Source organism: Dermacentor andersoni, chromosome 9 (genome assembly GCF_023375885.2).
Source record: "Dermacentor andersoni chromosome 9, qqDerAnde1_hic_scaffold, whole genome shotgun sequence".
NCBI lineage: Eukaryota > Metazoa > Arthropoda > Arachnida > Ixodida > Ixodidae > Dermacentor > Dermacentor andersoni.
The window spans coordinates 56,435,012-56,507,100 of NC_092822.1; the positions used below are offsets into that span (position 1 = coordinate 56,435,012).

Sequence of the window (72,089 nt, forward strand, 5' to 3'; positions counted from 1 at the left end):
CCCCAAAGAAAGCAAAACCGTCATTTGCGCCGGAAAGATGTTGTTGACTTCTTTTTTTTTTCATCGTCAAGGGCCATTACTGATAGAATTTGCTGAAGCCGGAGAGACTATCAATCGTTTCCGATATTGTGAAACGCTGGATTGTCTGCGTGTCGCAATCACGAACAAACGAGGTTGAAAAGTGACGAATGGGGTCTTCTTGATGATAAGCACGACCCGCTGTGGTTGCTCAGTGGCTATGGTGCTGGGCTGTTGAGCACGAGATCGCGGAATCGAATCCCGGCCACGGCGGCCGCATTTAGATGGGGGCGAAAGGCGAAAACACCCGTGTACTTAGATATAGGTGCACGTTAAAGAACCACATGTGGTCGAAATTTCCGAAGTCCTCCACTACGGCGTGTCTCATAATCAGAAAGTGGTTTTGGCACGTAAAACCCCAGAATTAATTTTTAATTGTTTCACGACAATGCCCGTTCCCCACGTCGCTTATGTGGTTAATACAAAACTGGCGAAGTTCAAGTGGGAAACCCTGCAACATGCCCCATACAGCTGAGACCTGCCACCTTGCGACTTCCACATTTTGGGACAAATGAAAAACAACTCGAGGGAAACAGGTTCGTGGCGGACGATGACGTGAAAAAGTCAGTTGCAGATTTTTTTAAGCAGCAACCCAAGGAGTTCTATGAGACGGGAATCACCCGACTCGTTAGTGAATGGGACAAATGTCTCAATGCTCATTAAGACTGCTTTTAAATAAGGTACCCCGTTTGTCATATATGCGCATTGGCTCACTTTCATTTGGCTCGCCCTCGTACATGTTGCAGAACGGCTTTATATACGTGCTCTTTGTTGGAACAATAATTTCGGTGCAATAACTCACGATACACAACCGGTGGCAGCTGCTACTGCGTAATACATTGCAATAAATGACAGCGTCATAGAAATTTTTCCCTGGCCGTTGCATATGTACAAAAATGTAAACAAGGTTCTTGAATTAAGGCTTGAAACAAGGTTCTTGAAAGTTTCATTAACATATTTGTCCTCAACTTGTTCATTTCATGGCCTTTACATTTTTCATATCAGCGGCATGAACTGCTTTTCTGGTTTCGAACTGATATAGTTCTAAAGATCGGGTGATATTTTCTTTACTTATTAAATAGACAAAAACATGGAAGCATTGATATCAGTTATATTGGGCACGATTTTTGGCACATACGAGTATAACTTTTTATGCAAAAATACATATGTTACTTGTTTTAACAGTGCATAGCGTTCAAGAAATCGTTTGCAGCAATTTTGGCAATGGCAATGCAATTATTATTAATGTATTTGATCCCTCGACAAATGGTTTAAGAGGAAGCTTTAGCTCGGGCCCAACTCCGACGCCGCCTATTGAAATACATGTAAAACGCAGAAACGCTTTTCTGAGATAACCCCTGGGTCGCTTTTAATGGAATTTGTTGCATTTGAGAGAAGTTAAATTATAGTATCTGTTGGAAGCGGAATATTGATTTAGGGCCTGAATTTTGTTTAAAATATTTAGAAAAATGGGAAAGTGCGAAAAAATAGAAGCACGAAGTTTACAAACTAATAGCTCTGCATCAAGAACAGATATTGTGGTTCTTCAAACGGCATCTATTATCAGAGTCAAAGCGGACAAATTTGGTATGTCAATTGGTACCTTGCGTGAGTTGGTTATGTGGTGTACAAGGGTTCTGCAAAAGCCGTATTTCGATAATACTAAATTTTTTGATTCATTTGTAACATATCAATTTTGTCCGCTCTTGATGTACTATTAGATGCGATTCACATAAGTGTATTATAACTTTTCATTGTTGAGTAACATAGCTCTAAACATGATAGTGTTGTTTTCTGAAAATATGCGATTTTTGCCAATCTTTAATAACGAATTGCAAAACTAAATGAAACATTCGAAACCAGAAGTGAGTAGAACTTAAGTTTTTCTTTTAAATGCAACAAACCTCGTCAAATTTTGTGTAGTGGTTGCCGAGAAAAACGAATTCACCTTCTACATGTATTTGGATAGGAGCACCCGAGCTAAAGCTTCCTCTTAAGGAGGAGGCCAAGCTGTATTGTGAGCCCCCGGAACGAAATTTCTGGCTACGCCACTGGCGGGATTGCCCAGCATATGTAGTGGAGTGAAGGGCGTTGTCGGAGGACCACTGTCGAAGGGCGCTATCCTCGGCCCATGGCCTGACACTGCAACTTCAATGCAGGGAACTAAAGCGCTGTTGAAGTTTCAGCAGGACACCAAGGTAGACGAGCGGCTCTAGTAGGTCCACTGTCTAGCTTACATAAGCATTCATTACTTTCATCCCTCCTCTCCAATGCAGAGCAGCAGACTAGAGCGCGCTAGCTCAGGTTGACCTCTCTCTCTTTCCTGTCAATAAATTCTATCCATCTATCTTACGTAACCTAATATTTAGTTCAGCAGGTTACATTAATAGAAAAACCAGGCTGTTTAAGCTTACTGATCCCTTTCCGCATGCGAAGCTGCGTGAAAGATCACGTATGTACACGGCTTCGATTTCTTCGTCATAATTTTTTTAGATTGGCCGCTTTCCTTGTTGTTGCCGTCACACATGTTCATGGCAAGCAGCCAAAGAAAACAATTAAAACGACCCTAACAATACGCAAGACAGATCGAGACACTCTCTTTACACTTCTTTTCAATTTGATTAGTCTGCAGTTTCTTTCTTTTTTGCCTCGTTTTGTGGCCATCGGTTAGCTGTTCCAGCTCGTCGAAATCGATCCTATTTAGCCATGAAACAAAGTATTGCAAACCAGCTACTAATTGTTGTAGTCATCTCTTTCATTCTCAAATGTGAATGCGTGTCTGTATGTGAGGGGGGAGGGGGCGATGGAGGATGTTGTAGCGAGGCTTGTGTGTCCTTGTTCTCCCTCTCGTGTTTGCGAGTGTAGGAGTGTGAACACTATTTTCCACAGAATACGTCAATGAGATCACAGGTATATAAACGTTGACTGCAAAGAGTCCACAAGTATAAGGGCTGAAGTGGCAAGGAACAGTATGCGCGTTTAACAGCTACAGCCTTTCGATAACGATTGCTTCAACTTTCTTTGGTAATTATGCAGGAGGTAGCGAATAGTAGCTTCGATCACTGCGGATTAAGCGTCTGCCGCAAAGTATCTGCCATCATTGTTTTCTTGGTTTCCGAATTTCACCCTTCTGGACTACCCATACTTTCCGAAATTGTCTCGTTTATGCTATAATCGTCCTTATTTTATTAAGAGTATGAAAATTTTAGGCATAATTTAGGAATGTATGGGTAGTCTAGAAGGGCAAAATGTAAATGTAGGAGATAACTGTGACCGTTGTGACCGAATAGATGAACCATTATTTTTATGGAGCTGCAACACCAAAAGCAATAAAGTGACTATCTGAGATGCTATAAAAGAGGACTCCAGGTACAGCCTTGACTTTTAAAGGTTCTTTAAAGAGGCACTAGAATTGAAGTTGAGTTTTATGCAAACTTTTCCGTCTATTGTAACATAAAAGCCGCTCTTACTGCGTGAGGTGGCTAGGTGCAGCAGATAAGATCCAAAAACGTGAAACAGGTGCTGACGTCACCTTGATTTTCTCACACAATCTCGCGGTGCCCTCATAAATTTTGACGGCGCTTTTCTCGAAAGTAATTATTTCTTGATGTTATATGTGTGTCAGCACAGACTCCAGGTGGCCTATGATATATAGGGAAAGACATCCGTACACCTACACTTGCCGCTGTTTTTGTTATCTGCCACTAAGAGACGCTACCGAAAGGCGATCTCCGGATGCCGCGAGCTGAGTCAGGGACGCAGTTTGCGGGGCAAAGTTCACTTTGGCCAAATGGCCGAGCGTAAGAATGCCGAAGATGCTGTCAGAGCCGAAGCACAACTGGCACAAGTCACATTCCAGCGACGAACCCGACGAACGAGCTATAAGTGCATCTCTAGAGTGGTGATCAGTTTAAGCAATACACTCTGCTGTCTTTCCAAGCGAACCGTCTCTTGTTTTCTCTGACAGATCGACTATATTTTAGTCCAAAGGAGCCAAGGACTGAGCTGAACCAGTATTGAGAACTTTTCCTGGGCTCTTGACTTTTACGTATTAATTTCAATAAACTGTCTCCCTGACTTTATCTTCGAGAAATGAGGTTCTCACTGCAAAATGTCTGAAAACAGATTTTTCGAAGAATGCTTCAACAGCCTATACAATAGTTTTGTGTTCCTCTTTGCATACTAAAAGCACGCCGCAAAAATTGCAGCAGACGCTTTTGCTGATCGCGAGCGTAGTGCTTAAAAGGGGTACGTACTCTCGAACTTCCCGTCTGGAGTCTGTGGAATATCGAGGACGATGTAGTCGCACAGACCAGGCTCGGGCCTCGCACTGAGGATAATTTCTAGTTTTTCCGAGTTACTCGTCACGTGGTTGGGAGACGTCATCTGGCACACCAGGGGTGGCTTTTCTGCAAGGAGATAAGAAATGCTTTGCTCTCGGAAGTACTCAGCGTATTGGTGCATTGATAGTGATAGGCGCACTCATTGTTTTATGCTTTCAGTGAACGTATTTTTACGAACCAATCCGTGTTGCAATGTTATGGCTCAGCGAAAGTCGCGACTTTCTCTATGCGAAGTTTCTCGAATGTTACCGTCGGTTCTATCCATTATCTTTTGATACTGAGCACTGTGTGATCAGATTGTATGCGCGACACGAATTGCGTAGTGCTTTCTGAAAGGCATGTGGGCACCAGTGACTCATCTGCGAGGGACGTTCTGAAAGTTCGTCGTTCATTTTCACATGGAAAGTTTACAGCCAAAAGCAAACAGAGCAAGGCATCATAAACTACACACCTTGCACTATTTCTTCCATAAAGTCGCCATCGACATTCAGACATTTGTCGTCGCGTACTATCAGTTTGAAGAAACCACTCTGGTAACACTCAGTGCCCTGCGATGCAAAGCCTGAGACATGACCTCTTCGGCATACACGATCTGTAGGCGTTCATGGCTGGCGGACACACTGGTCCCACGTGCCCATTCATGCCGGTTGAAAGCGGGCACTTCGATTGCCAACTATGTTAGCACCCGTCTGTATGCCATCGTGATTTGTACTCGAATAACCACGGCCACGCCTGTCTGCTGCTACTCTCTTATGCGCTCTGCGCATGCGTCATTTCGCTTCCGCTTCCGGTCCTTGCGTCGTTGAACCAACAAAGGGCTTCAATTCTTATGGCGGTTGTTTGTTTCGCATGGTGTACGATCGTCTGTTTCAAAGAAATGACGAAACTTGCTTTCGGAACTATGCGATATATTCAAGCGACATCGACAAACGACGCGACAGGCGTCGCGGCGTGGCGATACCGCATGGAGGGGACATCGCGAAAGAACTTAGCAACAAATTTACATTATAATTCGAATAATTACGTTCGTGGCCACGTGAAGAAATCGCAAACGTACCTCGAGGCCAATGTTTTAGCCAAGCTGCATTGAAGCTAGCTTTAATATGCTGACATCAGGAGTTGAAGTCCGTTTTATGTTGCCAGACTGCCAGCATGTAAGGTCGTGGCTTTACCTTGGGAAAACATTTTCGGCGCTCTCGGTGGCGTCTGAGGACTAAAAGAGTCGAGAGAAAGAACTCATATCAGTATTAATCACAAGACAACGCTTATACTTTGTCCCCTGCTTGTGATTAGATGAAGTGATGGCTGATTTTGCTATTTATTTTTGCGGTCATAGCACACAATTTTTCAAGATGGAATTTAGTCAGAAGTGGGCGGGCTGATTGCTGGCGTGTTGATGCATATTACGCTGTTCCCGGAGGAAGTCACTATGCGAAATCCGGGGTGACACGTCGCTTGTCGCTCTCGCTCGAAAATTGCGTGTAGTAGTTGAGCCTTAAAGCCACCGCGCTTGGCCTGCAGATGAGAATAAGATGGTCGCTTCTTGTACTCCTTGTTATCGTTGAGTTTGAGAGTTAATTTTTTTGTGGGTATAAGTTCAGCCAATGAAGAGATGGTTTCTGCGACTATAGTAGTTGTGCCACCTCTTACTCTTGAACGTCACTACAACGTGACTTTTGATGGAGGTACTGTTGCATTTATGTATCGGACGCCCGCGTCAAGCCCAAACCGTAGAGACAGCCTTCACAACAACCGTCCACAATGAAAGGGCTAAAGCCCTGCTAGAAGTCTGTGTACAGCTAGCGAATGAGAGCATCGCCATTTTCACGGAAGAGATGACTCGGCTGTTTTGCCAGGTCGACCCCACCATTCCGGAAGAGAAGAAGGAAAAGCCCGACAATTCAGCTGCGTGCGTCTCAAGAACCAACAAAGGATGGACAGACGACACTACAACCTTCGACGATGCCACGTTGAATACCAGCCCGGCGACCATGTTTGGGTTGTGCCCCGATACCCCGACGCACTCTGAGTGGAAAGCTTATTCGACGTTATTTCATACCATACACGATCATTCGGCGTATTGGTGTACTGGACTACCAGGTCGTGCTGGATGGCAAGCCGAATGGCATACCAGTCTTCGTGCTGTCGTCATTCAATCGCGATTAAGCCGCCACTGGCATGCCGCCGCCGTCCTGGCGTCGTCGTGAGGAGGTCGCTATAACGCTTCCGCTGTCAACGTGCTTTCGTCGCTCAGCCATCGTCTTCATACAAGCTTCCTCACACACGCGTCTTCGCGCCATTGCCGTCCTACACTCGTCGTCATCGCTTTGTCCTCATGTCGCAGTTGGGCCGTCGCCGTCACTAAAGTGTAGTCATAGAGTCGTCGTCATGCATCCGTCCTCAAACCGTCGTCATGCCGTCTTGGTCGTGCCATAGTCGCCATTCCCACCTCGTCATCCGGAGGCCGTCACACCTTCGTCGTCACGCTATTATCGTCATATCATTGTCCTCATGTCACCTTCGCCAAGCTGTCATCGTTGCACATCTGTCAAAAGTTAAGAATCGTCAACTCATTGTCGTACTGCCATCATTGTCATACCGCCTTCGTCCTGACATCATTGCTATTTCTTTTTATCATTTCATCGCGATCTGTGCGTCAGCGTAATACAATCGTCGTCATGTCACCATTCTCATGGGCGACATTGGCAAACGAGGGCTAGAGCAAAGAAGGACGATACAGGCGTATTTCGGCGTATATCGGGTGCAACAGAAGTCACAGAATGACCACTATATACGTTAATAGGCGTGACTTCAGAAATACGGTGTGTCACTACGCTCGTATGCTAATCACATTAGACAGTTTTAGTTTAGCGCTTGCAACCGAACGTAAAAGCATTAGGTACGTAAAGAAATGGCGTCGTCCTCACTGCGCATGCTCGGAACGCTATTGGGTTTCTGTGGTTTACGTGCGCTATGATAACGTACGTTATTTGGTGAGTTTAACGTCCGTATTGTTTACGGATGCTAAGAAATAGCGTTGTCGAACATGGCGGCACCCACGACTCCCGCTTTAGCGTGAATTCTCGGAATGGCTATGCTCTCACTTGCGTCGATTCCCAGTAACTATTGCAGTGAGCTTTTGCTTTCTCAGAACTAACCAGAATGGTTTGTTATGAGCGCATAGCGCGTCCATTTTCTGAGATCCTTCGGCGATTTTGGCGCCTGTAGGCCTAGCTTGACGCGTCCACATAGCAACAGCAGGATTGTTGCTAATGGATCGTCTTGACTTGGATACGTTTGGCACGAGGTGCCAGACGGTGCCCTGTTTTATAACGTTTCCTTTACGTTTCTTTTCCGTAAGGTAAAGTAAAAGACTTGAAAGGACACGCACCGTAACATCCCGCAAAGGTGCTTACGTCCAACGTACGCAAGGCGACAAACGCTATTCTAAAGCTGTCTATTATCGTCGGCAGTGATCGTGAGATGAGTTCTACTGTTTCTTAAAGTGGAGCTGTTAGAACCTCGCTGTGTTTCTCTTGACGTTTGCAGCTTCCTGGGTGAAAGAGAGCTGAGAGAGAGTGAAAGCAGAGTATAAAAATAGCATCGCGCAGCATAGTGACGAGACGAAGATTGGTGGAGCCTGGCGGGGGAGAAGGAGCGGCGCGGCGGGGACACATGTGGTGTGACGTCACTACTCTCTACGAAAAACTCGCGCTCTCGCTTCTGCAGATTTCAAGAAGCTGCCAGGTAGTGCACTGCGTCGAAGCTAGCATGCATCAGAGCTAAAGCGCGGTGGTTGCCGCAACGTCGCGTCGGTACAGCGTCTGGCACACGACACCGACGCATATGGCGTCTCAACAAATCGCTTCTGTTGGGGCGGGCGCCTCAAATGGCGCGACGTCCCAACCGAAACCCTCCACAGAGGAAGACGGCATGAATTTTTCAGAAGCCTTAACTTCCCCTAGCTCTTTCAAGACCTTTTTCATTTCCTGCTACTACACTTCCCCTTCGTATTTTCTTATTGCACTATGTAAGGAAACGCAGACAGAGGAAAACGCTGACTAACGATAGATACGCAAAATTTGTTCTTGTTTTCCTGTATCCGTGTTTCTGTACATAGCGCAAGAAAATACGAAGCGCCATCATCCAGCTCCTTTTATCATTATTATGCATTTTCTAATCGAAACGTGGCTAAAAATAAGGCTTACTCTTTGGAGGACTAGGAGTACGTGGACTTGGACTTTGGCTTGGAGGACTAGACGTCGTTGTCGGGGTAGAGGCTGGCACAGGGGTCACCGCTGGGACTGATTGGATAAGGATGCGCATTAGAAGCGAGAATCGGTAAAGTCATAATAAGAGCCGGATAAGACCGTATGGACACGTGGGACGAAAGCTTTAGCATGAACCACAGCGATGACCTATAATGTTTCCCACATATCGACCGAAGTTTATGTAACGGCCTTCGGGTGGTCTCGGTATAGTAAACCATGGTTTGATTCAGTGGTCCTCAGGTATAACTTTCTCGAATCAGACAACAGTCAAATTACAAGGAGCACAACTCCGTTGTAATTTCGAATATTAGCACACTGAAGGTAAACGTTGTATTATTTTCACGGAGGCGGCAACGCACACCAAAATAATTAAGGTGGCGCGTGAACAACTCGACTGAATTACGTTGCATGCAGGCAGAATGTGCGCCCTCATATACGTATACGTACAGTCATATAGGGGCCCGTATACGTAAGCAAGCGCGCACGAATAAGGGGAACACTGAATAATGAATCGTTGATAAAAGTTATTCCTCAGAAAACTCCCCCGATGCACTTCACTCCGGCATATTCGTTCATTCCCTTTGCTCCAAGTCGAAAATTAAAATATGGCAATATTATCCAAAATACGTTGGGTTAACAAACACTCGAATAGCTCGTGTTTGGCCTGAGCGAAATGTAAAAGAAAAATCGCTTTACTTACTACGTGTATGAGCGGCTGACAGAAAAGAGGGACAAAGATTTGATGCGCAATTGGCTCGATTGAAATAAAAAAGTTAGAAAAACATACCAAACGCTTGTCAATTCACGTACATATATACACTATTCTACAAGCACAAACATGCTAGCTTCCAATTTTCTTCATGCTAAATCGTAAAGCCTCAATAATGGAACGAAAATGCAACATTGGTTGAGAGTAACAAAGGTTACACTTCACTCCGACGTATTCGTTCGTTCTCTTTGCTCCAAGTTAAGAATTAAAATATGGTAATTTTATGTAAAATACGTTGGGTTAACAAACACTCGAATAGCTCGCCTTTGGCTTGAACGCAATGCCAAATAAAAGTCCCTTTACTTACGTGTATGCGTGCCTGACAGAAAAGATGGACAAAGATTTGATGCGCAAGTGACTCGATTGAAATAAAGAAGTTTGCCAGAAACACCCAACACTTGTCAATACACGTACATAAATATGCTATTCTACAGACATAAGCATGCTAGGTTCCTATTTTCTTCGTGCTAAATTGTAAATCCTAAATAATGGAGCGCAAATGCAACATCGGTTAAGACTATGCACGTCTACATGCATGCCAAGCAGGTTGGCATGCTGCGAGACGTGAAAATATACAGAAGAGGGCTTAACTTGTGTCTATCGGTGAGAAAGGATGTGAGTGTAGATAAAGCAGAGAAAACGCGAATGGGAAACAGAATATGAAAAGTGGCCACTCGTGAAGGCGTGGCTAAACACTCACCAATATTTGACGTACGTACTCTTGTAAGATTCCCTTGTGTAAGTGAAGAACCACCGGCTGCTGAGTGGCGCCAATCATCGTGGCGGTAGACAGCGTGGACAGGTACCATGTGGCCAGCATTATAGCCTACTCGAACGTCAGTGCACTTTTTTCTAGCCGGAGAAACGAATACCTTTATGAGAAATTGAGTTCCCTTCACTTTACCTGTGGCCTTGCAAGAAGTTGCTGACAGTGAGCAGTTATTTATAACTTGACGCTGCCCAAAGGCCAGAAAAAACAAGACAGTGTGTGACATCGTGACATGATCGCACAAACAGACTATAGCATGGTGTGAACACGGTGTGGTGCCCAACATTATTGAAATGTAAAGAACAACTTATCATTGTTGCGGCGACGAAAAAAGGATATTCTTTCAGAAAGAAAGAAAGTCATACAACAGTAATGCGAATGAACTTGCTTTCGAAGGTGGAAAATTAAAACACTTCTAGAGATTTCTCAGGTCAAAACAAAACTGTCTTTCAGGCATTCAGCGAATCTCGGAATGAGTTTAGTAAGTCCTTATATCGTCAAACGGAGCAGTCGCTGAATTACAACTCGAAGCTTCATGTTAGGTGTCTCGTCAGCTGCCAGCGACATTTTCCACTAAATGTTCTGCCACCAGTCCTTCCGCATCTGCATTCGGACACTTTAGCACATGAGCTATGGGTGATCGCTGAGACTACAATGTATCCGGATTAGCACAAGACTAAAATATCTTGAAATAAAATAAGCTCGGCCATACGCGACGTTCGCACACGTGACTTTTTAGCACGGTTTGAGATGTTTAGTTGCCACTACGCAACTGAGTCTGACTACACCGTGCGCTGACGTGTAAAAGGCTTCGACATGACGGCAGCTACTTGAGCGACAGACGAAATGAAACAGAAAAATACGTTAATGTTGGAAAGGAGGAAAGGTAAGCATGACGCATGTGCTTCGGAATTGCTACTCCGCACTATGTGGGAAGGGGTAAATGAAAACGTAAGAGGAGAAGAGGTAGATAATGGTAACGAGGGAAGGGGAAGAAACAAGTGCATGAAAATACAATTTGTACAGAGCTATGACTGCTGGCTGCCGCAACAATTCTCTTACTGTGCGGTGGTGTGCACAGCCTTGCCTGATTGTACGTAAAGTTGACTTACCTTTGCAAGATTAATGCTAATATCCGCTAGGGTTAACACGCTTACTTGTTATTACACTGGCGTCTCCTGCCACAATCGCTTACGTCGCGGTTTTGCTCGAGCGATGGTGCTCAGAAAATGTCATGACCAGCGTAGTGACCACCTGCACAAGGAGCACGCAAGAACACGATTTGTAGCAGTAGTTCATAGCGCGATGGCATTGGCTGCAGTGTCCTTAAATATTCACCGCAGTGGTCATCCAACAGTTCACAACCATGTGCTATCGTGCCAATACTGGCGACGCTTCTATAACGGTTCAATATCGATGCAGTAGGAATTCCATATTTCCTGTATGTCAGTGTATTCTCACGTGAATTTTTTTGCGGACTACGATGTCAGAACTGGTAGGTTAGTTGTACCATGACCAAGAAAACTTGCTTCCCGTCAGGCAGGGTGCAGGTGAGCGTCACTGACGTTTCACACTTAGCAGGAAGACAGGTGGCCCTAGAGGTCACTGTGTAATACTTGGCAACGTCTGCAACAACTCCTCCCGCTGTGCGTCAAGACGAGGATGGTAGCTGATAGCACGTTCGGTGGTGGAAACGCCACCATGGGCCCAACGAAGCATCGGTGAAAGTGTCACCAGGAATCCTGTGTGATGTCACAAGAACGGTGGCTACCAAAAGGGTACCCACTGTATTTCGAGTGAGTGCTTCATGGTAAAATGTTCATTTACTACTGTTGCTCCTGTTGATTATGATAGCGATACATAGGTGGAAATGACGCCTGATTCAGCAACCCTTGAGGGAGCACGCGAAGAGTCGTCAAGAGAGAGGGAGTGGAAAGTGAAAGTGGATAGAGAGAGAATGGGGGCTACTAGACTGCACCATGTGCAGAAGCCGACAGGTGGCCGTCTTGAGCAAGCAGGCAAGCGTTGTAGCAGGCGCTCACAAACTACCTACCCACCAACTACAAGCTACCTTAGCAGCAGCGACCTCAGATTACACTGGACATTGGGTACGGTGCCTACTCACCTGTATGTGCCCGGACCGCCGAGTGGATAGTGGCAAGGCTCCCAAGACGCGCCCAGCGAACTGTCTCTCCAGGATAGATCGTTCCACGCTCCTGCGCTCACAGACTGGCTGCACCTGGACGGCGGCCCGACTGTAGGTTAAGGGTCGTGCCACGTCATCTGCCTGCATGAAGCGAGGAGACCCCGAGGCTCTGGTTTCCTGGTGCAACAACGCTCGACAGTCATCATCACCTACAGACGCCAGGGTCTTCCAACGGCCACAAAGACTCAACGGTATGGGTATAGTATGGTATTTCTTATGCGATGGCGCACACCCACTGTGGGGGATTGGTCAAGATTTGGATGAATTTAGGCAATCTTTATTAAATACTAAAATTGGTAAAGCTAACTGGAGCAAATGAACAAAAATAAAATGTTTAGCAATTCAAGACCATCTCTTTGTAGCAATTATAAATTCCTCCACGGTTGAGCAAATATCCCTGTGGCACTTTCCAAGAGAGGAGGCTACTAGAGAAAGGATATTTATAAATGAAAAGGTTAAACCAAGCTCTGTAAATCTTGAATCTAGAATATTTTTTTCTTACAGAATTAAAACGGCGGCAGAATATCAAAAAATTATCTATTGTTTCATCTTCTCCACAGACTGGGCACAGAGGTCAGGGCACCAGACCAGCCCTGTGACGATAGAAGTTTAATTTTGGTATTCGACAACGTAATCGGGTAAAGATGACTTCAGTTTTTCTGGTCTGAAAGGAATGTTTGGGCTAAGGGAATAGGAGGTGTCGATATTCTGAGAAATTAGCTACAGCTGGGTTCAAAAGCCTTGAATAATTGTATATCTCCTGAATCTAGTAGTCGTTAGGTAAGCTATTGTAGGAAGTAATGGTGATGCAGGGCCACTGAGGGCCGCTCTCGCGAGACTGTCAGCCATTTCGTTCATGACTAATCCTTTATGTCCAGGCACCCAAAGCAATCTAACTAAATTTATGTGGGCACGCACTAGAAAATGAAATGTACGTAAAAGGTCAGTGACACCATTTGCTCTGAGCGAGCGAGGAACATAAGGATAAAGAATCTGTTATTATTACTACCGCCAATATTGACGAATTTAGTTTGCGTAAGACTAGAATTACAGCTTGAAATTCAACCAAATATACGGAAAAGAAGTCCGGAATCCTGATTGCAAATGACCACTCTAGAGCGGGAGAGAAAATGCGTTCCAGATTTTCCTTCACACTGTGAGGCGTCTGTCGCAATGACCGTACTTATAGATAAACACAATAAATAGTCCTGTAATAAGCCGTTTAATATATTAAAAGAGAAGTTTTGCATTATTTGGATAGATGTCATCATATATAATTTGTAGGCTCTGTCGCACACCACAAATAGTCGGTACCTCCCAGAGACGTACATTTAAGGGATTGATCGATGTTTGTACGAAGACCACCTGTGGTGTATTAAAACGATGCCACTGTACTGCGAAGAAAAGTGCAGGCTGGGAAATGAATATGTATTCCAATCTTGTAATAGGGAATCATACAATTTTAAGACTGTTTGCAACGTCAGTAAACGAAATCTACACAATATTGAGGGCAACCTGACTTCTTGGTGAAGTATGTTATTGGCAACACATTTCGGTAATCCGCAACACAGTCGTAGGGCTTCCCGCTAAAGTAGAACAGGGGGACGTAATTTGTAAGCTGGAGCACCAGAAAATAAAACACACCCAAATTCTCAAATGGGCTGCACATACATCTTGTACATCATCAAAAGTGGATCTGTCCGCATTCCGGAGCGACCGTTGCACAGCTTACCTAGCATACCAACTGCTCGCACTCCTTTTTTAACTATATGGTCAATATGGCTGAGCCAGCTGAGGGAACCGTCATATACTACACCTAAATATTTCACCGACTCCACTTGAGGTATAGTCTCGAGGCGATAGGATATCGATATGTTACGGGAGTGTTAAGAGGGAAAACCAATATCGAGCATTTTCTAACGTTAAGTGAAAGGCGACTTTTGTTTAACCAGGTTTCTATGGCGTTGAGGTAGTTCTGTAGTCGATAATATAGAGAGTGAATATCGCTGTCTGATGCGAAGAAAGCAATGTCATCCGCGTATACGTAAGTTTGTATATCTTGATGAAGAGGAATGGAACACATAAGAATATTAAATAGTAATGGTGCAGTGACAGCTCTTTGAGGAACACCTCGTGATTGATTATACATACTCGAGGAAACACCTCTTAGACAGCAGTAAAATATTTTTCCATTTAAAGATTTACCAATCCAGTTTGAAAAATAATTTGGAATCTCTAGATTTCGCAATATATCTAATAAAATTAAGTGTTCTACATTGGTGTAGGCTTTGGAAATGTCTAATGTCACAAGAGCACCTATTTGCCTCTGTCGCCGTGCTAATTTTATTATAATTTCTAACTCCACGTGAGCATGCTAAATTGAGCATGATGGTCGGAATCCAATTTGGCAGGAGCTAAGCAAGTCTTTGTTCTGTATAAATTTAATCATGCGGGCATATGGAATTCTTTCAACTAATTTAACCAAATTTGAAGTTAGCGCAATTGGCCTAATGTTATCTATTGTAGATCCTTCCCCATGATTTTTAAGAATAGGGATGATTTTAGCAATTTTCCACGCAGACGGAATCCCTGAGAACCGAATTGAGTAATTTACAATAGCTAAAAGGTAATCAGAAGCTTCCTTAAATAAAATTCTCATCATAACAAATGTTACCCCATCCACGTCGGGAGCTGAATCTGGAAGTCGCTCCACGATTTCAGCCAATTCTAACATGGAGATTTCTGTAAAATCATCTGATGTTTTTCGTAAGCGCGAACAACTAGGCAAGACAGAAGAAAATCTAATTTCTAATCCCTTCGCGATTTCTTCTAGTGATTGTTTCATTTCATCGCTACTTAATAGCATAGAGTCAATAATAATTTTACGCGGAAGAACTTTTCTACCGCGGAGAAAATGGAACAATGCACGCTTATTTTCATTGTTAGACAAGAAATCAAAATGCTTACAGTCGAATTCATCTTTGGCTTTAGAAACTGTATGTTTAAAGATAGGTCGAAAAAATTTATAGTCACTCCAATTTTTGGGACTCTGGTTATGCAATAATTTTTTCCAAGCAGCTTTTCTCTTTCTGTAGTCTCGAGTGCATTCTTAATTCCACCAAGGACTGTAAGAATTTCTTTTATTCAATCTAATCTCAAATTGAGCCTTTTTTTAGAACTTTCCAAAGCGGTAGAGATAATCGTGGTTTTATGTTCTGTAGGCGCATCAGACAGAGATAAAAGAACATTTCGTAAGCATTTTTAAAAAAATGTTGTAATTTATGAAAGTTCGAACCTGGTCGCTCATAAATTTTACAGGACGTGCGACGTCAAATACTATTGGAAGGTGATCACTGCTTGTCGAACAATGAATAGTCGACGAAGAAGTTACGCAGAGATTCGGGCCACAGAATGTAGGATCTAGTGAAGAGCAACATCGGCCTCTCACAAACGTAATAGATCCGGAGTTTACACACGTTAGTCGATTGTGCATCGAGCAGTTGCACAATCGGGTGCCGCACAAATTTGTTCTTAAATCCCATGTGATATGGTGAGAATTGAAATCACCTGTGATTACAATGTCACGTCCACAAGAGTTAATAACACTATCCAGTGTGCTAGTGTCCTGTATGCCAGGTGGAAAATATGCATTAACTAAGGTTAAGGGACAACATCCCGGGAGAACCAGCTCTATCGCTAGGATTTCACACTCTGGAGCAGCAAGGTGAACCGAAATTTTAGCTTTATGGCAAATTTTAGATGAGATAAATGTAATTAATCCGTCACCTCTTGTAGGACGGTCTAATCGAAATGATCTGCAGAATTTCATTTGAAAAGATTTCTCAGGATTTAGCCACGTTTCTTGTAACATAATTAAATCATTATTAATTTAGAATTTAGACAAGTTAAATCTACTGAAGCAGAATATAAAGAGCGGCAGTTCCACTGAAGCACTTTTAGTGATACTATTTTTTGGAAAGTGTCGCAGTCGAAGCTGCCTTCTGTAGAACGTTTTCCGTTAACACAACACTGAACTAACTTTTCTTAGCTTTTCTGTGAGGAACGGGGGAGGAGTATTCATTAATAGAAGACATGGTTCTTTTATATGCTCAAGCATTTTGTTCCACCTCTGTCGTCTCCAAATCTGTATTAATCATATTACAAGTTGTAGGGCCCGCGGAAGAGGGAGTTGAAAGTTCAATATCATTATTGCAAGGATTGATATCTGATCTTTTATGGTTGGTTTGGTACTCAGGATCAGATGTTTGCGTTGTCACAGGAGCTGGGCAGGTAGTTTGCATCAAATAAGATAAATGACTAGAAACGGCTTGTGACATACATTCACCAAGGCTCATTGCCAACCTTTCCATAGCTTTAGTAACTGCCTTTTCCACAGCGGCCTCTATAGTTGCAGTAAGTGATAGGTCCGTGGTAAGATTTTGTCTGCCTATTACCCCCCCCCCCCCCTCCCCATACCCAGATGCCCTTTCTTTCACAATGTTTATGGCCTCCATTCAAGAGCAGCGTCGTCGATAAATTATTTCAATCACCTGTAATTCTCACGCTGCATTGTTTCAGGCTGTTCAGAAATGTATTGAAGTTAGTGGCGAAGTGTCTTTTCAGAATTCTACCGGGTTGACTGTTAATAGGTTTTTAGCGTTGCTTGAGTTTTACCTCGAATCTACCTTCATCCAGTTTAAAGAAGACTCTTACGTGCAGAAACAAGGTATATGTATAGGATCTTGCGTTGCTCCTATCTTGTGCAATATTTACTTATCGGAATTTGACAGAGCGGTAAACGAAGGGATCGATCGTGACCTGGTTGTTACCGTGTTCCGTTATGTTGACGATTTTCTTGTTCTTTTAAAAAAGCAAGCCAGTTACACATATGACGACGCCATCGCAGGTGTACTACACCTTTTTCAGCGCCTTGGCAAAGGTCTAAGATTCACCCATGAACTAACAAAGGATAATAATATTCAGTTTTTAGACAACGCTATAAGCTTCTGTGACGACCATGTGTGCTGGAAATATAACCCAAGATCCCAAAAGAAACTGGTGCCCTACGATACGGCTCATTCGAAAACGGTAAAGCGGGCAATAGCCACCCAGTGCATCATATCAGCTATAAGAAAGTCCTGCACGCACAAAATACAGGAAAGCTTTGACAAGCAGATTGTAAGGCTGGAAGAAGCCGGTTTCCCGCAGTCAGTCATTTCATCAGTAGTGGAGGCAGTGCTTAAGAAGATAAAGACGCAAGGCAATGTTGCTGAAGGCGCAAGGGAGCGCAAAAATAAGAAACGGACAGTTGTGCCTTATGTTCACAAGACTTCCCACAACTTAAAGAAGGTTGTGAAACGGTATGGAGTTGAGATAGCGCTCTCGGCTCCCGGCAAGCTCGCTGGGCTATGCTCGCGCATAGGAAGAAGTAAAAATAACTTCCAAGGGTGCGGAACAAAGCACTCCATTTCCCACGTAGATTGCAGTGTTGGAGTAGTATATCAGATACCTCGATCATGCGGCAAAGTTTACATAGGTCAAACAGGAAGGTGTGTGAATGTGCGCTTGCGTGAGCATGAATTGTCTATTAGGAATAAAGCGAATGGGCACCTGCCTGTCCACTGCCTGGCATGCACGTGCAAGCCGATCATGAAGGAAGTAAAGATTTTGTGCCGCTGCCGAGATAGCCGAGCCAGAGAGCTACTCGAGGCGTACCATATTAGAAAGAAGGGACTGGAATGTGTCAGTGACACCTCAGTGTATTTGCATAACAGTGAGATGAAGTTTATGGACGAGCGTAGGTAGGTCGCGTTTCGCTTATACAAGGTTTTACTTTTCTTTTACCTTGCCTTTTTTCGCGCACGCGCAGTGGTGTATGTCAGGTGTGTACTTATATGTGTACGTTGTGGAATAAACTTTAGTTGCAAGTCTGCGCCCGTCCTTGTCCCTCGCTGTCTTTGTGGTTCGTTTGTTCGCGCAGTTAAACAATGTTCGCTGTAATTCTTTAGCCCTAACAGAACAGTTTAAATAATTGGCTGGATGATTTCCATCACAGAGCCAGCAACGCTCTTTTTGGGCACTACAATCACTTTGAGCGTGTTCTTCCCCACATGCGCAACAACGTTGTCTTAATTTACACCCTGCCATACTATGGCCGTATCGTCAGCAATTGTGGCATTGAATCGGACGCGACGCCAGGGGTTCAACTCTGAACACAAGGGGCCACACGTTTAGTTCTGATGGGCAGGAACTTCCAGGCAAAGTTGGGATCACCGATTCTATTGGGACCCGCTTATTGTCTACCTCTCGACTGCATCGGTAAACAGCAATTACTCCAGTCCCAGACAATCTCTCTAGTGTTTCAGCGGGAGAAAGATCAGCATCGACACCTCTGACTATTCCCTTATTGCAGGCGAGGTGAGCAGGGATGTAGGCATTCACCGGTAATGACGCGAATGATGAACACTTTAGCAAATCCGCGACACAGGACTGGTCTGGCGATCGGCACACGATACCTCGGCAGCCGAACTGCCTCACTTCCATGATGGTCTGGTGCGAAGAGGTAGCAGCATGCAGAGATTTGTGGATCGCCTGGGGGTTGGTCAGACGTATAAAGCCTCCATTTGAAGGAACCAGAGCCACCGGGATGCTGCTCCCACCACTGCGGATGAACAAATATAGAGGTAATTCATCCGTTGGAAAAGATGCCGCCCATGGGGAGAAACCCCTACCGGGGGAGTTTATGGACATCAGCCTAGGATGAAGCTGGCGTTAGAATCAGTGAGGGCTCAACAAATAAGATTAGTAAAGCCTAATATCACCTAAAACCTGGCCAAGTGATAGAAGGCGCAGTGAACGCGGTCGCTCGGCAATCCACCACGACGGCTCGGAGCCGCCTCCGGAGGATTGGTTTGGTTTGGTTTGGTGCCTGTAGTTAGAGCGCAACCCACTACGGGGGGTTGGCCATGAATCGGGCGGCAGTGGGTCGAAGAAGAATAAATACCAAATAAGTTTTTTTTTACTGAAAATGGGATATTAAATAAATTCTAATCGTTATTAATAATTTTCATGCTATAGTTTCTTAAAATTAGAAGTTCATAGTTTTTGTTTCTTGTTGTGGAAAATAAAACAGTAAAATTAGCATGGAAGTCTCCTTGTTTAAATTACAAAATTATATATGGCATCACATACGTTCCTATTACAGTGTCCTAATGCCGACGCCCTCCGAGACAGAATGATAGGTAGCGTAATGGTTAATCCAAGTTGGCGGAAGGGGCCTTCTAGAAGTCGTTTTCTATGCACGTTGAACCTACGACACTCTATAAAGAAATGATCCATAGTTTCGGGATCATTGCAGTAAAAACATTTAGGAGAAGGTGCCAAACCAGACCTATGGGAATAGAAATTAAGCCGTGGTATTTCAAATTTTCTTGTTGCACACCATCCGCTGTGCCAAGGAAATCTAAGGTGGCGAAATTCGGCGTTATCTAATACACATGATTTGGCATGTTCTTCTTGAATGGAAAATTTTTTAAATCTTGCAGAAATAACGTATGCCGAAGGTCTTAGGATTCTCAGTACCGTTGTCTTTAAGAGATGCCGCTGCTAGTGCATCTGCTGACTCGTTTAAAGTAAGCCCCACGTGCCCTGGCATCCATACCAGTTGGATGAGGCGTAAATGTTGGGGGATGAATGAATGAAATTCTCGAAGAATGATACTTGAATTGGGCACAGATAAAGCGGAGAAAACAGACAAGGAGTCGGTTAAGATTAAGGCTGAAGAAATACATGTGGGGAGTTTCCGTAGAGCTAGGATGATCGCCAATAACTCTGCTTAAAATTTTGGCGTAAAGTCGGGTAGTCGAAGAGAGAAAGCCAAATTTAATGATGTCGAAAAAATTCCCACTCCAGAACGACTGCTGCAGACTCTTCGTAATAAACCAACAGCGCGTGCTCCTTTAGATGCGATTTATTTTATGTGTGTCTGCCAAATAAGCTTTTGGGTGTAAATCATTCCATGATATTTTAAAGAATGTACCTGCGGAATAATCTCCTGGCCATATGACAGTGTCATTCGGATAAGAAAAGTTAAGGGAAAGACAGTGATCGCACTTTTGTTGACATTTAGCGACATTTGTATTCCTTTTAGCCAAATTTAAATCTGATTCAAATATGATTGCAAAGTTTTGTATAGGCTATGAATATCATTCGATACCGTGAAAAATGCGATATCTTCAGTGTATACGTATGCCTGTACGTCATGGTGTGTCGGGATGTGATTTAGTAAAATATTGAATAATACTGGGGAAAGTGCTGCACGTTGAGGAACGCCCCTTGTCTGTTTGTAACTTTTAGAAGTAACACCGTTTTGATAGCAATAAAATGTTCGTCCGCTTAGAAAGTTTTGAATCCATACAATTATATACTGTGGAAAATTCCCACTATTGAGTCTGTCGATTAAAGTACTGTGGTCGACACTGTCATACGCCTTCGCAATGTCTAATGTCACTAGGGCCGCGTACTAGTTGTTGCGGCGAGCGAGTTGAATTCTACTCTCCAGTCAACATGAGCACACCAAATTGAGCAGCCGGGCCTGAATCCTATTTGAGAATCACTTAATATTTGGTTCTCGCCTATCCACCTATCGATGTGACCATACAGAACTCTCTCGATTAACTTTACAAGATTTGAGGTCAGAGAAATAGGTCTAATGTTGTCTATTGTATATCCATCGCCTGGCTTTTTGAGTAGTGGAATTATTTTGGCAACCTTCCAGTCTGGATGATTCCATGCATTTTTAATTAAGTAATTTATAAAATTAAGCAAATCCTGGGGAGACAATTCGAATAATAATTTGAACATTGCTGTAGTTATGCCCTCAGGACCTGGGGCTGAAGCTGGCAGCATCTTTACCTATCTCATTAATTCGTGTAATGTGACCGTTATGTACTCATTAGCTGGTTCAGGTGCCGGTATATGATAGGGGCGAAGTGATGTGAATCGACGCTCTAAGTCTTTTGCAATATTCTCCAGTGAGTGCACTAATTCAGTGCAAGTTAAGCTAACTGACTCTATTTTTATTGGGGCTGAAACAATCTTTTTAGACCGAAGAAACCGAAATAGGGCTTTTTTATTACTAGACTGCGATAGGTAACTGTAATGTTTGGTGCTATAATTTTCTTTCGCTTTGTCAAATGTTTGCCTGAATGTAGCTGCAACAAACTTTTAGTCATTCCAATTACGGGGACATTGATTATACAGTAACTTTCTCCAGGCTGCCTTTCTTCTTCTATATTCGCGTGCACAGTCCGGATTCCACCATGGTGAATAAGTACCACCTTTAGTTCACTGCATACTGAACTTGCATTTTTTATAACTGTCACTTAGCACTTGACACAAATTAACTGCCTTAACTTCATCATTTAGGCCAACCTGTTTTTCTAAAGCTGACCGCAGTGAAACTTGAAATATACAATAGTTAACATAGGTGCGGACATGCTTTTCAACCAAATATAATTCGGCGCGTTATTTCAAAAGTTATTGGAAGATGGTCGCTATTTGTTGCCGAGGTAATAGTAGACCAGGAGGAAATTACACAGCCCGAACTGGAAATAGTTAGGTCTAACACCGAACGCGATTTGCCGGATACATAAGTTGGGGTTCTCGAATTTACACAGTTAAGGTTATTTGACGAAACCCAGTCTAACAATAGTTTACCACAAGAGTCGGACCGATAACCCCATGATACGTGGTGAGAATTAAAATCACCAGCAATGATTATATCCTTTCTGTATGCTGCAACCGCGGCATCAAGAAAGCCTGTATTGCGGACTCCTGTGGGGAAATAAACATTGATTATCGAAAATGGGGCGCATCCAGGAAGCGTTACATCCGATGCTCAAATCTCACTTTCAGTAAAGAATGGCTGGTGACTAATTTTAGCTCTGTGACAAATTTTTGTTGAGATGAAAAATGCTAATCCCCCTCTACGAGAAGGACTATCTAGACGAAAGCTGCGATAATTCTTTAAATGATAACTCTCTTCTGGGGATAACCAAGTTTCTTGCAGAATGATCAAATCACGAGAAAGATCTTCACAGAGATCTAAGAGATCAGCGGCTGCAGCAAAAATGGAACGACAGTTCCACTGCAGCACTTTCAAGCTTCCTATGTTGACGATATTCCGGCACTATTACTTGCCGTCTGTAGAATGTTATCCTTTAGGAAATCATCCTTTGATAAGCTCTTATTATCACTTTTTTTTAGCTTTTAGTTTGTGGAGGGTAGTAGCTCTCGGGGAGTATGGAGAAGCACGACGCTTACAAGTTCTAGCATCCAAATCCATGTTCTCTATGGTACCTGAACCGGATTCGTGACTGTGAAAGCCCTCATGTTCTACATGAGTTGCGGGAGCTTTGGAGGCATCAGTACTACGAGGCGAGGCCTCTGCCGATACGGGTTTCTCTATGTTCTCATCAGAAACTGTGATTTCAGAAGCAACACTTGGACGCGCAGTAACATGCAAAAGTTGCGACAACTCAGAGGTGAGAACTTGTCGAACGGTCTCTGAAAGGTTCGTAAATAAACTATCAAGGGCTTTTGCCATAGCTTTCTCTACGGCAGCAGCTATAACATCACCAAGAGATGCATCCGTTGCTTTGGAGTGACGAGCAGCAGCTTCAGCATAGCCACATGATTTCTCTATGAGAGGGCACGAGCTTCACGACGCGAATACCGTTTCCGTTCTATAATTTGTAGAATTTCGAGCTCTTGGTCTTTCGCAGGGCATTGCGCACAGTCCGCAGGGCGGGAACCTTCACACAAACAGCATCGGTTCGCTCTGAGAGGAACACGTTTTTCCATCGTGGCCTTCTCCGCAAATGCGGCACCGAAGCTCTGATCGACATCCCTTAATAATGTGGCCATATCGCCAACGCTGAATGCATTGCACGGGGAGGGGAGAAATTTCTTCCACCCTGTTTATTAATGGCCACGCCTTGATCTCTGATGGCCTATTTGTGCCTGCAAAGATGACAATAACCGACTCTGTCGGGGTTCTTTGATTCTCTCAAACGCGTGAACATCGGTAGACGGAGACGGCACCTGCAGGGCAGAACATCTGCAGGACTTTGGAAGCACACGGACTCGCGTCGACTCCACGAACTAGCCCCTTAACGCAAGCTAGATGAGCAGGAATAAACGGCCTCACCGGGTGATTCGCGAACATTTCGCACTTCTAAGAAGGTCGGAGACACAGGTCTGGTCAGGCGAACAGCATAGAATGCCCTCTCTGCCAAATTGTCGGACATCGGTTATGCTTTGGAAATGCGGGGTTGCTTTCCGCAGCTCTTCTTGAACCACCTTGGCATTCTTCACGCGGATGAATCCCCCATTGGTCGGCACTAGGGCCACTGGAACGCTGTGATTGCCACTGCGCAAGAAAGCCTCTATAGGCATGTCATTGGTGGGAAGAGAAGCCGTCCAGAGGAAAGATCTCTGGCCGGGAGAAGAAAGAGACATTAGGAATTCACAATCAGATTGACGACACAATGAGAGGAAAGTACAAAAGAAAACTAAAGAAAATTAAACCGCCCGATACTTGCCCGATTCCCCGCAGAGAACAGGACAGGGCAGCCCACCACCGTTCGTCGTTTTCATCTCCGTACGAGCTCACGCAGCTCACGAAGCTCACGCAGCAGCTCACAAAGCTGATGATGATGATGATGATGGCCTCATGTTATGGCTCATACCCACACTGGGGAATTGGCCAAGAATTGAGTGCTGAAACGTTTACCTATTCTTTTGAAGTGCTACTTATTCGATGCGAGAAAAAAAAATAACGAAAGAGAGATAAGAAAACATACAAAAACGAACAAATTACAAGACAAAAGTTAAAAAGTTATTCGTTTTGTTGACTGTATGTAACTGCAAACGGCATCAAATACGTCCCTGTGGCTGACCCCTATAACTGACGCACCGAAAGATAGTATGATTTCTGGTGATAACATTAACCCTAATTTTGCGAGCGGAAGTTCTAGATGTCTTTATCTTAACAATTTGTATCGTCGACATACCAAAAAATAATGATCTAGTGATTCTGTTTCTTGGCAGTATGGGCACAGAGGCGATAGCGTCAGACCAGTCCTGTGTAAATATAGGTTTAATGGAGGGACACGGCAGCGTAATCTCGTGATCGCTACTTCTGATTGTCTTGATGGACACCACTGGATTTTCCACGGAAATCTGAGGTGCTGATATTCTGTCCATGTTGTTATTGATTCACTGACATCCCTATGAATTGAATATTTTCTATATCTGATTGCTGTCATGTGAGCCACCAAAGGAAGAACAGGCATTATAGGTCCACTCAGGGATGCTCGCGCTAATGCGTCTGCCATTTCATTTGAATGTAAGCCACAATGTCCAGGTACCCATAATAGTTTTAAAGAATTCAACTGTGGAGGAACTAATGTTAGAAACGTCTTTTCTTTTAGCTGCTGCGGCTTCTTCTTCTTTTTCTTTTTCTTCCTTCAAATTTTGTCACGTACCCACGAAGGGGGGGGGGGGATTGGCCATGGTTCTCAGCGGAAACATAATATGAACTTCTTGTTTTCTGTTAACTTATTGATCTGTACTATTCATATTTCATTAACAGTAAATATAAATTATTTTCGGTTTCCGTTTATTCAATAGTGGTCATGCGAATTATGACGAAGATGCTATAGTATGAAAATAACGCGATTTAGTGTTAATAACGGGGAAGAAGTTGCCACAGAATCAGTTATTGCTACATTTGCTGGCATGTCCTGCCCTTCAGAACTGAAAGTGTGGCCACTCATTTTTAGAGTGGAGCCTCTCGCTTCCCGTCCACTTCTGTGTCGGAACTTTTGGCGTTTTGGCCATAGTGCAGGAGGCTGCAAATCAAATGGACGCTGTCGCGCCTGTGGTGACGATCATTCTTCCGATGAGTGCACAGCTGAAGCCGAAACGTGCTGCCTATGTGGAGGAAACCACGCGACTGACTATGGAAACTGCTCGGCTAGAGCTAACGAAATACACGTACTCGAGGTGATTGACAGGCGACGATGTTCGCGGCCAGAAGCTATTGCAGTCGTCAAGGAAAGAGCCTTTGGATACGCGGCCGTCACTGCGAGGCAATCTACTTTACAGGAAGACAACTTGTCGAAACTCATTGAATCAGCCGTAGAAAAAGCAATGACAAAGGCTATGCAACATATTGTGACAAGTGTTACCGAATGTATTTCCCAAGTGTTTACTGCGCAGATGACACCGCTGTTGCAAACAGCTGCAACACCAATCACCAAATCGATAGCTTGTGCTGCAGAACAGGTAGCCAGTTCAGTCCTAGTGCCGAGTACCACATCGGACCCAACATTTCTTGGATCCGATCCTTGTTCTTCGCGTCAGTCAGACTCGCAGGTCGAGATGGAAACAGGTCATGATACCAGGCCGCAAAAGCGAACTGGCTCTCCAGTAACTGCTTCTTGTCCATATACCAAAAACAAAAAGGGTAATCCAATTTAGTATTCTGGCATCCAGAAAGTTCATTGCGACGGTAGTCGCTGAAGTAACTATATCAATTAGATCATCACCATAGCTTCTTTAAAAGTGCTACAGTGGAACTGGCCTTCCATGTTTTCTGCTTCAACAGACTTATATTGCTTAACAACTCATCTTAATCCTGACGTCATAATCTTACAAGAAACCTGGCTTACTCCTGAGAAAAATTTTCATCTTAAAGATTTTCGATCTTTTAGATTAGATCGCCTTTCACTAGGAGGTGGTTTAATGATTTTGTTGTCATCTAAATTCCATCATAAGGCGAATATAGCTTTCAAGTTAATGTCTCCGGAACGTGAAATTTTGGCAGTGCACCTTAGCATTCCAGGCTACCGTCCATTTTCTATTAAAGATGCTTATTTCCCTACGGGCGTGCACAGTACATACCAATTGAATAGTGCGCTTGCCAGCTGCAAAAATGGTCATTCTTACTGGTGACTTCAACTCGCATCACGTGTCATGGGGTTACAAAACAGATTCATGTGGGACACGTCTGTGGAACTGGACTATAGATAAAAATTTTTCATGCCTTAATATCAGACGACCTACATTTGTCCGCGGACAATCTGGCTCAGTGATAGATTTGACGTTTTCTAGCACAAGTGTCGCTGTGACATCTTGGACAACGATTAATTTCTGTACAAACAGTGATCATCTCCCGGTATACTTTGAAATTGCATGACCTTTAACATCAGTAGAACGACAAGGCAGAATATTTGTGAATTGCAAAAAATATAAAGACCAATTGCGGTCCACCATTGCGTCACTAACCAATAGCAATGATGAAGAAATTGGCTTGAATATTTGTTCAGCGTTACAGATGTCCCGACAAAAGTCTGAATTTGTAATTCAGACAGCTAAGCGTTCCTCATCTAGTCCCTGGTGGAACAGCGAGTGCACACGAGTTTATAGAAGAAGGAAAGCTGCTTGGAAAAAACATCTACATAATCAGAGCCCACAAAATTGGAAAGATTATCAATTTATTTCGGCAACCTTCAAACGTACTATTAAACATGCAAAAGATGAGTACGATAAAAACCATTTTGAATATCTATCTAAATCCAAAAACAAACGTGCTTTATTTCATTACCTTCGTTTTAGAAACAAACTCCCAATGAGCATTAATGTAGACTCAATCGTCTATATCTCACGGGAAATGCAGGAGTCCTTAGAGAACTACTGGCTAAAGGACTGGAGAGCCGGTTCGCAACGCGCCTCCAAACTTCTGTTTTTTCTCCTGCATTCTCGGGCTACAAGGAGATATCCTATTCGGAAGTAGCAAAGGTTATGTTACAGCTGCCAACTACAGCGCCTGGCCCGGATGGCATAACAAATGCAATGTTAAAGATTTTCTTTCAAGAAGCTCCACGTGAGCTTCTGAAGTTGCTAAACTACTCTGTTAGTGGATAAAGGGAAAATCAGACATCCACCCGTTCGTAGCAATTGCTACAAAGGAAACCCATACGGGTTCCTCGAAAGAAAGAAAAGTCTCATAGTTGAAGAAAAAGTCGTCGTGGTCCGGGACTCGAACCCGGGACCACCGCCTTTCCGGGGCAGCCGCTCAAGCATCTGAGCTAACCAGGCGGCTAGCAGATGGCAGGGCGAAGTCGAATTTGTCGACAACACGAAGCAAAGGCAAGTTCGACGTTGTAGTTTTGCGGAAACCCGCAAGGTGGAGAGAAGTAATGCATGGATTCCACAAGAATGGAAGATCGCCAAAATTATTCCGTTACTTAAAAAACATCAGACCAATTGCGTTGACATCAAACATAGTGAAACTTATTAAAAGAGTGCTTCTCGTACATATAATAGAGTTTATTGACGACAATCGATTGTTGAGTCCGTGTCAAATGGGATTTCGATCTGGCTATTCAATATGGCACGTGCATGTAGACCTTGAAAGTCGCATTACATCGCACGACAGAAAAAACAATACGCGGCTCTGGTTACCTTAGATATATGTAAAGCATATGACAGCATAGAACATGCAATTTTAACGATTCGGTTACAGCACCAATGCTTTCTAGGCTATATTGTAGCATGGGTGCATAAATTTTAAAAAGACAGGGAGTTCTATTATTTTCGAAGCGGCTATTCTTCTAGTAAACATAAGCAAACAAGAGGTGTGCCTCAGGGATCGGTACTTTCACCAGTATTCTTTAATATGTTACTGAGCAGAATCCCCGTTCACCAAGGTGTCAGTACATACGTTTATGCTGATGACATTGCCTTTTTTGATATGGGAAGCGACATATACTCTCTTTACAAAAATACGTTTCGAATGCCGTATTATACCTGGAGGCAAGAATCCCACCCATATTATGCCGATTTCACCTTCTGACCGTTGTTAGGAATGGCCGTACCTGGTGGCAACGTGCCAGCTTTCAGCCCGCTGCACGTGTTCCAAGCCCACCAGACAGGGAGCCCTTCCGAGAACTGCGGATGACCGGCAGCCACGTGGCGCGCGGTCAGCTCAGGAATGTGGTACTCCGCCGCGCCACCCGAGACGGAGCACAGTTCTACGAAGCCCTCGGTCGTTCACTCCGGAGCCTTTGTGTGTGTGGGCGTAAACGATACTGCGGAACGGCGCCCCTCTGTCGTCGGCTCCAGACCTTCGCACCTGTGTGTTTGCGTGTGTGTGGGCGTAAACGATACTGCGGAACGGCGCCCCTCTGTCGTCGGCTCCAGACCTTGGAACGTGTGTGCCTTTGTGTGTGTGAGCCATAGTGCGGGGCGGCGGCAAGTTTACAATGATTGGATGAACCTTCCCGACCATTCCTGCTCCGTCCACGTCGAACGATGACGTCGAACTATGACGTCGAGCAAGGGCTTATAAGCAGCGTTTGCCGGCTGCTTGTGTCGTGCTCGTGTCGTGCTCGTGTCGTGCTCGTTGTCGGGAGCTGAGTGCTCTGTCATACTCGAAATGTAGGAGTGAGCTGTGTGCTCGTAAACTGTTTGCTGTATGTTAGTTTTGCGGGCTCCATATGGGAGTCGCGCTAGACAGCCAATGTATGTCCTGTTTTTAAATGTAAATCCTGCAAATAAATCCTGTTCACCGAGTTCCTGTCTACGAACTTCATCTCCTTCAAATGGTGGCAGCGGCGAGATAGTCCGACGACTCCTACATCTGGTCGACAGCGGTAGGACCGTCCGACGAATCTTACACCGTTCAGACTTTCTTAAGGCTATATGAATCCCCATTAAACCGTCTTCAAATTATTTTGCTCTCAGATCCAGAATTATTTTTACCTATTCATTGGTCCAGGTCTCATAGACCACAGATTATATTTGTGCAAACATTACTTGAACCACTAAATGTGCAAATTCGCGAGGTGCTTCATAATAATACTCATTCAAGTTATCCAGAGATCAGGTTCGATGACATTTTCCCAAACCAAGCGAAACTACTCCCTTGCGGCATCTTAAACGCCATCTTGCAAGACCACCCCTAAGCATCCTAGAAACAAACATTATCATTGCAACAGATGCCTCACAGTGCGAGGAGAGAGCTGGCATCGGAATATTTTGTCCTGCGCACGACTGGTCTTTTTCTTTAAAATTGCCTGATTTTGTGCCTATTTTTCTGGCCGAGTTGTTGGCAATAATCCTAGCTTTACGTAAATTAGACCCAATGATTACAACGGCTGCCATCCTGACTGACTCCCTTTCTGTATGCTCTTCCCTTACCGCTACTAATGAGTCACCCATGGTAAAACTCTTCCACTTACTAGTTCTTGCCCATGTGCAATGTGTGCATTTGATTTGGGTTCCTGGCCCTAAGGGTTTGTTTTTTAATGAAACTGGTGATTCACTGGCAAATACATCACTATCCGGCCCTGTTCTTGCTACTCTACCAGTGACAGCACAAATCACGGCGGCAAGATTTCGGATGCGATCAATAAGATTAGCCTTATGAAACCCACATTTGACTGCTTCTCCAGAGTACAAGCACCCGGCGTTTCCCCGTCATAGCGAATCCTGTGACAGAAATATGCTTGAGGTCTGCCTCACCAAATTACGCTGCCGCATTCCCTCGCTGAATTTCTATTTACACAGGTCGGGTTCGGTTCCCTCCCCCCTCTGTCCTTTTTGTAATGAGGAAGAGACGATACACCACTTTCTTCTATCTTGTCGCCGCTTTACTGCGGTAAGACAAAGATGGTTGGAAATACCTTTTTGAAGAATTGGCCTGGACTTGACAGAACCTGCAATTCTTTCGTTTGGAGCGTCCAATTTGGGATTCAGCCAGAGAGATGCATGCTTCGCTGTCCGAAAATTCCTTACGGAATCTAAACGAATGCCCTGCTAAATTCTTTTCTTTTTGTTTTTACTTTAAATTAATTATTACTCAGTCAATATGACCTTTCTGATTTTATTTAACAGGTTTTTCTGCGCTATTAAATGCTATTTCAATAGGTATTAGGAAATTTATGCTCCATAATAATTTCGAATAATACACCCATTTCTTGGCCAATCCCCCGTCGCGAGTAGGAGCGACACGCATCACAGGCTACAACAACAACAACAACAAAAACAACAACAATCACGCACTCATGTAATATCTGACACACTTCCTTTGGGGCTCAGCCAAGGGTACTTGCCCCAAAAGATAAAACGCTAATCACCTAGAAAAGGAGGCCCACACACGATAGGAGATGTTCTAAATAGGTCTTTCTTTCGGAATTATATTTTTGACAAAGTAGGAGGAAATAGTCCAGTGATTCTATATCCCCACATGATGCACAAAGGGCCGATGGTGCGATCCCACAAGTACTCATGTACAGATTTAGTTGCATTATTCGACATCCTAATAATGCAATGAAAACTTCGCATTACCGAGAGGGACAAGACCGAACATACCAGGGGAACGGTAAATGTTCGTAATACGGTGCAGCAAGGAGGCGCTCATTTTTTCTACCTAGGACAAGTCACCATCAAACTCTTGTTACCGCTAGCAAAGTAAGGCTGGGCAAAAAAAAAACTCACTGGCCCACCAAGCGCTGCCTTTGCCAAGCGGTCTGTCATCGCTCTAAGTGTTAGCCCACAATGCCCCAGGTACCCACAAAAGCAGAATTTATTTAACATGATGTTGAATAAATGTGTGTAGCGATCGATGCAAAAGTGATTTTGCTTTCTAACGACATAAGAACTGACAGGCAGTCTGCGAATAATATTATGCGTGACATATTTCGCAATTTAGTGTACGGCAATGTAGTGTAATCTGGAAGACAGAAGCAAAAATCCTGATAGTGTTTGGTAGTAAATGCCTGCTGCTGATTTCTCATCTTTTAGTGAGGCGTCTTGGGCACAACGTTGTATGAGAGAAAGTCTCTTCATCTTTAGAATAAAAAAAAGAAATAGTGCAACACAGGACGAGCGAGTAAAGAGCACAGGACCTGTGCCTTTACTGTGCGCTTTACCTGTCCTCGTCCTGTGCTCTTTACTCGCTCGTCCTGGGTTGCGCTGTCCCTCTTTTCATTCCCCTATTTTGTCGCCCACTTTCAATTTCCTTTCTTTCACAAGTCGGCATTTCAATCAAAGCTGCTAATTCAACCAATCTTTTCCTTGATGTCCTCGTCGCTTTCCTTCACGTGATTGGGACTTGTGAAAACGTGCCTACTTCGATCCCCTTCTCCGTTCCTTACATAACATTCCTAAAAACAAGTTGAAAGGAGAGCGATTATAGGCGATTTTATTTGTAGTACAATGTAGTCGTACAAAATACAATGCTGTACTAGCAGCTGCATCGAGAAGCACAACTCGTGTGCCGCTGGCCTCTGGCACTCTCGCAGGCCTGCCCTTTCACCGCAGTGCCTACTATTATGTCCCCATCCTGTCGGAGAAGACGCTTATTCGGTAGATGACGAATGCCTGCACAAACAAAGGCCGGTGTGATTGTCATTCAAACCAAATGCTGTGAATCTGGTACAGAAAACGCTCCTCACTTCAATTTTTTTTTGCAGATTTTGCACCGCTACAAGTAGGAATGAACAAATTATGTTCAACTATTACGGATAGGGCCAAACCCAGCTTATCGATTAATTTAGAAGCCCAAAACATTGTTGCGCAGATTTTATAAAATTAATAAAAGTGAGACCTATCCGCCAGACAAAAAACATATGCAACAAACAAACGGTAAGAAAATAATCTGTGCTCCGAGTTAGTGTGGTGCGGCAAGGTTCTCAAAAGACCTGCGAACAGGATACAAAAAGGAGCATCTGGAAGTTCTGTGCCATTGGCCGCTTCCATGCGATATCTCCAACGTTTTTTTTTCGGGCTCGCTGCGAGAAGGTAATGAAGATGGTGCTACAATCCTGGCAGTAGAGCTCTCTCCATGCTGCCTGCATAAATCGCGTGACGTATTTCGGCAGTCGTAGTGGTGTGGCTGTCGCATAGTTAAGGTATAGCACAACTCAGCAGAAATTCAAGCAAGGAAGAGGCTCCCAGTGAGATGCATAACGAAATTATCAAGAGTGGTGTGACAATTGTTGTGTCCAAGACATAAACATGCACATTAGGGTGATATATGCTAACTCATACGTACTCACTGTTACTTACGCAAGATACGCACTCACTCATACTCAAGGGTAATGACACTACTAAGGCTAGGTAATCGCTCACATCCAAGTATACTCACACTCGTTCGCTCTGACTCAAGTTTCTAATCGCGAACATCCAAGCCCACCAGTACTCACTAGTGTTCGTAGTCACTTTCATTCGCATTAACTCGCACCCAATCGCGCTCATATCGCATTCACTCCTACACACCAGCGCTCATTCAGTAGCATGCCTACGTACAGTCACACTCGGCAAAATTCAATGCCGTTCGCACTCATATCCACACACACCCTTCGCCGCTCATTAAAGCTCCGTGTCTCTGCCATGAAATTTATGTAGAGCAAATATGAATCAGTGCATTCGTGAGTATGCCGACGTAAGCCCTGGGACCAATGTTTCTATTGGGGACGACTCTTCGTTAGGGCACGAATTATGTTCCATAGCAGGATTTACATAACGCGCTCTCCCTCACCTGCAATGGAAGAGGACGATAGGAGCCAGCTTATTCTTCTCGTAGGCATGGCTACAGTCTAGCAATGTGTGTGTGTGTGTGTGTTACGCGTGTGTGTGCGTGAGTACGTGCGCATGCGCGCATACAATGAAGCAACTGACTGGGGTATGTTCCGGACGACCACCAGTGGCACCTTGCTCTTCGAAAATTCACGAGTTGTGTCGAATGAGCTCTCGATCACTTCGCAGTGTGGTGAACCGCGAACTCATTGATCAGGGAACTCAGTCAGGTGCGACGTAATCTTAATACATTTACCTCATGTTTGCCGCTACACCGCCCCGATATTGTTTTTTTCTTTTACAGGCTCAAAAATTCTATATTCACGAGTTTCTTCGCATCGGCAGTCGATATTAAAGCGCCAATTTGTCACGGGTGGTGCTGCACATTGACAGAAGGAGAAATTAGGCTTTTTACACGCTCTAAAATTTTGTTGCGTGTGACCTTGATTGAAGACAACTTGATGTCGGACTGTTATGAGTGTAAAATACTACGAGTGGATTCCTAATCTCTTATAGAAAAAAAGTAATATCTCAGCGATGAGAAGCATTTCGTGCGTGAGAACATAAGCGCGAAGTATGCGCCCTTATCTCAATTGCTAGACGATGAGGAAAACGAGAAGGAGATAGCAGGAGCCAATGTCTCGACAAGTGGACTTGTCTTCTCCAAGAAGACAAGTCTACTTGTCAAAACGTTGGCTGCTGCTTTCGCCTTGCTCCCGTTGTTTACTCATCGTCTTGTATTTTCATCTCCTGCTTTCCCCCTGTTTTCCCTGGATTTCAATTGGTAGATAATTTTCATAAAGGATAGTATTACATGACCCCACTGCCCAATTCTACTTCATCGTGGCCGCCTGTAATATGAGCAAACGAGCAAAAACATCTTGCTTACACTAGTACACTGTACATGCTGCATGTACAGACATCGTCATTTTTAAAAGTAGAGCGAAAGCACTAGGGTTGGGCGTGCGTCGTTCTGAAGGGGACGGGGCAGCAGATGACGCTTGCACTGTAGAGTGCCGTCTGCTCCCTACGGGTACTTCTGCAACTATCACTGATTATGGCCGTCGCAAGGCGCTAAAATTGATTACGGTGAGTGCTCCCGTGACATCGTTAAACATGTCGAATGGAGCACATGTTGGGATGTTTGTCTCCTGTTCACTCAATACCGTTTACACGAACATCGTCTTCCAGGCTGTCCCAATATAACCACCATTCTAAAAAAAGAAACAGACTCTTCACGGAAACCTTCGAATGGAACGAATTTTTCATTTGCAGCACTATGAGGTATAAATTAGGCTAAGACACATTTAATCTATTATTTGTTAATGAGGGTATGGTAAATTCAGATGCTTCACCTCACTAAAGCAATAAGATCTCTGCGCCGTCATGGAAACAACTCTTGAAAGAATATCAGCGACTAATAATCGGGGAAATCGGCTTGTGATTTCCCATTGTCTTTAATGTAAAACAAGAATAATGTTTGTTCGAAAATGCACCCATGTGAGATTTAGGTAGCTTTAAGGAGGACGAATTGAATGATGAAATCTAGTTCAAGAGCAAGAAAAACTAATGTACACTACCTCAGTTAGCGTTCTGTATTGTTGGTGAGCATGGAATCGAGTGCGATATGTGAAGCTGTCTACCACAGGGTGAGCATTACTTCGCTGCTGTCATGCCCGACTGGTGCCGTAGCTCGAACGAGTACTTACGTCAATGATTATCGCAGTGATCAGTTTTGGCATCAGCCAACTTGTCTGGTTCTGCGGAAAACAAAGGATGGTTGGACACTCTTCCTATGTGCAAAACGCGGTTACTATCTTTCATCAAAAATCTCCTAAACCATTAACCAATATAAAAACAGTTGTATGCAGAATTGATGCGAAAAAAAAAAAAAAAAAAGATTCAATTCTTATCGGTTTCCCACGTGGGCAGTGTTCAGCTTCAGCAACAATTAATTACGTGGCTACGATATTCAGTCGTTCTCGTGATCGCAGCTTCGGTTGCCGGATGAAACCGCCGGTTTACAATAAATCGGAAAAATAGAGAACTCCTCATTTTACGAGCTTTTACAGCGAAGGAAATCCGGGTGTCGAAAGGTATCCAAAGCCAACATTGGAAGCATTTCAAGTAGCATTTGCGTTGTTCAGGGTGTTCAAGAGCTCTGGATTGCTAAATAAACCAAGAAACTACTCAATCAATGCGAATTGTTTGTGAAGGCCCTACAGCACCATGGCATTTTGGACGAGAATTTGCGTAACACAAATATTTATAACAGCGAAGCTGTTAGTAGAAGTGTTAAAAAATTTATTATAGTCTTTTCACGAGGTCACTGGCAGAATGAGATCAGTCACCGCGTTTTACTTAGAGGGAAAATGGTCATGTTAGGACTGATGTTCGGAAATAGATTAACATATGTAAGCGAAATAAATGTTGCTTAGAAATGCATAAACCATCGTTTTCTTCCTATTTAGAGTCACTTTATATAATGCTAAGTTTCAACGGTCCCATGGGAGTACCATAATTGTCCAGAATTTTATATATGAGCAAAATGGAGTCTGTTTTATGCGATGTGTGTGTAAGGTTTAAAGAGTCTAGGTTATTTACCGGCTTTAGAAAGAAGTACTAAATTATCACTAGCATTCTTTATTCGGGCATCATGCGAACGACAATATCTCCGCGTTATCTTTGCAGAATAAAGCAATGCACCGGTAATAAATATGCATAGGTATATGTTGACACGCTGTTGCTGACGTACTGCTATCAAAATTTAATCTGCTTAGTGCATTTACACGAGATATATAAGGGTTGTGAGACCAGCGTAGCGAGGCTTGAGGAGAGCGCATTGCGGACCGCGTAAGAAGTTCTCCCGTTCTCCTGAAAGCGCCAATTTTAACTTCCTCATCAAGAAACCAAGGACCGTTATCGGTCTACTCTTTATGTCCAGTGCAGGACGAACGCTTCCCCGTTGATGTCAAGCCCTCTGTTTCAAAAGGCGAGCACCCTCCCCTTTTCCCCGTCTTACGCCTGACGTGGTGATGTGGTGTTAAGCAAGATCATCGCGGATCTTTACTCACGGAACTATGTTCATAGTACAGCATGCCACATTTTTCTGGCTGGGAGTGGCATCTCAAGCTGGCAAAAAAAAAAAAAAAACGAAAAAGAAAATGCCGACAGCACGTTGGGCTATTGTGTTCGAGGTGCAATCGCATTGGGAATTTCCCCCGAGTTTAAAGAGATTTCAATGCCAGAGCGCACACTGACCCTCTGGCGGAGTATTTGGCCATCACGGCCCCCACGACTCTTGCGATTCCTAAATAGGGGCATATAATGCATGAGATGTGGCTCTACTTTAAAGGGCATTCGGTAAATAAGCAATATTCTGAGCCTTTTTAAAAGCTACTGCAGCACAATATTTGATCCAGAAATGTCAGCTCAGCCCTGTCCTGCGCCTACCGGTTGGCTCTGTCATATGCATGTGAAAATTTTCAACTTCTCCACAGTGCCAAATTCTTTGTCGTCATCGACTGTCACTATCGTACAGACTTGATTTCCTTTTCTTTGTTACCGATGATTTAATTTTATAAGACTTCCACTTATGAGCTCAATTAATTACAATGCCTGTCGTAGTCCAACACTTTTCATTATCCCCTGTTATTGCTTCTCAGCCATTATTGGTTGGCGTGGCCAAGCACAAGGTAATGCACTCGATGACAACCGCCTCGACCGAATTTCGATGAAGGCGGAATACAAGAAATGCTGCCCTACCGCACATAGGCTGCACATTCGGGAAATCCAAGTGGTCAAAATTATTCTCGAGTTCTTACTACGGCATCCCTCATAACCAGGTTGTGATGTAGGCACCAAAATGAACAGAACACTATCAATGTTTATCTTACTTTAGGTAGGACAATGCCTTCCACACTTTGCCCTCTTACCCATATTACCCGTCTCACACCATGACGACTGATTTATTGATAAAAGTGTAACATCAAAACATGCCTGAGCTGGGTGATCCTACCTGTATCCGATTGTGCAGTGGCATTCAGTGGCGTAGCCAGAGGGTAGTAGGCGCACTTCGAGACCCCCTCCCTGTTCCCAACATTTCTGTATACTACAAGAACACGCCATTCCTATTTCAAACGTGGGTGGCATTTATTTTTTGCTGCCCTTTGTGTTGATTTTATTTCGTCAGCGCTGAGCGCAATAAACCCTAGATGCGCACAGAAGACACCCTGCGAATGTCACGCCCTCAGGTATACCAACGGCCACTTCCCAATAATTCCTTGGTCATTAGGCAAGTACACAACATACAGAAAAATAAGGCTGCTAAACATACGGATGAAATAGCTCTGCTGCCTTTTTCCCCCACTGGCGATATTGTCCCTTGGTTGCGTCTATTCTGTGACGGATGTCGTACCGGCTGAGGTGAAAAGTACCTTTCTGTGAACAAAGAAGTTTTACAATGGAGCTTTGTATGTGTTCCGCTCCCATACGTTTCTCAATGTCCGCGCCTCAAAACACCCACCCCCTCTATGAGGAGTCAAAGCGAACCAGTCTGTGTTGACACCTGGCGATACAAGCTAAGAAACCAAACAATACATAGTTTCAAGCAATATTTACTAGCCGATACTCTGGAGCTAATTCCTACGGGAGCTGCAATAATCCAGCATGGGAATCATGGGAAGTACATGGATTTGCCTAAGCTTCGTCGTTATGACTTTAAATGTTTGTTGGAACTTGTAAATTCGTCATTTTCAACAACATACAGTGCGATAAATAAGTAATAACCATGTTAAATATCATTCCGCCGGAAGCTTTCGAGCTCAGAACTCCCAGCACAGAAGCCCGACGTAGAAACCATTACGCCACGGACGCATGCACCGAGAAGCGGTAGCAACGCCCTTATGAATTCCTTACGGGCAAGCCAGCGACTTGAGACGCCTGGCACGTTTCAGTTTGGGCAGCTGGACAGGTTGAGTCGCTTTTAGGAGCGATTGTGCGTGTTCACAGAGTATTCTACAGACACGGAAGGGAAAAGCCCCCAAGTAAGTAAACTGCTACACTTAGTGGTGTGCTTTGTCTAAAGTTTAGAGCGCAGCTCTTAATGACCCGTTCCTGCTGCGAACGTCGGCAGCGGCCCCGGCGTAATCGAACGAACGAGCACAACAGCGAAGGATGAAAGAGAAAAGCGTAGCGCCGCCTGGTATCGCGAACCGTGGTGCCGTGCACGACATGTTCTGCGATTATTGCTAAGAGATGGCGCCAGAGTACCACGCGTCCCATCTCTTCACTTCCCATCTTTCTGCCGTCACTGCTTTTAATCCACTCACAAGCGTTAAACGTTATCGATCGACGCACGACGCGCCTGCATGTATCAGAAAGGTATCGAACGTTATCGATAGTTCCGTCCGCTGGCTCTTGTCACCAAAGCTTTTTGTAATCGGATTATATGGGTGACGCCAATTGCGTACGACTTCCTGGAAATCACGCCGGCACCAGCGATTAAACTGGAACCTTTCACGAGTCAGGTATAAAAGCTGACGCGTTCACTTGCCGATCAGAGTTCGACGATCGACGACTGTGCTCACCGCTATTGTTGTACTTGTGTGTTACTCGCTCTGCAACGCTTCGCTCCGTTGAAAACGTGCCGCGCGAGACAGATATACCGCGCCATCCAATAAATCGCGATATGAAAGCACGTGCAGAGCTGCTCTCAAATTTCCCATTAGGGAGTATGGTAATGGTCGTTGAAAGCTGACATTCATTGAGTAGAATGGCGGCATCTTTTTCCTTTCAAGGAATGCGTTGCTGGGTATATAAAAATGCATTTTGTGTAGCTCCGAAACTTGATCTATGTGGAAGCAGAGACAAAGAAAATAAAGTATTCTGTTTGCTTTTTCGTGAGACCACCACCGTCTCTAACGAGTCTCCGCCACAACATGCGTGTCAGTCTGTAATATGCGTAGGAAGGTACCAGAGGAGGAAAACCGACACCTGTACACTTACCTCGACCACCACCAGCTTGAACTTCTCGTTCCTCGCTTTTTCAGCAAGCTTCGTTAGAATAATCTGAAAAGCATAAGCCGAAAACACATGCGCGCATTACTTCCACGATATGCATTTACATCTCAAAAACGTGTTTACGAACTTAGCACTCAGGGCACCACAGCCCTACTAAAATTTTATGACGGCAGTTGTTGATTGCAATCATCAATTATCAAAATAATGTCACTCGCTTTGTTTTCAATAAACAAATGCAAATTTGCCTCAGTTTAAACATCACGCCATAGAGGTTTCCATGAGCAACGCGACCACGCGGCCATCTGGTCGCTTGCGCCGTCTCCACTGTATACAACAGAGCGCTGCCTTCGTGATCAGTTTCTTGTACCAGCACGGAGGTGCGATATGCACTGAGCAATAAGCAAGTCGTATTTACAGAGCGTAGCTTTTAATAGCAGGTTCCTGCGGCGAGCGTCTGCTGCGTCGGCGTAACCGAGCGAACGAGCGCCACGAAGAATAAAAGCGAACGTCAGGCGCAGTGCGAGATGAAAGAAGGCCGACAGCGAAGAGAGGAGGAGGAAAGCGCAGGAGGAAAGCGCAGCAGCGGAACCATGATGCGGAAAGCGGAGGAGGAGCGATGGGGAGAGGGGCTGCGCATGCGCTGAGTTGCCGGTGGCTACGGCATCCGCAGCTGCGTGAGAGAGCTCATCTGGGCTTCCGTAGGAGGGGGAGGGGTGGCAGAGTGCCATGAGGGGGGATGTGCTACGCTTGTCCACAGCGTCAGCTGCTAGGGTCAGTCCGCGGTACCAGCGTGTGTGATGTGGACCGCTGCTGCTGCAAGGGGTGATGGCGAGCGGCTAAGAGTAAGGCTCTATGTGACTTTCCCTTGGGTGCTGTCGCCGCTGACACTGGTGGGACGATTTTCCCGCGACGAAGGGCCGCTCTGGTCGCTAGCGGAATGAGAGCGTGAGAAGAAAAAAAAAACATAGTGACCGGCGATGATGGATACGAGATGGCGCCATAGTAGCGCGCGTCGTCTGTATGGAAACAAAGCGCTGCATGAGTGGAGCTCTGCCTGCGGCAACTGCTGTGAATCGCACCCACGCGTCAACCACGCGCAAGCTCTCGCGATCTGCCGATTAGCGAACGTGCCGCACGAGATAGGTTGTCCGTGCGAGCCCTTATACTGCGAAAAGAAAACACGTTCGGAGCTGGGCTCAAATTTTGCCTTAGTGATCATCGTAATTGTTTGTGAGCGTTTTTCTTGGCAAACCGGGCAATTAAGTGTGCAAAGCACTAGAACGAATGTTCAGGATTATAAATCGCGACCTTTTTCACATTTCATCAAACACTTTCTTCCCTACTACTTGGTTCATGCTTGAATCTTAAATCGAGCTGCGCAAGATGCACAATAAAAGTGAGAGTACAGGGCATAGTGCAGACTACCAACTTCAGTTCATAAAACGACAGAAAGCCTATATATAGGCAATCTAATCACATGCGGCACCCTTAGGCTCGAAAATTAGACAATCAGATTGCAACTACCAACATGAAGCGTGCGCACTCTGTTTCCCTGGCTAAAAAATTATTCAACAGGGAAAAGCTCCTCCTTAAGGCCATTTTGAAAACAGATCAGCAACAAAACAGCGAAAAATCCAAGCAACGCGTAAGCAGTAAAAAAAACAAAGCCCTAACAGAAATGATTCGACAAAACGCGTATGCGAAGTTAATAACTGATGGCAATAACAGAAAACTCGACGATGATGAAAAAATTTTGGAAGACGCTTAAGCTCCGCTTTTAAGCTTGGAAAGCGATAGCAGTCAAAGATACCTGAGTGCTTTTAACGCTTCCCGGCAACTGCAGCTTATGTAACCGTAATGTTTACCGGGATATGCGGGCAGCGAACGTTATGCATGAAGGCGACTTTTCTAGTAGAAACAGGTCATCTTGCGTGGGCCCCGTATGCGCTGAGGCAAGCGCCATCTGGATGGTGTTGCAAAGAACCAGCCACGCCGCTCTATGAATGAAACAAACGCTGGTTAAGGGGGTTTTGAATTTCGGCGTAAGAAATTTACGTTTTCTCGTATATTCAAATTACAATGCGACACCATCATGTGTCTAGGTTGTGTGTAAGTCGTCCTTTAGAATTTTTCTGGCGAAATTTATTTCGAGACATTCAATTTGTTCGGTAACGCATTTGAGGCACATGGATGGCCCACGTGGCTGGGCTGGGACATGGGGCGATTAGCAGTATCACGTTAATACTATGGCCGAAGGAATGCAAAATACTTTAAAACTCATATATGGCCTTCGAGAAAAGCAACTTCCTTGTCCGTGAGTAAAATCAAAGGCGTGCTTATGCACTTGTCCCCATGTTGCCTGATGAAGAAAGCTTCAATATTCTTCGTTTCTGTCGTATCACGAGCTCGCGCCATCATCCTGATTTGATCGACCTGTGTAAAGGCTGATCGAAGCTGTATAAAGGCTTTCTGTCGTTTCATTAAATAAAGTTGACAGTCTGCGCTCCGTCCTGTCCGCCTTTTCTCTTCTTTTCTTGTGCATCTTGCTCGGAACGTTTATACTTCAATAAACTTAAAACACTTGCAGACGTTGAGCAATTTCTTTTGATGTAACTTTTATGAAAAAGCAAACAAACTTGTAACCTCGTATGTGTCTGTGTGTTTCTATGCATAGGGTTAAAAATATACAAATAAATTTCTGAAGAATTTATACTAAATATCGGTACTGTGCGCCAGGCACCGGCAAAACGCGAACAAGTCTAGGACAAGAACGACGACATAAACGCCGTTCTTCACGTTCTGCTTCGTCTACGTATCACGGGTCTTGACCTTCCGTCACATTAATCTCTACGAACATGCTCAAAATTCATCATTTTTAACTCTTTGGTGAATGTTTCAGCCTTCTGCACGACCTTTCATTCGTCAAATCCACAAATCTCGCGAATATCGCACGCTTCAAAAATTGAGCAATACAAAGGAGAAAAGGGAAATAGCACCCATGAGACAACCTAAAGCACACGCACAAATTTCACTTGATACAAAAAAACCTACTCGCAAGCCGAACAATACCGTATCGCATTTTCACAGATTCATACTAATGCAGCTTACATCTTCGCCCAACAATCGTTTAAAAGGCACTGCGTATTGTGCACCTGTATGTCACACGGGGCGCTCGTGCAGCATTGTGCAATCCTGTGTCCTTCTTGAAACAGTGTTTGCCGTGCACTACGCAATGCGAAGATCATGCACCAACAAGCGCAAATATCCACGATATCAAGGGAACTATTGCGCTGGTATACACATGCACAGGTCAATCGAATATGGCGCTTCAGCAGCAACAAGGGAACAACAATAGGCGATGCAGTTATTAGTACAAAATTTGTCTTTCTGGCTTCCAGCGGTCCTTCGACATTAGAAATTAACCACATTTAACAAATAAGGGCGTGGTGCGTGAAAAACAATATTTCCAATGGTTACGCTTGTCAGCTTGCACTTATTCCTTTACCGTGTCTAGAAAACTACGGCTGCTTGGACACTGAGCAATATGAAACACCGAAAACAATCCGCAAGAATGACTCGTCACTTTAGTCGGTGGACGAGCACACAAGATTCTCGGCAGTGTCCTTCTTGAAAAATACCGAAGACATTTCCAAATAAAAAACAAAACACACGCACAAAGAATGCAGACCTCTATGATTTGCTGTGCATCGTCCCCGTATGAGTTGAAACACAGCAGCGCCACATTTTCCTCTAGGAACGTTTCTTTGAAACCCTATGAACACAAGAGGTATCGTCAAACTCTGCACACACCCATATATCGTTCTGCATGATTACGAGCTCAGGCGGGTCAATTGCCATTAATTTTCATTTAATATAATCAGGACCGTGTTTAGCGTAAGAATGATAACTGTTCTCGAAGTTCACCGTCTTGGAGGATCAGAACTCCAAAATTCTGAATATTACTATTAGGCTTAGCCTTTGTAAAAAAATTGAGACTGATTTCTGAACTGAATTAGGTTAATGAAGACGTTGGGAACTTCGTCGCATTATTTGCCGTCGATGCATTCTAATGGATGCATGCAGGGTTTTCACACGTAATTTGAGCACAAGGTGACTTTTAGCTATGAAAAGTTCTTGCAAGTAGTAAGAATAAGACGCCTTGAAAAAGAGAAGCCCACTTCGCGAAAAATTGGCTGCAACTTTTACTTCGTTCTCGTTTTTCTCATCGTATTGAATTTCCATCTCCCGCCTTCCCCGTGCTTTCCCTTGGCAAGAATAGGCAGACTCGGTCTACATTAAATGGGTATGGTCATGGTACCGCCGATACATGCCTATTAACATTCTGATGTTTAACCTTAATCCTTTGATTGCCAGCGTAGGCTTGAGATTGAACCCGTCATCCTGTAGAATAACAAATATCACGCAATCCTCCTTACATGTGCAGTGTCAATGTTATAATTTTACGTATAAATCACCATCAACTAATTCGAATGTTCTGCTTTCTTCGAACAAAACCTTTCTAAGGAAACTCACTTACGTCGAAAATATGGGTGCCAATGATCTTGTGGCCCTGGAAAGTTTGAAGGAAAAACAGTGCAAGGCACGCACAGAATTTTGCTGCGTGGTTTTGTGCAAAACGAGAACCTCATTCTTCCCATTTGCAAATACAAGTTAAAAGCTGAAATTGTTTTTAGGCAGCTGCCTAATACATTTTAATGAAGTAACAGACAGACAAACAGAAATAATAGGTCAACACTCACTGTTACCTTATATATTCAGAGGCCCGCTGTTGACGCTTTCTTCGTCACCTAGACGTAGCATTCGACTTGTCTAGAAATCTTACAGCACCAGCATTTGCTGCTTTTTAGGATCTTTGCATCCACCTTTATTCCCGTTTCTTTATATCTGCTTGTCCTTGACGCTGTCATTACATGTTCATTCTGTCTTCTGAACGTGCACTGACATCTGATCCGTTGAGAAGGGGGTCGTTGCAAAGCTGCACATATTTACACATCGGCACATACTCGTTGACCCAACTTGGTCTGATGGGAGGATAAAGGCGATGTAGGAAGGCAAGGAAGCGCTATTACCAGATACAGCAGCCGGTTGGGGCAAACAGGATAAATTTATATTCATGGTACGCTAGGATATGTTTTTACTGCTTCTCAAAAGTAAACACCGAGTATATTTGTCAAGTGGACAACTGACGTAGGGCGTGCAGGCGCAAAGACGCATTTACGAAACGAAGAGCCTAGAAGACATGACGAAAGCGGCCGCCCACGTAATCAACAGTTCAACATGCAATCAACACGTAATCAACTACCGACGCGGTAGTTTTGTGGCATTGATGATTCTCAAGGTCGCGGATTCAATCCCGACAGCGGCAGGCGCATCTCGACGTGCCCGAAATGCATCAACGCTCGTCTACTCCGCTTTAGGTGCCCACTAAAGAATCCGAGGCTGTCAAGATTCAGACCGAGTCCCCCACTGCCGCGTGCTTTATAATCAGTAGGGTAGTTTTCTGGGCCAGTTGGTGCATGGTGAACATATAACGGTTGCCAGGAAGTACGGACGCGAGCGCAAGAAGTAGAAACCGACGGGACAACGCTGGTTGCTGGTCAACCAGCGTTGTCCCGTCCGTTTCTACTTCTTGTGTGCGGGTCCGTACTTCTTGGAAACCGTTATATCCTCATAATCAGATTGCGAGCTTGGCACGTTCTTCACGCGACTTTTGCCACGTTGCGTTGCGTTGTGTGAGGAAATGACAGTGCTGGCCTTCTACAAGGCTATGAACAATGGCGCGCCACAACGCCTCAAGAAAAAACGCCTCGCTGTGTGTTCTGTCTGTTACGTAGACAAACACGGAGGGCCCATGTAAGCACTGTTTAACATCAGCTCAGCACTCTACGTTGCAATAAAGGCATGATGAACTTAATCATTCGCCGTAAACATCTCCGCCAATCAGCGTCCACGAACGCGAACACAGTGCGTATTCCCACAGTGTGTACGATCCGCATATTCTTTTGTACGCTTTCATTTTATTAACAATTTCTACATTCAATTAAACAAACAAGCAATTCCCGCTATGCTTTACTCGTTCTCATGGTATGTTCGCTTTGCGCAGTTGTGGCTTACGAAAAAAGGACTACTCAGTTCACCCTCTTCTCCTTCATTTTAGTCAGCTAGGACTTCCAGACCTTGCTCTAAACATGGAGTTTTAACTTGAACTTGTAATGGGCGAGCGTGTCCCTTCGTTCGTCACGCATCAATTCAAGTGCACCGCGCTATAATGTTATGCAAAAAATATTTGAGAATGTGTACCTCAGTCCTTACAACGGGTCGGTGATTTTAACCCGAGGCATTTAACTAATCTGCGACAACAGCTACACGAAAAGACATTCTTGTCTTGCTAAATGTGCCCTCATATTAGAAAATGTGCATGATAAGCAAAACGACAGAATTCTAAAATTTGTTTCCTCCGCCATTGCACCAGATAAATAGTGTACGACACCGGACAATTTCTTAGGTGTGGTGTAGCGGAGACTTCAAAGATATATCCAGCTTACTGCCCACTTTAAAGTGACCCTGAACCACATTTTATCGAAGTGGAGATAGGTATTTAAAGAGAAAAGAGGCTATTTCAGAAATACTTTACCGCAAGAAAGTACTTCAGTGCGTTCAGCAGAAGCGGAGTCATTCGCAATCAAGCACGGCTTCTGCTGTGCTCCCGTTCCTCCTTCTATGCCTCGCACTGCGAAGGCTACAGAGCAGTGGATCGTGTCCACAACGCTCCGCCTTCGAAACGTCACCGTGGCGCGCAGTTTCAATTTAATTTTGGATGTTAACGTAGACGCCACGACTTAAGATTTTGGCGCCTACGACGCGCTAAACGTAAGTCAACCGCGGTTCCCTTCAGCGAGTCGCAGTGCGCTTAGTCAGTGGACTCGTGGCGGCACCTCGCGGTGGCCGCGGTATCTACGCAGCGTAGCCGACCTCATCTAGCAATAGCAGCAGCGTATGGGAATCCGCTTTATCGCGAAATAAAGCGTCTAGAAGTGAGTGAAGAGCTGGCTTCTGTTTGAAAAGAGCGCGTTTGCGAGAAAGGTGACTTCGCCTTCCGCATGCGAGCTACACGTACTGCGTGCGACAGCAAAACTTGGCTGAGATGTTCATAGCAGCGTATGCTAACCGCGAACTATGTTACTCCACCAAGCCCGAGGCATGGTTCAGGGCCCCTTTAAAGAAAACTTGCTACGAAAATGAAGAAAAATGCCTGTTTAAATATCCCTTCATGATATGCTGGGTATACTCATATTTGTATCTTTGAAAAGTAGATGAGAGGGAGGTTACTTATTTGTAAAATAGTCATCTTTAATTTTATCAGTGAGCAAGGGTGCCTCTAGTGAGATGTTCAATAACCATGTTACGAGAATAAGGAAAGTCAATGACCAGTGGACTTTGCTGCGTGTGTTCTTTTTTCCGTCTCGTTGTGTAAAGCTCGTTGCAACCTTCGTATTCATTTGTGCTAGCCACGTCATACATCAGATCAGTGTTCCTTCTAGGAAACTAACGTTCACATGAAACCGACATCAGATTTTTGCTGCATGCTTAATAGATGCAGCAACGGCCGCCTCACCGCGTCGAGCATTTGCTTGCACGAGCCTAACTCAGAAAAATACAAAATGGCTGCCACATTTATTACTGAGCAACGTTTACCTGAGTAACATTTACCTTTAACGAAATTAATGTTGCCATTCATATCGAAGTAAAGGCAATCTGACGCAGCAAATCAACAAGTCAGACAACACGCTCACGAGTCTGATATGTAATCTGGCCGGAAGCTAATCGGCTTCAGTACATGTTACTTTCGCACTAGAAGGTATGGACCGTCTGGCGAGTTGTATGGGAATCACGTTCCATCACTGAGGCCGTAAGGGAAATGCTGCAGGAGGCTTGTGACAGAAGAGACCCGAACCGATACGTGATCACACTTTGTGCTTCAAACAATGCTTTAGATTTGTTTATCAAATCATTCATAACAATAAACGATACAAAGAAAATATATACAGGCAGGAATTCAGAACTGCCTTCTGGGTTGTGTGACGGGTCCGGAGACTAGAAAAAGAAATGTGTATTAGGATGTTCTATTGACGACGCAAACCAAATGCGTAAATGAAAGGACAAATAAACGGAGCATACGTGTACGTTTAGCAGAAGACAGGAAATAAACAATAACACTTAAAGGGGTAAAAGTCGACTAAGTTGGTATCCAATCACATGAAGCAATCAAGAAAACATGAAAAGAGAATTAGGATATTACAAATGACCACACAAAGAACGCACGGAAGTTCGGTGGTAATTGAAACCTGATTATAACAAATAGGTGATATTACAAACAGTAAAGAAACGATAATAACTAAAGCAAGTTGCAAACAAAGTACGTAAACGATCTCGAAAACCTGAATCAGTTGACGATTGTAGGAGAAAATGCGCAATGTGACTAATGTTGTCAGCATTACTCTGATTAAAGTTAAAATCTACGAAAGGGTACTGAATGCACGAAATGTTCTTATTGAACTGATTGCGTGTGTTAGATTGTTTCATTGTTTTGTTGCGAGAAATGAAAACGAAAAGAACCCATAATTTGTTCGAATGTGTGTCGCTGTTATAGAGAGCTAGCTGGAGACGATGGTGCTGGAGATGTGGCTGCAGGATTGGGCAAGCTTACCGAAGACCTAAAGTGTGTACGATTTAGAAAATTGTAGGTTAACGCTAAGACGTGAAAGTCAACGAATGATTTGACGGATTGAATGTTTAGCAGTGAAAGTCCCATTGACACCAAATCACATCCCAGAAATTTTCTCTCTGCTTGTCTTTGCAGCACGTTCTGATTAAATTTGAAAGGGCCATAAAAACAAGAATAAAAAGGCGGCCAATAAAAAAATATTACCAAACATTAGTCAGTGTTGTAATACTTCCATTGACTGTAAGCAGTTATTCCATACACTTCACAAAATGCTTAAACAAGGAAAAAATTGCGAGACAAATTCAGTACATATTTACTGCGATCTCGTCAAGTATTCTTTTTTTAGGTTAAGTTACTTCATTCTTATGATTCAGGTAAATGTACATCACACTTGCCCAAGAAGTGTCTTCCATTTGTGTATGACCGCACAGCATCATTATAAGCTGAACTGACGCTACCGCTAACCTTCGGTTAAAATTTATGATTACCAGACAATACTTAAATTGCGGAAGTTTGTCTTGGATCTCAAGTAATTCTGCGTGTACTGCCCACTGAGGCTATGCTTTGAATGCAGGTTTTTTAGTAATATTTATCAGTAGTAACGCACAGTTTGCCACGTCAGCTTGACCGCCAGAAGCGCAAATCATTTTCTGAACCAAGTATATTTGGCCCTTGTATCTCAACTGTTTTATTGTGCAAGATAAATTTAAGTGGAAAATTTGTATTTTGATGGTCAAGACTCGTTATCTTACAGAGACGGCTATACACTTAAGGTCATTGATACAACTGACAGCTTTGATTAATAAATAACCATTACTGCTGAATAGAGGTAAGCAGTATGCGCGAAGGATCCTGTAACCATGATCCGTCGCTTATCCACGAATGATAGAGAGTGTGTTATCTGTGCTTCCGCTTCCGCGCTACGCACTCTAAGGTGGCGCTGCAACTGCTTTCTGTGCAAGTTCCATTTTGGTAGTCGGTACGCAAGTATGCGGTCGGAGAGATTAAAGCGAAAGCAAGTGTCCCATATGTCTACACTACTGTAGTGTAGGTTGCATACGAATCCCTTCCTCATCAGATTTCTCGTCGGACATATCATCATCCCTTTCACGTTGAACATACTTACACCTTTGGTATCCGAGTCGCGCTTGAATACCTGGAACGGAAAAAAAATTCGAATTCCAACTTTATGTGCATAGTGCACAGACGAACTTTTGTGTGCTATTCCGATTTCCATACCTAATTATACGTAAAAAACACAAATGCTTTTGCAGAATGCGTGAAACTGTTGCACCGTCAATGAGTATAATTCTGAAGTTCTATGCGCAATCGTACATGCCCCACAGGGCCGCGTACATCAGAGTGTGCAGCTTTTCATTACAAATATCAAACAATGCTGGTTGACTTCAGTGTCGTAGTTATTGGCCTGAAGGATTTCGTTGGTACAGTGTGCCTGAATACAAAACTCAAAAGGCAGAACTTCGTGCTAAGCAGGAGCTTTGCCTTGAGAGCTCTTACATCCGTTTCTCTGCCGCTGGCGAGAGTAGTGGTCACGAACAAAAATGCCTGACACAGCAAACCCAAGACGACTATATTCGTCAAATTGCGTCCAGTTGCAATATTTGACACTAGGTGGCCAACGTTGGGCACGTTGGGTCATTATGCCTCGCCGTTCTCCTTATTTCCGCCTGCGCTGATACCTGCGCTGGAAACATGGCTGCATTTCAGCCACATGAGAAATAACAGTGCGACGAAAAATTAAGTATTGTGACGGCTCCTCGTCAGATGAAAGCTTTGTAGAGATTTGTTCGCAAAGGGAAAGTTGTGCGCTCTCCTCTCAGGACTGGCACGACGGCGATTGTGCGGATGGACCAGCGATTCTCGCAGCCGCATCTGAGATATTCCCAAATTAGTAACTATGCTTTTGGCGCTGCGAGAAAGTAGGCACTATTCGTGCACATGTCTTTTGTGCCGTTTGAATCATCTTTGCTTCGTATTCTATTTTTCATACTTCGTCGAGACCCACAGGGCGCTGTGCCATAGGAGCTCAGCAGCACAGCGTCATGCAGAAAAGCCTTCTTCAAGCTTTAGTTTCACGAAAAAACAGCGACCTCAATTAATTGACAAAATGTTGCCGCTTTGTTCAGCAAAAAAAAAAAAAAGAGGAAGCTCTACAAGCTGAGTCAAAAATAGTCCTGATAAATTTGGTACATTTCTCGTCATGGTGACACCAGTCAATGAACTCTCATGGTGACACCAGTTGGGTGTGCGAAGATAATCTCAGCGTTCCAGTAACTTTCTGTTTTCAGCGCATAAAAGAACGTCTTCTCAGAAAATTTAACTCGAACGACAGAGCATTTTTACCGCAAGTTAAACGGTGCATTTTTTGAAATCTGTGCCATCCTGAGAATTCGTTCCAAGTCGTTATGCCTTGCAATTCACTAGTTACAATTCATAAATAGCGATATGTGCTGCATATTATTCCATAAAAAATTCAATTCATGAAATTCTGCTATTTAGTCAACTAAAGATTTGCTTGCTTGTGGATGTAATGCTCGCCTTATTGAGTAATTTACTTCAAAAGATAAAATTGAGCTATCTGCCCCAAATATTTTCTTTAAGCTAAATAACACTCTATTTAACAATTTCGTCAACTTGAGCTATCTAGCTAGTGACGCTCAGGAATTATTGCGAAATTTATGGGAGATGGTGCTTAGTAACACACATGCGCGAGAGCGAAACAATTGCACAAGTGCTATAAATTATTACATCCAATTTTTTATCTTGAGACAATCTACAAGGCGGAGCATAGATAATGATGATACATCTGTAAAATTACAATGTTCCAGATATTGCGCTTTCTTTTTTATAAATTTTAATTGTTCGCCAAATCATTGAAAAAAATTCTAATTATTTTAATGACATAGGTAACAACACTGAGGCAGAAACCGTCTGACAAGCAGTGTCCACGTTAATGCCGTTAGAATTGCAGCAATGTAGCGATACACCCTATTCCGAAACTGTTCCAAGTAATCATGACATGGCGGCGTCAACAAGGGACGTCACCTCACGAATCAGCTGCATCAAAAATTTTTCCATTCCCTCTGTTATAAGCGGAGTTGCATGTAGTTATGACGAGAATCACTGTATATCTCTCTCCCTCCTTGTGTCTCTACTAGCCCACTCATAGCTGCTAGCCCACTGAAAGGCCCCGGCCAAAAGTTGTTAGTCTCGTCCGCTGAGAGGGCTCGTCGCAGCAGCCCCTGGCGGCCGCGACGTGCCACGGTACGTCATTACGCAGCACGCTACGCTTATCTCGGAGGCCACGGAAAGCAGAGGTAGCTATGCGCCACTACAGCACGTACACCTCCAGTGCAAAGCTGAAGCACTTTTACGGCCTTTTCCTACCTTGTAGGCCAACATTTTTTTCCTTATTTACCTACAAACCAACATTATATTAATATTGAACATGTTATTGCTGTCCTGAAATCAGCCAATAAATGTTGGTGGGCTTCGCCGTTTCCGATGTCGCTTCATGATGACATTCCAGAGGCGGAGCTAAGAGGTTTCTGACACGATATTTCATATTCTCTGCTGAGTGCAGTGCAATTATATTTGTCTGACGTGTTCACAACCGGCCCTTCTACAGACCAGCACTGTTTCCTTAGTAATTCTGAAAAATGATTTAGGCCCCTTGGAAATACACTCCATTTTATTCATTTTGAAGACTACGCATAAAGGAGCAAACGAAAAAGGATGCTAAGTTTTATTTATGAAGGCTTAACCACCATATTGCACACAGTAAACTGAGTGAGCACTCCAAACACTTGAAAGTGTAATGATGGCATTCCTTTGCAAAGCCCACCGACATTCCTTCGAGAAAGCAAGGGACGGTGGCTAATAGAGAAAACTTTCTTTAGCATAATGTATAACTCACCAAAAAGGAGACGTAGAACAAACCGAGGCAATGGAGCAACACTCGTATTTTTGCAAGAAATACGAATGTGTCCACCAACGTCTTGTTGCCCTGTATGGAAAATTTAAAAACTGATTTGAATCATTTGTTCAACACATGATGGAAAATGACCCCACCATAACTCTGCGGCGTATCAGTAGAATCAAACCCCACTATGTAGATACACCTTTCAAGAATGGCTCACAAGACATGGCTACAAAAGCGGTAAACCACACTGCTCGCACTTGTTCAACATGGACAGTTGCGTGAAAAACAAAAGTGCGGCCATGAAATGTGGCATGAATGACACCAACAGCAGAAAGGAATGTAAATTGTCAGAAATGTGAAATGACCAGAAAGCTTACAGTCCACACCGTAGATCTTCTTAATTGAAGATTGCATAGCGACATATTCTGGCTGCTTGACTGTTTTGAACCCAAGCGCTCTTTTAACCCCTCCATTTTGAAACGCGCTCAGGCGGCAAATACAAAATAATCCAAATGCAGTAGCTGCATTTTCTATGCCGGCTTTGCATAAGCACCATTTACCGCCTGGAAAGCGCGATCGTCTCAACTTCATGCGAAGGGTCGTCCCAAATTCACTTCAATGTTTGTACAGCCACACGCAGTTTCGGGTGTAATCAGTTTGTTTGCGAGCTCCAAACCACTTCTGAGCGGTGGCAAACACACGTACACTATCCGCAGACAACTGTGCACATGGTTCCAGAGACCAGCTTCGTCCTGCTTAGCTATCACCTCCAGATTTAAAGGTCTTAATTGGTCATGCGTGCAATCACAAGATAGCACTAGAGATGAGCAGCTGCTGCGCATCAATCCATTCGGCCTGCACGAAACGGCACACACACTTTAAGAGACAACCTCTTTGTGTGTACACCCTCATTTGGCCGCGTTCTTTTCTCGCAATTCGCTTGGTGCAAACTGCTTAGGCAACTGCTTAGTTTCAAAGCACACTAAAGAGAAACAATATATCAAGTGTGGGTGCTGAATTTTTTAATTTTCTTTCGTACTTGGGGTGCTACAACGTAGTTAAACTTCTTCGAACTCATTAAATTTTGTGCTCATAACTTTTGGTCTAACAATCTGTTCTATCTCAACGGACAAACAAAAATTTGCTTCACCAAACGCCGTCTATATTTATGGCATAACGGTGCCAGGAAGACTCTTTTCACAGTAGGGTAGCGATTATGTTGTTCTTTCCAGAAAGATTTAATAATTCATCTCTACTTCATCTTTGTCCGGCGTCTCCTTACTTGAATAGACTCGCTGGGCGCAGCGGCACGGCAACGTATGACGTGCACGTTCGAAATCACACAAAAGTGCCGAAAAAATTCTTACAGTCATGACGCCCACGAGCAGGATCAAGGCAGTAGCCACAAACAGGCCTGTCACAATTGCAGCTGTGATCGTCACAACGTTGTCTGCAAGGAAATAATAAAAGTACGTGCAAGAAAAAGTACCAGTGCCTCTGTTCCTTTATTAGGCAGTGAGAATGCTACGCGAATGGCAGCAGTACGCTGAAAATAATGATGCTGATCAATACAACAAATCAACAAAACTGAGTCGGTGATATGAGCAAGAACATTGAATCGGAGTAATGGCTGCCCACGTGTTTACCTTTCTGCAGCTATTTGGAATGCTCCTGTGATTTAGGGCTTGTAATAAAAAGCATCAAATCTGCAAAAATGTTTAAGCCGAGGCTAAATTGATGCGAAATACAACGTTCCAAGAATTGTGTCGTTTTTACATCCTTTAAACCACCAATAGTCATGTCAATCTACACCAATCACCCTAATAATCCGTTTACAACTGTGGATACGAAGACGTCAAGCACGTGGGATTTCTCCACATTTAGCGATGGGAGTACACATTGAAATGTACAGGAAGTTAGTGGTCTTCCGACTGACATGTAGCCAAAGGTAGAAGTGTGAGTCGAATTTTTAAAGTTTCGTTTTATTCAATAAACCTGCGAGATTCCTTCTGTTCTGGATTCTTTTGCGCCGACAGCGAATCTCATTGCCTGTTTGTGTTCTAGGTGCAGTACTGAAAAGTTATGTAACCTCCTCACTTTATTATTGTTGTTCTCCTTTGAGATGCACACGCTATCATAGTCCGCTATAGGTTAGCCAGCGGTCACGTCTAAAATATATACACAATCCCCATGGTTATTGATAGGGTTCGCGTATATATATATATATATATATATATAAAGATTCTTTACCACTCCATGACTTACCTAATTCAGACTTAATGACAACAGCTAGAAGCTCAAGACCGTTGACTAACTGCAAAAAGAAAACAAGCATTTCCAATTTTAGCGTCTAGACTGAGAGACGCACACGTAAAATAAAGCTAGAGAATTCTACAATATTCTTTTGAAACTCGATGCCCGGTAATGGGCTTTATTGATATGCAACTGCGTTCTTGATAGTGACTGGTGTGATAGGATTGCGAAAAAAACTTTTTTTAACTATTCCGGTTAGACGCCTGAAATAAAACAGCTACTTGTGTAGAGAAATAGATCAACCCTTCATAATGTATATCATTAAAACTAGTTCTCCTTACAGTGTACGAAAGAAACAAAGGACAATATCGCGTCGTGGGTTGCCATGTTTGCACAGAGGCTTGGAGTTTGATGTCATTTCGAGGTTTGCAAAACACACTGCATTGTTGATCTTTGTCTTCAGTGAAGACACAACAGCGTAGGCCAATTTAGTATATTTTCTTAAGCCCGATGGCAACCATACAACTTAAGTATTTCCATACATAAAAAATGAACGCCGTAAAATACATGCGGACAGAGAACGCATGCGACAAGATGGCTGCCTACCCTAGTGAAACCGAAGCATGTGTGCTCAGTCCGCGTCCAACTTGCACCGTTAATTTCCTAATGCATGACAAACCAACTCGCTCGAACTGAAAATCTACTTCCATGAACTTTCGAAGGCACCTCTGTTCACGTTCACTGTGGACATTTTACGTAACCAATACAAAATTATTTTTCAAAGCATTGAAGCCACACTGGAGAAATATAATAGGCGAGAGGTGTCGGAAGGATGCAGTTGGAAACACATCAATAATCATGATGACCACGCATTTAGTTAAAAAAGAAGGATTGCACTATATGCCTACCGTTTGAAGTGGATTAGGGAGTCGGGGTATATCTTCGACTAGAGAGGCTGCATCATAGAGCAGTGTCTACAACGGCATGAAATGAAAAATTCCCTGGCGAAAGCAAAGAGAGAGTTATGGTTCGCCTGACGGTTCTATATACAAACTATTCAACAAATTTTCTCCTGGCAGTCGGTGATCATTTCCTACAGAATGTTTGGGTTGCATGTCATATCCTGGGCTTTCAATTCCCAAACTAGATGGTGTTGAGCTTAAGCGCCGCGGTCTCTCGTTAGTCGGAAAAGTGTAACAGAGATACCCGTTACTTGCTGAGCAAACGCGCCTCAATAGACGTCTCTTAATGCGCCCCAGGCATGTCGTGGTCACTCAGAAGTGCTCTGTCCGAGCATGCTTAAGCATCCTCTGTATCCAATTCTCACTTTTCAATCAGATACTGTCCCTGGCAACGTCACTCTTTCTCTCTACCGAACACGTGATGGAGAGCGCTGCTGATAGACGTCAGCTCCACTTTCTAATGATTTCACTAGACGGCATCCACCATCTTTGTCAGAGCTATTCTAGGAAATTTGTGCCAGATCCAGGTGGTGTAGCGGTTTGGCAGGAAGGCGTCCTATGTTCAGTCTTCCTTTGTCTGTGCATTTTGTCTGTGAGAAATAAATCTTATTGCCCTTGATAATGTAAAATATGAAGTGAACCTACCATTCACACTCTTTTAGCGTCTCTTTATATTATAAAACATGGTGATACGAAGGTACTCAATGAGCACTTTGTCTCGGACGTAGGCAATTGCTTTAGATATGGGTTTCTTCTATTTGCGGCATTTGTATACACTATAACTACTAGATTTGGTACTCCTATATATGCTTTTTTTTATTTCTATTGTCCAAATTTTTTATAGGTAGTGCCGCAACTCTGTACAATAAATGTTGTGCATTAAAACCAGTTTAGATCTGATTGCGAGATTCTTGCGGAATCTTTGACAACTCGGTGCTTAACACACACAACGCGACGACGCCATCTTTCGGAGTCTATTGACCGGCTGGAGTCAGTGCTGCGGTGGTTCAATGCGTTTCTTGTGGCCATCTGCACAGCGATGTTTCTTCCTTTAATATATATATATATATATATATATATATATATATATATATATATATATATAATACTGCTGAGAGGCGAGGAAACTTTCTTTTTTTCTGTGCGTAAGGAAGGAGATCGAACACAGCAAGTGTTTGAAAAGCTTCTTTCCTACTGACTAATCGTAGGTGCTTATGGCTATCGCATCGGTCAGGAACAAAACAGCACAATTACGGGATAGTGTAGCGGAAACGAGTAGGATGAATCGCTGAGTCAGGACAGAGCATCATAGGCCTCCTGGACCAGAATGCTTTCGCGTCACATCCCTCGCTGCGGAGTTCCGTCGTAACGAGTTCTTGCCCAGCACCTCCTCCGTCACAAAAGTGTGACGTAGAAAGAATAGGCGAAATTAAATTTACAAAACATATACACAGAAGTCACAGCCAAGATGGCAGAATAACAAGCACCACGAATGTGTATTTGCGATAGTAGTCTTTTTCGTCTTGCTCAGCGCCTTGTTCAGAATGCGGGCACGGCCTGTAACAATATGTTTTCTGGTAACCAACGAGAAGCAAAGGCAACACGAGGAGCAATTTAGCAAAGATCGCCGTCATCGCGAGCATCGCATAGCGCCGGCGGCGTGGTACAATGTGACGCCGATATCCGCTAGGGGAAAGAGTAGCGCTGTCATCTGCGGGCAAACAAGAGGTTGCGAGATCCATCGCGAAGATACGAAGCACCGTTTACCCAAAGCAGCAACCAGCTACTTCAGTGAACACGGCCATATATTCAATGAAGCAAGGATTGATATTCTTACCTGTACAGAAAATATTTTTTCGTTCCCTCCGTGAGAAGAAATGAGCGGATTCATAGTTCACACACAAGTTTGGCTCCTCGCATCAGACGGGAATCAATTTGGCGCGTGACAACTTAGAATCGCTAAAAGCTGCAAGTTAACTTTTTCAACATTTATATCATCAACAACGGCACAGAAACACGTTATGGTGCACCAGCTAGCGTCGATTCTTAAGCTCACCTATTCCTCATTCCCTGTCCCTTCCATACCATACAATTTAATAGTTTCTTTTCACGGTTCTATGCATAAACAGCCAAACCAATCCATTTGTCCATGAACATTTGCCCCCTCCCACTTTATTTGCAGTTTTCCTTTTCTTTTCTTTTATTTTATTGCATGCATTGTTTTGTAATAACCGCCCCCGACATGTCAGAAAAAGTCGCCGTATATTTTACGGCACCTCCACCACGGAGTGTCATGCCGCTTCCGTATACCGCCACGACGACGCCTACGCCGCTCAACTGAGGTTATGTCCCTTCAAGCACCAACCCGATCCATGCACAGCCTCTGCTCCTCCCCCCCCCCTTCCCGTTGTTCCCCACAGACACCATATCACCATCTTAATACCTTTAAAATTTGCCGGTGCACTGCTACTTCGCAACTCAGGTCCTTCTTTCAACTCATGTGCCCTGGGTTACTACCGCGTTGCCTGGACAATTCTTCTAAACCTACCAATACAATCCGGCCACGTCATCTACTGTTTCTGTCCAGTTCTCTGAAGGCTGCCTACCTCCTCCCTCCGCCAACAATCTACCCGGCCCGTTCAATGTGTTTTTAGCGTGAAAGCACTATACCAACCTACCAGCCTGGATTTAGCTTCTGACTGTGAGAAGCCTAATCATGCAGCCCCGCGCCTTTCCCGCGAAACGCTGGGAAGCGTACGTGCCTGCGGAACGGCCGGCACCGCCTTCATTCTCCTGGGACAATTCTCGCGCATGACGTCATCGAAATCTAGCGCGCTCCCTATAAAACGTGCACGCGCGCCGCACCGCTGAGTGAATGCTCCCGCACGCATCGCCTCGTTCGCAACGACGCCCGCGTGCCTATGTGGGAAATGAATGTATAATGTGAATGGGGATCGTCATAGGAAATGTGTGAAGATGACATTCGTCGTGCCAAGCGCCGCGAGCGACAGTGAGCTCGGCGACAGGGGCAGCGGGAGTAAACCGACTAATTTCGTCCAAGAAAAATGTGCTTTCCTACCATGCTCCGCGGTTGGCGCAGCCTGTCATATTTTTTTATCTCCGGCCACCTCCACCCTCATCTGCCCTCTTGCCCTAGTTCTCGAACCCCGCCCTTCTAGTAAGTACGCCTAGAAACGCCAAATGAAAGCGCTCATCTTATTTTCAGTTTCTTCGTTTACAGCCAGCCATCGCCGACAAAGAACGCATATGACGTCGCCCTACTGGCCCGTTAAAGCTAAACCACCGAGGACAATGAGGTCGCCTTTGGCAAACAGATTCCGCCTATTGAAAGGTTGGCCAGTGGTTGGTTGGTTTCATAGGCACTTTATCTCTATTTATGTGTCTTCTATACAATATTCTCTTGTTACTCGAAGCCAGCTTATGGGCGTAATCTCTTAGCAAGTCGGACTTCGGTATTATCTGGTACGATAGAAACACAAAAACACTTCTTTTTAATATTCCGGTTAGGCCGCAGTAGGAAAACTCAATTTACGTGGACGAAGTCACAATCTTTTCGTCTTTTTATAACAAACATTTTTCGTCTTTCTTCTTTTTTACGTAGACATGTAATGCGAAGACGCAATATTGTGTGGGGGGTTGTGTTGGCGCTGCATCCCGGATTTTCATTTCCTTTAGAGGTATTCAAAACATACTGCACCGTTTCTTTCGTAGTCTATAACGACGATATGGCCTTTGTTAACTAAGTGTGTCCTTTCTCGAAGCCTGGCTGCTATATTTCAACTAATGCACATTGATACATCAGGAAATCGACAAATAAAATACGCAAGGATAGAGAACACACACGACAGGATGGACGCCTATCCTACAGAACCTAATCGACAGTCCGCGTCCATTGTGCTCCGTTGATTTCCGAATATATTGAACACAAACGTGTTCAAACGGTGAATCATACTACAGAAGCTTCCTGATGCATTTGATTTCGTGCTTTGGATGAATATTTCACGTAATCGTTGAGGAATTCATTTTGACACCGGAGGGAAGACGAAACCAAATTGAAATTATCGAATTAGATAGGAATACGATAAGAGAGGGGTCCTAGAAGGATGCAGCCAAAGAGATATCAAAGATGACGATGACAAAGCATTTATTTAGAAACAACGGAACTAGAAAGGCCGGCTGTTACAAGGTGACAGGGGGATCGGGGTGAATCGTTATAAAGAGGGGTTCATACATCGAGGGGTGTTTACCAACAAATGAAATGAACTAGAACTCCTTGGATAAAAGCGTGAAAGAGAATCGTAGTCCTACCAAAAGTCCTCCTTGTAGCCGGTGATCTCATCCTGCAGAATATGTGCGTTCGCATGCCATATTGTACAATTTGAATTCCCAAACTATGTGACGTGCTATACTACGTGCTTAACCCTCCAGCACGTAGAAAAAATGGCAAGTTCGCTTAGTGTACGAGTCTAGTGGGACTCACCAGGCAAAATATGGCCAGCACGGTGACCTCGAAAGCAGTCTCGCAGATACACATCCTTTCACCGGTTCTTTGGAGCTAGGTTCTGAAAAAGAAAAAAAAAATAATTCCAACGATTCCTTCAGATGCAAGATTCACTCTCTGAAACAGCAGCAACAAACAAATGTGGCAAATTCCGCGAGCTAGTTACAGTCAAGTGTATAGCTGAAACTTTCGCGAATACATCTGCAAATACTACGTTGAGTGCATTTTTATTTTTGATTCCCATCACACACTTATGTCGCACTTGGCTTCACGATCTCAAACACGTAACAGTTGGTCTTCTGTACCATGCTTCGCAGCATAGTAACTACGCTCTTGAAGGACAGATTGCCAATACATGGAGACACCCCGCCCTGTGCCCCACGAGAGGCCACAGGAACTGTTCAATTGCGCAACACATTTCCTCAGCGATTAGCCTGTGCACAATCGCTTAATCTCGCTTTATAAAGCTGTGCATAAAGCATTGAGCTGTATACAGGCTTCCTAGGAAAGGTAGTCCTTGACAGAGACATGTCACTTTAGTCGAACGAAGTGTTATAAATTATGTTAGTTCATCGCTAGCGCCATACTACATTGCTGAAGACCATGCGAGGAATGCTGTAATAAGAGAATAAGGTGAAAGGTTCGCTGAGTATGCACCAGCAGTATGCACCAGCAACTATGTGCATGTGGAAGCGTAACTAAATATTCGTTTTTGTGTATTTAGCACGCGGAGAAGCTAAGAAATATACGTCTCCGTAATTGCAATCTTCTATATATCAGCCCGAAGTATTAGGGCTCATTACTTTACACCTTCGTGCTAAAGTTGATATGATTATAGAGCTTCCTGATATACGAAATGAACGTAGCGTTGCACATGTCCACCCGCAGTGAAGGCTAAGTACCATATGTCGTTTCTTGCATGGCTTTAAATGGATACTTCTTTGAGCCCCGTTCGCATCACGACTGCAAATGTTTGGCTCAGACGACACTCGCATAAGAAGGAAACTCATACAAATGCGGAAGGCAGGGACGTTGAAAAGAAAAGCACCATGGCGGTCGTCATACGCTGTCCGTAGGGAATGGGCAATAGGGAGATGAGAGAGGCGGGGGGGGGGGGGGGGAAGGAAGGACGCGGTGAAATCGCACAAGCGCGCACAGCACCAGCATGAATGAAGACACTGCCTTCACAGCCTTGTGGCCCGTAGAGTGACTGGAATGCTGTTCGAGTAGCGCCTGCCCGGACAGCGGCCTATCGTCCAGTCGGCAGTAATCAAAGCAGAAACTTGGCGTATGATGACTTACCGTTGTGCTGCGGGATTGATTGCTTGCTTCTCCAGGAACTGCTGCTCATGAAGCGCGTTCGGTCTTCGCGTTATCTTCTTCTATCCGGGCTGCACGAGCGCTTATGCCAGCGCTGCCATCTATAGCGAAAATGTTTCTAGGTTTGATGCTTACATGATAATATCTACTTGTCATTTCTCGTGGTAAATGAAGCACCGAGCATAATAAATTGAAGAAAACATCATAATCATTATCAGGGCGTCGAAAACGATGTATTACATGTTTATACGAACCATGTTTTCCTTCGGCACCCGCGAAGTGCATGCATCATGGCGCTACGGTAGCCTCCTTCAGTCTCTTTCTGCTGTTTTTGCCACATTCGCAAATCAGCCCATGCGTGGGTGTATTGAAAATAAACGTATTCAGTATTGCTGTATTTTTACCTATGAGCAATGCCATCATATTAACCCTCATCGGTACCCTCCGCGAAAATTGTCCTTTATGTTGTGACGTCACCGTAGTGTTTAAGCTTATAGATATGACATTCGAGACTTGCTTTATTATCAAAATGCAAAATATAGACGTAGCTGTATTATAGTCTTTCAGTTAGTGGTATATACCCATTATGGGTCTTTGGTAAAATGAGCGGATATTTTACAACAAAATTCCAAATGTGAGAGAGGAGATACAAATGCTTGGTAAGGATGCTATGGTCCAAAGAAATATATTGGAGAGAATGAATGCATGCAAACGACGGAATAAGGGAAACCTAATACGGCACAAATCAAAGTTGGCTTGGTACAAAGAGAAAGAAAGGCGGTAGACCAAGTATTCCTTCGGCTCTGAATTCATTTACAACAGCAGAAGCATACTCCCACAGTGTATACACCTGTCTGATTTTCGGTTGCTTGCTTCTTCTCAACTGCCATACAAAATTTTAGCAAGGGAAGGATCTCGCCCTTAGCGGCCAGAATGCTACGCCAGAGAAAGTTAAATAGAAAAATTCAAATAATTTGGACTCCGGCGCACGAAGCCATCCCCGGCAACGAGGCGGCCCACGAGCTGGCTCAAGATCTCTACCACAGAGCCGCTATGGAGCCCCTTGATGACCGAGGGAGTGGAGAGCGCATGCTAAAATATGGGGAGATCACGCAGCCTGATAGATTGTCTCGTAGAGTGGTATCCCCGCTAGACCCAAAATTAAACAACAGACAAGCAGCCACGTACAGACGACTACAAACTCATACGTATCCGCACCCGGTTATGGCGAACTACATGTTCCCCGAGGCCAGGAGCGATAGGTGTAATCTTTGTGGGGCGAGAGGTACCCTCGACCACATAATATGGGAAGGTCGGTACTCTCCCGGGGGAGTGCACAACATAGGTAGTAGAGACACCTGGAAGACCCTGCTGCGCAGCTCGGACTCTGAGCTCCAGCTCCGGCTCGTCGAACTGGCTGAAGAGGCGGCTGGGACCCAAGACCTCCCAGCCTGCATCTGAGGGGGCGGCACTCGCCCCCTGACGTGCGTGGCGGGGGGTCGGTAGATCACCTAATCCGTTGGAAAATAAAGTTTATCCTATCTATCCTGAAATAATCGGGTTCATCCACAACACGTAACTCGAGAGAGATAAAGAGGAAAGGCAGGGGGCTAACGAGAAAGAAAAATTCTGTTTGCAAACCTACATGGGGAGTAGAAGATAGGGGGCGGTAACGAGAAAGAAACTACAGAGTGATAAAGGCAGCATGGGCACACAATCACAGCAACAACTCGCGTCGCCAAATAGCAGTTGTAGCACTACAAACGTATTGCGGTCGCGCACCGTGTCCTGTAGGTGCGAGTGAAAGCGGGAGAGGGTTAGCTGAGGATGCTGGCTTGATCTGGCGCGCGCAAGGAAGGCAGGCGGCGAGGAAGCACTCCGTCTTCCACCGCGTGCAAAGCACCGGAGGGAGGAGACGGGCGTTCTTCTCCGCCGCCGGCTAACCATAGATTCGGTTAATGGTTAACCATAATCGGTTAACCATAGATTAACACATGGTTTCTCCTTATTTCTGTGTAACCAACCCCTTATGTAATACCCCGTTACGGGGTCTTTAAGGAATAAAAATGAAATGAAATGAAAATTAGTTCAGGCTACAACCGCGTTTGCAGATCTGTTGACCTTAAGAACTGCAACAGTGTTCTCGTCGTCCTCGGCAGCGATTGAGCATCAGGTCAGCAACCACAAATGAATTCCTGTGTTGACAGTTTTATTGCGATATGAATTATACGGGCAAAGTAGACGTACTTGCGCAGTTGGCGTCACCGCGATGTTCCGTATTAAGTACAAGTGCGATAATATTGCGGTCGCGCACCTTGTCCTGTAGGTGCGAGTGAAAGCGGGAGAGGGTTAGCTGAGGATGCTGGCTTGATCTGGCGCGCGCAAGGAAGGCAGGCGGCGAGGAAGCACGCCGTCTTCCACCGCGTGCAAAGCACCGGAGGGAGGAGACGGGCGTTCTTCTCCGCCGCCGGCTAACCATAGATTCGGTTAATGGTTAACCATAATCGGTTAACCATAGATTAACACATGGTTTCTCCTTATTTCTGTGTAACCAACCCCTTATGTAATACCCCGTTACGGGGTCTTTAAGGAATAAAAATGAAATGAAATGAAAATTAGTTCAGGCTACAACCGCGTTTGCAGATCTGTTGACCTTAAGAACTGCAACAGTGTTCTCGTCGTCCTCGGCAGCGATTGAGCATCAGGTCAGCAACCACAAATGAATTCCTGTGTTGACAGTTTTATTGCGATATGAATTATACGGGCAAAGTAGACGTACTTGCGCAGTTGGCGTCACCGCGATGTTCCGTATTAAGTACAAGTGCGATAATATTGCGGTCGCGCACCTTGTCCTGCAGGTGCGAGTGAAAGCGGGAGAGGGTTAGCTGAGGATGCTGGCTTGATCTGGCGCGCGCAAGGAAGGCAGGCGGCGAGGAAGCACGCCGTCTTCCACCGCGTGCAAAGCACCGGAGGGAGGAGACGGGCGTTCTTCTCCGCCGCCGGCTAACCATAGATTCGGTTAATGGTTAACCATAATCGGTTAACCATAGATTAACACATGGTTTCTCCTTATTTCTGTGTAACCAACCCCTTATGTAATACCCCGTTACGGGGTCTTTAAGGAATAAAAATGAAATGAAATGAAAATTAGTTCAGGCTACAACCGCGTTTGCAGATCTGTTGACCTTAAGAACTGCAACAGTGTTCTCGTCGTCCTCGGCAGCGATTGAGCATCAGGTCAGCAACCACAAATGAATTCCTGTGTTGACAGTTTTATTGCGATATGAATTATACGGGCAAAGTAGACGTACTTGCGCAGTTGGCGTCACCGCGATGTTCCGTATTAAGTACAAGTGCGATAATATTGCGGTCGCGCACCTTGTCCTGTAGGTGCGAGTGAAAGCGGGAGAGGGTTAGCTGAGGATGCTGGCTTGATCTGGCGCGCGCAAGGAAGGCAGGCGGCGAGGAAGCACGCCGTCTTCCACCGCGTGCAAAGCACCGGAGGGAGGAGACGGGCGTTCTTCTCCGCCGCCGGCTAACCATAGATTCGGTTAATGGTTAACCATAATCGGTTAACCATAGATTAACACATGGTTTCTCCTTATTTCTGTGTAACCAACCCCTTATGTAATACCCCGTTACGGGGTCTTTAAGGAATAAAAATGAAATGAAATGAAAATTAGTTCAGGCTACAACCGCGTTTGCAGATCTGTTGACCTTAAGAACTGCAACAGTGTTCTCGTCGTCCTCGGCAGCGATTGAGCATCAGGTCAGCAACCACAAATGAATTCCTGTGTTGACAGTTTTATTGCGATATGAATTATACGGGCAAAGTAGACGTACTTGCGCAGTTGGCGTCACCGCGATGTTCCGTATTAAGTACAAGTGCGATAATATTGCGGTCGCGCACCTTGTCCTGCAGGTGCGAGTGAAAGCGGGAGAGGGTTAGCTGAGGATGCTGGCTTGATCTGGCGCGCGCAAGGAAGGCAGGCGGCGAGGAAGCACGCCGTCTTCCACCGCGCGCAATTACCGGAGGGAGGAGACGGGCGTTCTACTCCGCCGCCGGCTGCGTATGACATGGATGAGCGCGGCCACGCGGGCCTTATCTCTAGAAAGCGATCTGCGATGAGTAATTCGCGCCGTCCCTATCTTGAAAGCGTTCTGCCATGAGTACAGACTCTAGCTGCGCCGGGGGCGCACAACTTCGTGTGCGCTGTGTCCTGGCCCATTAGTTCGCGTTCAAGCGAGAGGCAGGGCGATCGTCAATTCGCTCGCCGCTGCTGCCACTCTTCCTCAGGCCACCGTTTTGACAGCGAGTGTCAGCGCTCATCGAGTTAGATGAGTTTGTTTCTTAGTGCGCGTGACACGATACTTTGTGAAATTCATAGGATTAAGTTTATTCTGCAACAAGATTGCGAATGACCAGGCAAAAAGCTGCAAGTAGCAGCTTGAGGGCAACCTGGCCTCCTGATACACTGGGCAGCTTCATAGTGGTTAAGAAAAAGCCGACATTATACATAATGAATAGCTTATTATACTAACAGAAGGAGCCGCAGTGCGAATTATTAACAAAGTTATTTTGGAAACATTTCGCACAGCTTTACGAGAGAAAATGCATAGGGATGAAACAAAGAAAAAATGAAAAGTAACATGCACTTGTCACGACAGCAAACATGATAACACGAATATATCGCGTAGATTTTTTACAGGAAGAATAGATACATTGAGACTATTCTCTTTGTGTATTCTATTTAGCAGTGTCCAACAACAAAGCTGTGGCCTTTGGAGCATTTGGCCGTCTGCTCGTCTTAACATTGCAAGGTTCTAGCTGACGTAACTTATAAAACAAATATGCAGCTGCAAGGATGCTAGTTCTTTTGCCGTTTGCTCATTATTAATTTTTCCAATTCTTTATAGGCGAGAAAGCCTATAACTGAATACAGGGATTCAATTTTTATAGCTCCAAGCTGTGAAAACAAAGGAGCGGTGCCTGGGAGACAAGGCATATTGCTACTTCTTAAAATACTGCCAGTTTATACATGATCTCCGATGAACCTGTTCCCCAGACACGAGTTCCGTATTGAACTAAACAAAGTCATTGAATTATATAAAATCATAATAATGACTGTTGTCTAATAATTCCAATGCCGATGCATAGTACCTATTGCTCATGACAACTTATTAACTAAGTAATTTACTTGGCGATCCCATGATATTGTTTTAGAGAAATACACGTTAAATGATTTGAAAGAAGGCACTACCTATTTCAGTGCTTTTTAAATTATTGGAAGATCGTTGAAGCTGTTACTTCGATTTCCATCAACATTCTTTTGAAGAAATTGACCCCACGCAATCTAAAACAGTCACACAACAATACGTCACACACCTTATAGACATGACCGACCTTTCTCCCGACGCACTCATCGGCATACTTAGGAACACACGTACAACTCCCGGTACCTCAAACCCCCTGCCCCCCTATGCAGGCACCCCGAATGCCAATCTCGACACGGAGATTACGGAAGCAGAAGTCAGTGCGGCCCTCCTGACTTTCCGCTCTAACTCCACTCCAGGAGTTGAGCGTATCTCCAATAGCATGCTCCGCAATTTGGACGATCAGTCAATTGCCCAGCTCATTGAGTACTTCAACACATGCTGGCAGGAGGGCACCCTTCCGCAATCTTGGCATCACGCCAAAATCTTAGTCATACCCAAGCCCCACAAACCCCTTATACCTGCAAATCTTCGCCCCATCTCACTAACCTCATGCCTGGGCAAGCTTTTGGAGCATGTCGCACTCGCCCGACTCACCCAGCACATGGCGGAGCAAGACCTCTACCCGCACAGCGTGGTGGGCTTCCGTCCCTACCTGTCGGCTCAGGACGCCATGCTCCAGCTCACGCAGGATATTTACGACCCCCTCATACCGGGCCACACAAAAGCCGTCCTCGTCTTGGATCTCTCCAAGGCCTTTGATCGCCTAGACCATCGAGCGATAATGGGGGCGCTCTCCCCCTTGAACATAAGTGAACGTATATGTTCACCTATATTCAAGCATTCCTTACTAACCGCGCAGCCGAAATTCACTTCGATCCCCACACATCCCGCCCATACACCCTTAGTGGGATTGGCACCCCCCAGGGATTTGTCCTCTCCCTTTTTCTCTTGAATGTAACTCTCATTCCCATTGCCCGCAAACTGCAAACCATCCCTCACCTTCGGCACACACTCTATGCTGATGATATCACTCTACGGACCACCCATGGCAGTGATGGAGACATAGAGAATATTCTGCAGTCGGCAGCTACCCTCACCTTAACACATGCGCGGAGTATGGGACTCTCATGCTCTCCGGAGAAGTCGACGCTGCTCATACTCCGCCCCACAACCCGAAACTGCCCCACCACCCCTGTAACCGTGACACTAGAAAACCGCTACATCCCTGAGGTACACACTCTCCGGGTACTGGGCCTCCACATCCAAAATAACGGGAAAAACGCTCTCACCGTCCACAAACTCAAGCGGACGGCGGTGTCGATATCCCACCTAATCCGCCGAGTTTCTGCACACCACCGGGGTATGAAGGAGCATGACCTATGTCGTCTCATTCATGCCTTCGTCCTCAGCCGCTTTCTCTTCATGCTCCCCTACTTTAAACTCCAGTGCATAGAAATCTCCACCGTAGATGCCATAATCCGTACAGCATTTAAGACAGCACTACACCTACTTCCAAATACCTCAACCGAAAAACTCCTCCAGCTAGGCCTGCATAACATGATAGGTGAGCTTATTGAGGCCCACCGACAGACACAATTAAAATTATGGGGTTTTACGTGCCAAAACCACTTTCTGATTATGAGGCACGCCGTAGTGGAGGGCTCCGGAAATTTCGACCACCTGGGGTTCTTTAACGTGCACCTAAATCTAAGTACACGGGTGTTTTCGCATTTCGCCCCCATCGAAATGCGGCCGCCGCGGCCGGGATTCGATCCCGCGACCTCGTGCTCAGCAGCCCAACACCATAGCCACTGAACAACCACGGCGGGCGACAGACACAATACATACGTCTCGCGAGAACCACCACCGGCAGACACATCCTACACACCCTCGGTATCAGAATACCAGCCACGGATGCCACACAGCTCCAGTTCTCCCACCACATTCACCGCGAACTTCTTATTAAACCTCTCCCTAAAAACATGCACCCCACCTACCACGAACTCCGCCGCAGAGCTCGCGCACGGGCGCTCCACAAACACTATGGCACGGAACCGGATGCTGTGTGGGTGGATGCCGCATGCACAGGTGAGGACTCGGTTGTTGCCATCACGAACCCCTCCCTACAACCGATTACCACCGTTCACATATCCCCAAATGCCACTTCGGAGGAGGCTGAAGAGGCCGCCATCGCCCTAGCTATTACGCGTATGGAGGCCCTGTATATATTATCGGACTCTAAAACTGCGTTACTAAATTTTGCTCGCGGGAGAGTTCACATCCCTGCATTTCGCATACTGAACTCCCTCGCTGCACACCCGCCCCGCCACATGGAGCTCATATGGGGGCCTGCCCACTCTGGGAATCCTGGAAACGAGGCAGCCAACGCTTTAGCCCGAGGTTCTCTCAACCGGGCACCGGCTGCCTCCGATCCAGGGTTTTCACGGGAGCGCATGCATTCATTCATTGAACTGACGCAAGCCTGCAAAGCCTAGCGTCGGCTCTACCCCCACCCCATCCCTCCCTCGACAATTACCACCAGACACTTTCGAGGCGGCTCCAAACACGCACCTTACCCTCCCCTTATATACGCTCGCGCTATCACCACGTCCACACCGACCCCTCCTGTACCCTCTGCCACCACCCCAAAGCCACTCTCGATCACATCCTTTTCCTCTGCCCGGCGGATCCTCCCTCGCGAGGCCTGGAGCACCTTACTACTTGGGAGGCTTGGGAGACCCTACTGCGCTCCGAGGACCCGACCAAGCAAGCCATCGCCACAGGCCGGGCTGCCAGCGTCATGAGCCCCCGGGACATGAACGTTTGAGTGCAGTGGGACCATGCGGGGGCACAAGGACCTGCGTGTCCACAACTCCCCTGTGTGCAATAAAGTTATCACCACCATGTTGGCACGCTACAGGTCAAAACAAGGCTAGAGGATAAAAGGTTCCTTTGCGGCAGCTACACTCAACTGCGTCTTCTGCAAAAAATCTCGTAAACTAGAGAACTCGCATTCACAGGTGGCTCGGATCCAATGTTTCTTTGGGACGTTCAGTGCCTGCCACCCTTGTGTAGAGCGTGCGAACGCTGGCCGCCAGGGATGCTCCGGAGCCAGCCAGCGACGTCTAACGGTAGTGGCTGGGCCTGAGATTAGGTACGTCGGCCGAACGCGAACTGACACTTCTTAATCTTGCGCTCAGCACCCACCCTTAGACGTCGCTGGCTTTTGCCAGAACGCACGGGCGGCCACCGTTTCCGCGCTCTACACAAGAGTGATGCGCACTGTACTCTTAAAAAAGGACTTCCCGTAACACCGCACGGAACTAGATCCTTGACTCTAGACAATGACGATGGCGTCTCGTACGACACGTTCATTGCCCTCGGCCTTCACAGTGTGTGGTAAACAAGGATGCAAGTGCGTCTCGAGGATGTTAACGCACATTCCGCAAGAGAAAAAATCTATTGAACGCGTTGCATACATCCGGTAGGCCTACCGAACTCCACCTGAGCTGCCCTAATGGCTCGCCGTATTAGGTGAACTTCCATGTTTAATAAAGTTTGAACTACAGCTATTTCTTCCTTTTTATTGATCTTGGCGTGTGTGTCTAAAGAAGGTCGCTCGAACGGAAATATCACTGTCATGATAGAAGCACTCCCTATAGTGGAGCAGCTCGTTGCGTTGCTCAATCTATGCATTGCTCCACCGCTATGTTTTATTCGGCAGCTAGCGCTTAGAGATTCCGTGTAGTTTCATCAGCACAAAATAACGTCCATGGTTGCCTAATACAATACCATCGAGGTCGAGACAGTACTGCTCCAGAAAGGTATTATACAGGACAAAAGCGATACGCACGTAAGCGATGATCATAACGCACAGTCATGCATATCGCTCTCAAGACTTCTCTAGGAACCGACGTGCAATGATTCGACCACCGTACAAATCAGCAAACTTCAAATGAAAAATAAGCACAAGGCAAAATTATACATAGCGTACAACGAAATAGTATGAGCGACCGCTAAGCTTTAGAAATTTCTTCGAGGATATCTGAACAAAATTTTATTTATCGCCTAAAGCGCATTACCAAAGTTTACCACTGTGTCTTAACCGTTGAAATGCGTGCGTTTGCAGCGTTTTTCTTCAATTCGCCATAATTGCAGTAGGTCCACCACATTCGTTCGTTGTAATAATTTTAGACTGTCCTAATTTTCAAAGCTGTATGTGAAATATGTGCTTGAATTTCTTAAAATTTATTTCTTTACCCACTTCGCCAATCGATATTACATTAGGGGTGGCGGGATACAAGTCGCGACAGAATGCAGGTAAAGGAAAATCGGCTTTGAGGAATTATACAATGTAGACAGCAAGGATGCAATTTAACATGATAACAAAATATCGTCACTCATATTCAAACAGCTTAGTTTTTTTTCTTCAAAACAAAATGATAGATGCACGGCTTGACACAGCAGTTGAATCATCGCCGCGCGGTTTGTTCCATTCAGCAATTGTGCAGCGGAAGAAAGACATCCGAAAGAACACAGTTCTACACCTAACTTTATTTACACGGTTTTACGAAGGTGCGCATAATAGGGTTCTAACAAGTATCGGTCTATGTCGAAGCATGTTTCAGAATAAAATATGTTATGAAAAACTTATAATCTTAGTATTTTTCTGCATTCCTGTAAACTTCATTTTAGAGTTTTATTGTCCTGTGACACACTGAATGCACAAGAGTAGTTGTTATAAAGAAACCTGATTGCTATATTTTGTATTAGTTTTATTTTTACTATGTCAGCTTTCGGCCACTGATCCCACGCTGTACATCCGTACGCAAGTACTGACAACAAATGTCTCATGAAAAAGTTGGGCAGTATCCTTTGTAGACCACTTACTATTTCATTTCGGTAATTCCAAAACACCGCATGCTTTCCCAGCGATGTCATCGATATGGTGATGCCACAGAAATTCTCATGATAAAAATACGCCGAGGTACTTCTATTCCTTAACTGTATTCAGTTTTCTTCCTTTGATTTTGTATGCGCAACGTTTGCTCAGCGACATAGTTTTAATGGTATTTGATGGTACCCCTCACGTTTTGTCATATTGAAACGCATCCAAGCAAGCCCAAGCTTGAGGATTCAAACCGAATTGTTTACATATCACATATAATGCGAGGGCGTGGGTTCGTATTCCACTTGCTTTCAGTTGTTCGTCCACTTTCATTTCGCTCATTCATTTCAACATTTAACTTAAAACAAATAATTCACCCAATGTTCCCCATGTTGTCAATGTCTATTTGGTTCATAATTTACTGAATTACGAACATCGTGCGCCTTAGTTTCCCTTCATCTCGTTCGATTCATAGCGACGGCGTCTAATTCGGCAGCGTTGATGGGTCCAAGTAGCATACGAGGATTTTTTTTTTATTCGAAAACGCTATATACAGATACATGTATATTTTGTACTGTAATAATAAAATATTTCTCGACTATCGCACCTATACGTTTTAACACTATCGTTACGTAACGACACGGAATGTTTAATTTGCTATGCTTGGTGTTTCATTTGCCGCAAGAAGTGTCAAGTACATAACATCATGCAAGCATTCAATCTAGAAATTTTTTTCAGTGTAGATGGCACCGCTGTGACGAGCTCACGAGCAGCCCGCACTGAAGAAGATAACGAAGCTCGAAGGCGGTTGAAGGACTTTTTCAACGTCTATGGTTTACATCTACAAGCGAGCAAGGCACCAACAGCCAGCGTGCACCCAAGCAGGACACCGGTGAGGGATTGTACGCTAATTTTCTGCTTTGATTATCGACGACTGGACGATGGGCCACTGTCCGTGCAGGCGCCACTCGAGCACCTTTCCTATTGCTCGCCGATCCGCAAGGCTGCGAAGGAACTAGCCTGTTCCTTCATAGCCTTCTGACTTACTGCTGCTGTAAGCTCGTATACGATTTCACCGCGTCCTTCCTTCCCAACCCCTGTCTCATCTGTCTATTGCCCCATCCCCTATCCC

At 44.7% G+C, this 72,089-nt stretch overlaps 1 protein-coding gene across 1 annotated transcript; it reads right to left on the bottom strand.

Moving 5' to 3' along the window:
• Positions 1–31,700: 31,700 nt before the first annotated feature.
• Positions 31,701–59,762, bottom strand: LOC129383962 (uncharacterized). The gene is made up of 8 exons (XM_055069004.1): positions 59,512–59,762; positions 53,163–53,245; positions 51,790–51,879; positions 48,979–49,008; positions 43,644–43,676; positions 39,092–39,154; positions 34,795–34,845; positions 31,701–31,888 (listed from the first exon to the last, which is right to left on the bottom strand). The coding sequence occupies exons 2-8, from the start codon at positions 53,166–53,168 to the stop codon at positions 31,838–31,840; spliced, it is 324 nt and encodes a 107-aa protein (XP_054924979.1). The 5' UTR covers positions 53,169–53,245; positions 59,512–59,762; the 3' UTR covers positions 31,701–31,837.
• Between the last annotated feature and the right edge of the window lie 12,327 nt (positions 59,763–72,089).

Coding starts and splice junctions, on each gene's coding strand:
- LOC129383962 (XM_055069004.1), bottom strand. Junction 43,677..48,978: donor GCGACTCGGATACCAAAGGT/GTAAGTATGTTC, acceptor CAAACTTTCCAG/GGCCACAAGATCATTGGCAC. Junction 31,889..34,794: donor TCACTGCGATAATCATTGAC/GTAAGTACTCGT, acceptor TTGTTTGTGCAG/GCATTCGTCATCTACCGAAT.